Below are 72089 nucleotides of genomic sequence, written 5' to 3'. Positions count from 1 at the left end.
TTTATGTTTTCTCCTTCTAGTCTTATAATTTCAGATCTCATAATTAAATCTTTAATCCATTTTGGTATATAATCTAAGAAAATGGTCTAATTTCATTCTTCTGTGTGAATTTCCATTTTTTCAATACCATTTCATGAAGAGACAGCCCCTTCCCTTTGTGTTCTTGATACTTTTGTCAAAAATCAACTGATTATAAATGTATGAATTTATTTCTGTGTTTCAAAACTCTTTCATTCCTAAGTGTATCTGTCTTTATGTCAGTGCCATGCTGTTTTGATTAGAATTGCTTTCTAAAATATCATTTTAAAATTAGGGAATGTGACACCTGCAGCTTTGTTCTTTTTGCTCAGTATTGTTTTGTCTTTCAAAGTCTTTTGTGGTTCCATATACATTTAAAGATTGCCTTTCTATTTGTGTGAAAAATGACTTTGGGAATTTGTCAGTGGGATTATTTTCTGAATTTCCTTCCTGGATAGTTGATTATTAGTGTATAGAAATGTTACTAATTTTTGTGTGTTGATTTTGTATCTTGCAATGTAATTGAATTCATTTCTTAGATCTAACAATTTTTTGTGGTATCTTTTGGGTTTTCTATCTGTAAAGTCATGTTGTCAGCTAACAGACAATTAACTTTTTTGTTTACTATTTTAATTTTTTCTCTTGGTTAATTGCTTTGGGTAGAGATTCTAGTACTATTTTGGAAAGAACTATTGGCATCCTTATTTTGGCCTAGATTTTAGGGAAAACACTTTCAACTTATTACCACTGAGAATGATGTTAGCTATGTATTTGTCATATATGGGTTTTTTTGTATGTTTAAACATATTTCCTCTTTACTTAATCTTAGTTTTTACAGCAAAAGAGAGATAACTTTTGTCACATGCTTTTTCTACATCTATTGAGGTGTATATATGATTTCATCCTTCATTTTATTAATGTGATATAACATGTTTATTGATTTGCATATGTTGAACCACTCGGAATAATCAGACTTCATGATGCTAAATGATTCTTTTCATGTGTTCTTGAACTGTTTGTTGAAAAAATTTATATCTATGTAGGGATAGTGATGGGGTGGTGATCTATGTTTTATTTTCTTGTATTGCTCTCATCTCATTTCAATATCAGGGTATTTCTAGCCTCTTAAATGAATTTGGAAGTATTCTCCCTACTTCAACTCTTCAGAAGAGTTTAAGAAGAATTGGTATTTGTTCCTTAAATGTGCGGTAAAATTTAGCAGTGATTCTGTCCGGTTCTGGGATTTTCTTTGATTGAAAACTTTACTTTGTTGGGGGTTTATTGGGTGGTTTTTTTTGACAATTTATGGCTCTCTTTATGATTTTGATATTTATTTTATTTTTAATTTATACATAATAACTGTACACATTTATGAGAAACACCATAATATTTTGTTACATGTACACCTTGTTTAATGATCAATTAGGGTAATTATTATATCCATTACCTTAAACACTTATCCTTTCATTGTGATGGGAGGCTCTTTATTACTGATTCAACAGGTATACACATTATTGCCTCTTCAGACTTTTCACTTCATGATTCTTGGTAGATTGTGTGTATCTAGAAGTTTCTAGGTTATCTAGTTTACCGACATAATTGTTTATAGAAGTCTCATGATACTTTATATTACATTTTTATCAGTGGTAATGTCTCCTCTTTTACCTTTGATCTTATTTATTTGAGTAGTTTTCTTTTTTCCCCTAGTAATATAGCTTAGGAATTTTTGTTTTATTACTGAGCTGCATCCCCAATCATAGGTTGCTGATTTGTTTTGATTTTGCTTATCTTTTCAAAAACTCTTATTTAATTGACTTTTTCTATTGTTTTTATAGTCTCTCTTTCATTTATATTTGCTCTGATTTGTACTGTTTCCTTCTTTACACTAACTTTGGGCTTATTTTTCTTTTTCTTGTTCTCCATTTGTGGGCACAGAAACTTACTTTACTAGTAAGGAAACACATAGACTGAAAATGAAATGATGGTAAAATACTTTCTATGTAGATAGAAACTAAAAAAGAGAAGGATAGCTATACTTACATCAGACAAAATACTTCAAATCAAAAGCTGTAGGAAAAAGATTATATAATCACTATAAAATGATAAAGGATATTCACCAAAATATATAACAATTAGAAATATATATGCATCCAAGATCAGAGAAACTTAAAAACATAAAGCAGTTATTAAATAATGTGCCAGGTATGGCGGCTCATGCCTGCAATCCTAGCACTGTCAGGCTGAGGCAGGAGGATCACCATGACTCCAAGGCCAGTCTGGGCTACATAGCAAGCTCAAGGCCACCCTGAACTACATAGCACGATGCTGTCTCAAAAAATAAATCTAATGGAAGAGTAGACTACAATGATATGACAATTAGCAAACTCAACTCCATAATTTCAAAAATGGAAAAGTCATCTTGTCAGAAAATCAGTAAAGAAACTTTGGACCAAATGGATCTTACAGACATAGATAGAACACTCCATCCATTAACTGCAGAATACACATTTCTCTGAAGTGCATATGAAATACTCTCCAGAATAAATCATATGTTAGCTTGTAAAACAAAATTTTTTGAGAGACTGTTTCATTGTGTAGCCCAGGTTGGCCTTAACTCAGTAAATAGCCCATGCTGATCTCAAATTTGCAATCTTCCTGTCAGTCTCTCAAGAGCTAGGATTACAGACATGCACCATCATGCTTGCCTTTAAAAACAATAAATTTTAAAGTACTTAAATGATATCAAATATTCTTTTAGATTATAATAGCATGGAACTAGAAATCAAAGCAGATGAAATCTTTGAAAATACACAAACACTTAACAAAAACTTTTAAAAAACCAATGAGTCACAGGAGAAATAAAAAAATAAAATATCTTGGACAAATAGAAGATAAATGTCACATAGCAAGGTTATGAAATACAGCAAAAGCAGCCTTAAAAGGAAAATTTATAATTATAAATGCCTACATCATAAAAGAACAAAGATCACTAATAACCCATGGCATACCTCAAGGAACTAAAAAAAGAACAAATTCAGCAAACTGAATTTCAGAAGGAAATTAAAAAATTCCAAGTTTTAACAAGAGAACCAGCCTCTTTTCACAAGTATGTTTCTGTTCTTGCTCAAATTTATATACCAGTTATGAAATTTGTCATGCCCAGTTCTTATTAGGCCTAGATTTTACTATAATATTTGATGAACAATCCCAGTTTCTTCCCTGATGTTTTCTGAGTAGGGAAAGTATCCTCTCATCAGAGTAGAATACCTTCACTTTAGCACAATACATTTCAGCCTTGTGTTTCAGGACAACAACCTTGAGGAAAAACTTGGTTGAGGCATATTCATGCCACTTACAGACTTTGTTTTGGGTGTTCCTGATCTTGGATTCCCAGCCTTGGAAGTATTGTCACAAATACTATTGACATAGGGAAAACTCCTCCAGATCAGCTAGTGCTGTTTCTCTCACTGTCTTTCCTTGGAGTCAGTCTCATTATGAAATGTTTAGGGTAAAAATTACTTCTGTTAAATATTTTTTGAATATTACACTTCTTTCTTCTAAATGAGCACAGTATGATATGACATATAATGACTTTTTTGAATTCTATCTCATTTGCACTCTAAATGCCATTATTTCCTAAAATATTTAGGATGAGTTTGGGCTCTAGTTTCAGAGCTCAGGTATTTCTAATCCTAATTTCTCTATATTTATCTTCTACCCCTTATTGGGCATTGTAGGGAGTGGCAATAAGGTAGTGGCAGAAGGCAGTAAACACTTCTTCTGCAACAATTGTTCCATGCCTCTCTAGTTTTTTAGAATTGAGTATGCTGTGTCTATGCGGTGAATGATAGTAGTCCTAAACATTTATATTGAAAACTGTTTACTGGAAATGGAAATTACAATGGTGTAACATATGAGACCACCTCAATCTTGATACATAAAGATAGCTTTTTGAAAACTGAGATTTTATTATGAAATAATAATTAAATCACTGTTGTGTGCACTTTTCCAAGCCATGAAATGACCATGAAAAATGTCAACATTTTCCAGGAAGTCATCATGAAATCAGCACAGTATTTTCCATCAAAAATGGACTGCTGTGGAGCTTAGAGCTATGATTGCTGTAGGCATTATATCTGTGCTGCTCTAATTAAATGTTTCTTGTCAGAAGAAAAAGCTTTTAATATTTTTTAGGACTAATTTCATGACTGCATACCCTGGGTAAAAGAGGTTTGCAGGGATGAATGGGAAATATGGTTTTGTAGGGTCTGGTTTTACTTTTAGTTAGGCACTTGTGACTATAAGAAACTTTAATAAACCTGATTTTAAAGGAAAGAACCTGCCTTATGGATTTATAATCCAACATGACTTGTCTGTTTCCACTTCCTCCACACAATCTGTTATAAACCCACAATGTGGGTTTCTTTTAGCTTCCTCACACTCAAAGCCTACTAGTGCTATAGTAGATTGCTTGCAATCTTCTTAGTATGTAAAAATTAGTAAGGTTTAGAGAGGTGTACTATTACAGTCTAATCAGTAATATTAGGAAATCCATATTCCAATCTACTCATTCATCTTTAAAATAATACGAAACCACAAAATAAAAACTGTTTAGTCTTCTATGTTAGAAATTATCAAGGAGCTACAATCAATTTTTTTTTTTTGGTACAGGGGATCAAACTCAGGACCTTGTGCTTGCAATGCAGACAGCGGAACCACCGAACTAAATCCCTGGCCCTACAATCAAGTTTTTAAAAGCTATTTACATGTAGATTTTCTTAGGAAGAATTTTATCTAAAATGTATAGTATTAACTTGTATATTATTAATAAAATTACCCAATAATTTCAACATAAAAGTACATATTCAACATTTAGGTAGAGGTATATATGTATGGGAGAAAATATTCCACTATGAGGTAAAATAGAATTTATTTAAATTTTTGTAAAGATATTTTATAACTGCACTTTTATATAGTCTTACCTAGAAATCGATAAAATCTGGAAGAGTACATACCAACACATTAAAAATTCCTTTCTGATGAGTTAGGCTTACGGATGATTTTTATATCTTTCTTCTGTTTTAATTTTTATATTCTTCTGTAATAAACATGTATTACCTGTGATCCAAATGTAAAAGAAAGATACAGTTATACATAATACATATATTTAAAGCATTTCTAATTTAATTGCACTTGCTGCTAGAAATTTCACAACATTTGGCCTGGCTCACTGAGCTTCTCAAGTGATACCAGGCTGTTTATATTAGAGAGTACTACAAATTGGATAACCAAAAATCTCCGAGAGAGAGCTCATAAAATGACATGATTGGATGGAAACCTGAACAGATGGGATAGCTACACCATGAACTACATTAACCCTGCTGTTCTCAGACTTCTGGCCAATAATACATTGAAAAAATACCATTCTAAAAATAAGTTGGTGAAATGGAAGATGTTAATGTATGAATTGGGACTTGATAAACAGAAACTTGTTAAACTGTTTCACTATTATTAAGACCATTTTTTTATAACTATGAAAATACTTGAGCTTCAGAAGAATTCTGGAAAGATGAACTGTAATGGGAGTTGAGGGAACAGCATCCCAGCATGTTTCCCAGCAGCTTGACTGGCGTCAGTATATTACACTGAAACTAGTGTAAGTGGTGTCTCAATATGTGCATGATGATGGGAAGCAAAGGGAGAGTAGAACTGGAATTGGCTAAATGAGAAGAATAGGACCATTTTTCCGATCTGGATTTTCCAATCATTAGTTGAAAATCAATGGCAAAAATAAACACACAGTACTGTGGAAAACACATTTCTTTTAGTTATTGAGAGGTCAGAACATAGTTCTGAGATATCCACCCAAAAATATATTCTTTTTTTTTGCAAGAAAAAAAGAACTTAATAATATTGTAAGAATTCAAACTAAAAATGTGAATAAGAATAGAAATTTATAATTTTGAAGATACTTCTACATAGTAGTTTAGACCTCAATAGAGATCTAAAGCATTTCTTTTTAAAATTAATTTATTGGTACATTTTAGGTATGCAAAACAATGACATTCATCATTGGAAATTTGCACCTTTACATAATGTCTCTTCTTTCTTATATTTTCCCCATTGCCCGGCCCTCCCTTCAACTCCTCCATTGCTCCCTATTTACAAAGATTTTGTTTCCATTTTTTCATTTTCTCATATTAAATTCATTCCCTTCTTTCCTTTACCCTACTTCTCCAACTTCCCCTTCCTCTTTGCCCCTTTTCTTCCTATTTCACATTATCTATTATACCTTTTAGTCCTCATTTACACTTTCAGTTACTCACCCTAGAGAAACTATTCGGTATTTACACCTGTATGTCCTGTTTATTTCATTTAAGAGTATCGCCTCAATGTGCATCCATTTGCTATAAATGTCTCTAATTTCTCATTTTTTAGGGCTGAGTAGTACTCCATTTTAAAAAGAAACCACATTTTCTATTTCCAATCTCCAGTTTATGCACAGTTGGGCTGCTTCCAAGATTTAGCTATTCCAGTTGTGCTACTATGAACATGGGTGCACATATATCACTGTGGTATGATACTTTTAATTCTCTGGGAAAGATATAAAGCTGGGTCAAATGGGACATCCAGTCCTAGTACTTTGAGGTATCTCCATACTGATTTCCATAGTGGTTGCACCAGTCAACACTCCTATCAGCAGTGAAGCAGTGTTCCTCTTTCCCCACAGCCATGCAAGCATTTGTTATTGATTGATTTCATGATAGCAGCCATTCTTTCTTGGGTGAGATGGAATCTCAGTGTTGTTTTCATTTGCATCAATCAAATAACCAGTGATGTTGAACATTTTTTATTTGCTATTTCTACTTCTTTGTCTGAGAAATGTCTGTTCATTTCATATGCCCAGTTTTGGATTGGGTCTTTAAATTTGGGAGGTCTGATTTTTTTAAGTATATATTCTATTTTTTTTTTTTTTTTTTTTTTTTTAGTACTGGGGATTGAATTTGGGACCTTGCACTTGTGAGGCAGGCAATGGAACCGCTGAGCTAAATCCTCGGCCACTAAGTATATATTCTAGATAGAAGAACATTGTCTGAGGGACAGCTGGTGAAATTTTTTTCCCACATTTTGGGTTGTTTCATCACACTATGGGTGATTTCTTTTGCTGTGTAGAAGCTTTTTAATAAGAGATCCTGCTTGTTGATTGTTTGTGCTAGTTCAAGGGCAAATGAGATTTTGTTCATAAAATCTTTTCCTACACCAATGTCTTCAAGAGTTCTACCTAACCTCTGTTCCAGCTACTTCTGTGTTTCTATTTTAATATTTAGATCTTTAATCCATTTCAATTTTAGTTTAGTGCATGGTGAGAGATATAGGTTTAGTTTTAATCTTTGGCACATTGAAACCCAATTTTTCCAGCACCATTTATTAAAGAGGCTATCTTTCCTCCAGTGAGAGTGATTGGCTCCTTTGTCAAAGATAAGGTGGCTGAGTGTGTCTGGAATTTTTTCTCCATCTTCTAATCTGTTTTACTTGTGCTCAGGTGTGTTTCTTTGGCAGTACCATGCTGTTTTTATCACAGTAGCTTTGTAATATAGTTTCAAATTAGGGGTTGTGATACCCCCTGACATGTCTCTGTTGCCTAGTAATGCTTTTGCTATTCTGGGTCTATTCCTATTCCAAATGAATTTTTTGGATTGTTTTCTCAAGGTCTGTGAATTATGCTGCTGGCATTTCATTTGGGATTACAGTGAATCTATATAGCAGTTTAAGAAGTATGGCCATTTTCACTATGTTGTTTCTTCTTACCCAGGAGCAAGGAATGTCTTTCCATTTTCTGGTATCATCTTCTATCTCTCTTTTCAGAGTGCTATATTTTTCAGAGAAGCAGTCTTTGATTTCTTTTGTTAGGTTGATTCCTAGAAGTAAATACTTTGGATGCTATTTTGAAAGGAATTGATTGTCCTATTTCTCTCTCAATGAGTCTTTTGTTCCTGTACTGGAAAGCTATTGATTTTTTGTGTGTTGACCTTGTATTCAGCTACTTTACTGAATTTTCTCATTGAGTCTAGAAGACTTTTGGTGGATTTCTTAGGGTCTTCTATATAGAGTATCATGTCATCTGCAAATAAATACAATTTCACTTCTTTGTTTCCTATCTTTATTAATTTTATTTCTTTCTCTTGTCTAACTGCTGTGGCTAATGTTTCCAAAACTATATTGAACAAGAGGGGTAAGAGTGAACATCCTTGTCTTGTTCCTGATTTTAGTGTAATGTATTTCATTTTTTGACCATTTAGTATGGTATTGGCTGTTGGTTTTTCATAGAATGCTTTTTCTACATCTATTGGGATGATCATATGTTTTTTGTCTTTGGCTTAATTGCTAAAATGCATCACATTTATTGATTTGCTTATGTTGAACCATCCCTGCATTCCTGGAATGAATCCCACTTGGTCAGAGTCTACGATCTTCTTGATGATCTTCTGCATTCTATTTGCCAGTATGTTATTAAAGATTTTGCATCTATGTTTATTAGTGAGTTTGGCCTATAGTTCTCTTTCTCGGTTGGATCTTTCTCTGCTTTGGGGATCAAGGTGATGCTTGCTTCAAGGAATGAATTTGGGTGTATTGTCTCCCTTTCAATTTCATTGAAGAGTTTAAATAGTTTAAAGAGTTTAGATAGTGCCAATAGTTCCTCTCTAAATGTCTTGTAGAATTAGTCAGGGAAGACATCAGGACCCAGGCTTTTCTTAGTTGGTTAAATTTTAATGATGTTTTCAATGTTATTGATTGATATTGGGTTATTTAGAATTTTTAGGTCTTCTTTATTCAACTTTGGTAATTCATACATATCTAGGAATTTGTCCATTTCTTCTGTGTTCTCCATCTTATTGGCCTATACATTCTTGAATTAGGTATTGCTGATCTACTGGATTTCTGCTGGGTCCATTGTAATTTCACCCTTTTCATTTCTAATTGCATGGATTTAGTCCTTTTCTTTCCTTTTTTGGATAAGTTTGGCTAAGGGTTTGTCAATTTTGTTTATTCTTCTGAAGAACCAGCTCTTGGCTTCATTGATTTTTTGTCTCGTTCTGTTAGTCTCCATTGCATTGATTTCTGCTCTAATCTTTATAATGTCCTCTCTTCTATTTGATTTGAGTTTGTCCTGCTCTTCTTATTGTAGAAGCTTGAGGTTCAGCATCAGGTTGTTTAATTGGGCTTGCTCTATTTTTTTAATATAAGTATTCACTGCTATGTATTTCCCTTGTAAGACTGCTTTCATTGTGTCTCACAGATTCTGATATGTTTTACTGGCATTGTCTTTTAGTTGTAGGAACTGTTTGATTTCTTCTTTTTTTAAAATTTCTTCTTTAATTTCCTCTGAGACTCATTGCTTATTCAGAAGTGTGTTTTTCAATTTCCATGTTTTTATGAAATTCTTGCATTTTCTTTTGCTATTGATCTCCAACTTCATCAGCCTATGGTCTGATAATATACAGGGGATAACTTCAATTCCTTTGCACTTACCTAAACATGCTCTATGAGTGAGTATGTGGTCTATTTCAGAGAATGACCCATGTGCAGCTGAAAAGATTGTGTATTCCAATTTTGTGGGGGTAGAACATTCTGTGAACATCTGTTACATACATTTTTTGAAGAATTTGATGGCATTCTATTGTTTCATTGCTTATTTTTTGTCTTGTTACTCTATCTATTTGTGACAGTGGGATATTGAGGTTCCCCCACTATTATTGTATTAGTGCTTATTTGATTTTTTATGTCTGTTATTATTTGTTTTATATAGTTGGGTGAATTAGTGTTTGGTGCATATATATTTATGATTGTCATCTCTTCTTGGATTGTTCCCTTTACAAGGACGTAGTGTCCTTTGTCTCTCTTACTCAGTGTTGGTCTGAAATTCACTTGATCTGCAAGGAAGATAGCTATTCCTGCTTTTATCATGCTCCTGTCACATGGTATATTGTTTGCAACCTTTTAATTTTCAGTCTGAATTTCATTTTGAATTATGTGTGTTTCTTGTATGCAGCATATTGTTGGATCGTGCTTCTTGACCCATTCTACCAGTCTATTTCTTTTGATTGGTTAATTGAGACCATTAATATTGATGGTTATAATTGATATGTATTGATTTTTTCATGACAATTTTTCTGTTGGATTCTTCCCCTTCACATTTAATTTCTTTTCATGGCCAATGGATTCATTCTGCTGGACTTCCTGGGGTTGTGATCCTCACTTTCTTTTCCTAGGATATTGTCTAAAGTATTTTGGAGTGCTGGTTTGGTATTCATGAAGTTCCTCAGGTGCTCTTTGTCATGAAAGTATCTTATTTCTCCATAAATTTTAAAAGATAGTTTTGCAGGGTACATTAATCTGAGTTGGAGGCTGTTTTCCTTTAGGGCTTGAAATACATCACTCCAAGCTCTTCTTCCCTTGAGGGTTTGTGTTGAAAAGTCTGCTGTGATTCTGATGGGCTTTCCTTTGTATGTGATTTGTTTCTTTTCTCTCACTGCTTGTAGAATTTTGTTCTTCTGTTGGGTTTCTTGAATCTTAACTATTATATGTCTATGTGTAAATTTTTTTTTTGATCAAGGCTATTTGGAGTCTTATATGCCTCTCTTATCTTTATGTCAAGTTCTTTTCCCCTGCTTGGGAAGTTTTCTGCCATTATTTCTGTGAAGAGATTTTTTTATGTCATCTGAACTCTTTCCTGTTTCTCATTGACTGTGATAAGCCTTATGTTTTTCTTCTTTACATCATCTAGAAGCTGCTGGATTGATTTCTTTTGGTCCTTTAGTATTTTAAAGAAGTTTTTCTTTTCTTGGTCACTAATTGCAATCTTATCTTCTATATCTGAAAGTCTGTCCACACGTTGGGTCCTTCTGCTGTGTAAACTTTCAATGGAGCTTTTAATGTCTTGGAAATCTGTTTGGATCTGTTTTATGGATTCCCTTTTTTCCTATGTTGGGATTCCATTATGTTCCTCAACTCCTCTTTTTTTCAATCTGTGTCCACCCTAGATGTATTAATCATGTCTTGCACTATGGGCACAATCTCTGCTGTTATCTGAGAAATTATTTTTGATTTCATTTTTTCCAGATCCCCTTTTGTTGCCAGTTCAGGAAGTCCAGGAGGCTGAGTATCAGATTGTTCCATTTAGTTTCCCTTTGGGGTTGCTTTAGGTGATCTGGAAGTCTGTTTTTTCATTTGTTTGTTTGGTTGGGGATTTTTTTTTTTTTGTAAGTCTGGTTTTGAGACTTTTTTACATTTCTTCTTATTTCAATGGGGGGGGGTGCTTCTCGCCCCTGTGTGGTTCACCTCCTCAGCACTAGGAGCTGTGGTACTATAGCCTGGAAAGCTCCTCCTCAGCTCTGGGAGTGGTTCTGGTACTCAGCCTAAGGCATTTCTTTAGTGATGTAAAAACAACAAAAGAAAGACATGTAGTTCCATCTTTATTATTAGTGACTGATTGTAGAAACTGTGTTGCCAGAAAGTCTGGTTTCTTATCACAAATCTGTCATAAACTAGCTTTATGGCCTTAAAAATCACTTATGATCTATAAGATTCAATAGCCTCTTATGAAAAAAATGAAGCTACATAGATAAAAATCTAAGGCCCTTCATAAACTTATAATTCTGATGCACACATATTTTAGAGTTAGGTATTTTAAACTAAAGTTATCTAGAAGGAGTACATCCCGCTGAAGGTGAGGCTATAATGATACAATATTCTCAAGCCTGTTTCTTAAAGGCATTTTGCAAATTTATTTTTCAGTCAGATAACATGGAGTGAGTTGGAAGAGGTTAGGTTGGAGAGTCTTTTATCGCAAGCGTAATTAAGGAAATTGCCCTTCTTTCAGTCACATTTTGTGTTTTTCATGGTTGAAAGCCCAGAGTAGGCCTCAAGTCCCAAACTCTGATTAATGACTCAGCTCTATCCAGCTCATGTCTGCCTTTTTCCTGCCAAAAATCTGACTATTTCTAAATGACTAATTTGACCTTGCTGTTGGTAAAATATTAGTGATGATTATCTCTAATTAATTTGAAAAGTAACTTAATTCTTTAATCCAGAATCAAAGACATAAGCATAGTCACATTAGGATAAAACTATATGAGAAACTCACTTAGGGGTTTCTTTGAGGAACTGAGTTATGAATTGGTAGTTAACAGAATATTTTGGGGAACTTTTCCAAGATAGCCTACCAAACTTATACCATGATTCTAAAGAATTTCAAAATTGCTACTTTATGGCTATAAGAATTTGTTTGGTTTTTGGAAAACTAAAATAAATGCCTAAAGTAACTGCACAGGATGATAAAAGCAACAAAGTACATAATATTCTCATATTCATTTTATTTAATTATTAGCAATTAATAACAAAATACAATTCATGTGTGCACACATGAAGCAGTTTTTGCTACATTTTAAAAAATCATTTTTAGTACATTCTTACACATGGTAACTAATGTTACCCATTTGCAAATTAAAAGTATGAGGGATGAAAAACTACCCTCCAGAAAATGTTGGACATGTTAGTATGAAATAAAAATGAAATTTACAGTTCACATTAGAATAAAGTCTTTCCTGAAAAATATTTCTGGCTGAAAGTGACTAATTTCCTTTCCAGAGAGGAATAGGCCTGGTGCAGATAACAGAACAAAATCTTGTGAAATTTTCCCCAAATTATGCATTTGTAAAAGAGTGAAAATAAAAGCGAGATCAGTAGAGACTGCCATGAAAAGACAGAAGAATAGAGAAGTGATAAAACATTAAAATATGAGTTAAAACTTCATTGTAGATATCTTCGTTACTTTTCTTGTTGCTGAGAAAAAATACTCAATATCCAAAGTAAAGGAAAAAGGTTTATTTAGCTCACAGTTAGTAGAGGTTTCAGTCTATAACTGGCTGGCTCCAAGGCAAAGTGGCACACAGCAGAGGGTCACTGCAGATGAGAAACAGTTCATGGCACACACAGTATCAAAAGTATCAAGGAACCTTAACAGTGTCTTTCTGTCCCCTTTATCTTATTCAGACTTCTTAGCAAAGGTAGCACTCACATCCTTAATCCTCATGCCTTTATGCCTAGCATAGTACCATAAATCAATCGCACACTCTAGATTCAGCCATCTCTCAAAAGGCCTCATCTAAGACTTCATGAGGCTTTGGGCGGACATGTAGACACAAATCATAACCCTAGAATAGGCTATTAGATTCTCCCAATTGAAATTATCACAATGGACAGCCTAAAGAATATGCTAATGAGGACCATCCTAAATTCAGAAGAGGACAGAACCTACATCTGTAGTTATCCTATTTATTTCATGATTATTGCATGCCATACCCCCCACTCTGTTCAACTGACAGTTTAAAGGTAAAAGTTGGGTAATATGAATCTCTAGATAAATGTTTAGTTCTGAGTATTTGTTCAGCTATTATTTGCTTCAATTTAACTCTAAGCTTCAGAATGAGACCACTAAGTTTGACTATAGGAGTAATAGATATACAGTTCTGGTGTCAAATATTTGAAGGAGAGGTACATTTTTAAAATCATCTCTAGCCAAGTAACTCTTTTCTGCTACTCCTGAATATTAATTACTATTTCTTGATTACTTTGTTTATGCTAAATACTTTGCATATGGTTATCAAATCACAGTCATTCACAAATTGATTAAACATTAGAGGAGTCAAATGATTTTCCTGAGTCACACGACATAAAAATAAACTCAAAAATATACAAAAGATTGATGGAAAATAATAAGAAACTCTCCATCTCCTAATTATGTTCCAGTAGGAATTCCAATACATGGGAAAATCTGAAAGAAACTAAATTCCTACTACTGAGCTTTAATAGTGGTGTCCTCAACTATGCCTAAAACAACATTGTCGACAAAGTGACCCAAATTCATCTTATGCCCATCATTTTCTTCTTAAGGTTTTATTTCTTTCCTCTATTGCTTTGTTGCTGTTACCCAAAGGACTTGCTCTTTCCAGTAACTGTTGAGCTACAAGGCAACCAGCAGTTTGGATATTGTGTGGTTAATAGCTCAATAAGTTTTACCTTACAATATTTCTGAAGTCTAAAATTCATTCAAAACTAAAAGTATAGGTCCTGGCTTGTGCAGAAGAAGTAATTTGAGGTGGAGCAGTCTCTCCAGAACTCCTTCAATCATACCATGGAGATCATCAGTCAGGAAAACCCAACACTGACTCATTGACTCAGTTCATAGACTGTGCACAAGGCATCTTTTCTTCCATCTCTGAAAGCTCTATCAGACTTTGTGAGAATGTTTTCCCCCAGAGCACAGATTCTCTACAATTTTCAAAAATGAATTACTGTGTGCCTATGTCCTCTTTAAAGGTATTTTCAATTGATGTACTGACCCAGGAGAATAGGTAGAAGCTTTCAACTTCTATATCAATGAAACTTGGAAAACGCAAAGTTTTTCAAGCAAGACAATTTCTACATAGGTTCCTTAGCAATTAAAGGATGGTTAAAAAAAAAAAAAAAGCCAGTTTTAAAATTGAAGCTACTTGTTCTCCATCTGTATCCAACAAAACTTCATGCCTTAAAAATTCTTGCAAGGGGCCGGGGATTTAGCTCAGTGGTTCTGCTGCCTGCCTCGCAAGCACAAGGACCCGAGTTTGATCCCCGATACCAAAAAAAAAGAAAAGCAACTACTGAGTCTCCTTGAGCTGCCTCCCACTCCCCACACCTTAATCCTTTGGCCTGGGATTTAGCTGAGTGGTTTCGCTGCCTGCTGAGCAAGAGCAAGGAGCCGAGTTCGATCCCCAGAACCAAAAAAAAAAAAAAAAAAAAAAAAAAAATTCTTGCAAATAGTCCATCTTATATTATGATACAGCCAGTAAAAACAAAACTTCAAAATTATTTAAACTTACACCAAAGATATTTATCCTTATTATCAGTGCTTTTAAAAGTCTGAATGGCTGGATTTATCTGAAACCCTTTTTTAAAAATAAATGTAGATGGGATTGAAGCAGATTATATGATTTTGAAAGGTAGTCTTTATGTTCTGTTTCAATTATAAAAGTAGTTTTTTTAGTATACATTTTCATGTCTCTTTACCTTGCCAGATTTCTATAGAACAAAATTATAGCCTTAAATGTTAAACAAGGGTATCAATGGCAAGTTATTACAGAAAAAAATTTCTTTATCATTGTGCATCCTTTTGTTCTCCCAGAATCCTGCACCTGTGAGAGGGATTTTGGACTGAAGCATTGGAGCCATTTGGGGATTCCCTTGGATCTAACATTCTGTTGGCTGTGAATTGTACCCCATTTTGTGCTACACTGCACTTTATTTCCCACATTTGGCACTTTTAGAGATAATTCCTCCAAATAGACACAGGGAGCCGTGCTTGGTATTCTTTAAAGGGAACAAATAGTTGAGCTAATTGTTTTAAATGCCTCCAATGAGATAAGTGGCAGGATGCTGGAATTGATCATCTAATTACCTATTTGCTATCACAGAGAAGAGGAAAATCTTGCTGCAATTAACGTTTAGGGAATGCAAACGTTGTCATCTTAAATCAAGGTAAAATATAATAATCACATTAGGGACTTATTACAGAAAAATCCAAATGATTTGTTAAATGTTGGGGGAATTGGCTACTTATATTTTTTTTTACCTAATTGAATGTTGGCAACTGTAATATGGTATTACTAAAGAATTATTCAGAATTTAATTCTGATTTATAAAAATTTTCACTTATAGAACTTTGGATGCCATTCCACTTGGTGTCAAAAGAAGAATGGCTACGAAGTTCTCAGTTCAGAGCCAGCCACTTACCCATGAAGTGTGCAGTTCATGTTCCAGAAAAGGGCAATGGCAAAGCAATCTTGCTGACTAAGCAAGCTATGGCATTAGTTATAGGAAAGTATGAAAATATCGAACATAATGTTCACAAAGAAGATTTGTTGCAGTATATTAACATTGCAGAACCTTCTTTTATTCTTCTTTCATTTCTGGTACACATATATTTATTCTATGAATAGTAATATTATGATCAACTCAGTGGAAAGACAATAATTATCACAGAATAAATAAAAGTTTCAGGCTGGGGATTTATCCCAGTGGTTTCACTGCCTGTTGCCGAAGTGCAAGGACCCGAGTTCGATCCCCGGTACCAAAAAAAAAAAAGGTTTCAAAGAAAATGTATACATGGATGATTTGCTCATTCATTCACATTTTGCTGGTTGTCTTCATAAATCTGGTATATCAGTTGGATGCTGTGCCAGGTAAATGTTGACTATAATGGCTGCACATTGATGGAACTCACTGCCCTTTTGTTGTAGAAAGATCTCAGTCTCATCTCTATTTCTTATTCATCACTAGCAAAGTGGGAGTACTTTTTCTTGGGCTCACCTTTGCTAACCTGTAGAATGACTTGGGTGTAGTTTAGAGAGAAATTGGCCAAGAAAGAAGTTTGTAGCATTGGACTATGACAGATAGGCTTCCTTGCTCTGGCATTATTTCTATTACACCACTGTAACCTAGAAATACCAGGGGAAGTATGTAATACATCACCTAGAGGACACATTTATTAATTCACTGGGAAAGGCCAAATCCAGGAACAATGGAATGTGTTTTTACTCTAAGATATTACATTAACATTTGGAGCAATAGTGGAGAATTTTTTGGTCCAGTCCTATCCTCTTGCACATAAACCCCTGTGATGAACATGAGAACCTTTTGGAAGGTGAGTGTAGTAAAATGGGGTTTGATTTTAGAGATTTTGGATTATAGCTGTCAGTTTAAATACTCTCCCTCTCTCTCTTTCTCTCTCTCTCTCAACACTTTAGAGGAGGATTAACTTTCACAATATTTGGCACACCAAGATTTGGATAGATATATACTAAGGAATGGAAAGAAATGAGATGAGGACTTGGGTAATGGGGCAAGAATTTAGTGGTTACATTTCAATTTCAAGTGCAACTGAAGACTGCTTAATTAAGTGTGATTTAGAGTCAGCGGGATCTACTATTAAGAAAGATAACTTTCATTTTTATAATCAGAACCAGCCCACTCAGCAATTTCATTGATAGGAACATCTGGCTTATGTGTTACAAAATCTTGCAGAATGGCAAGGCACCCAAACTATGGTTATGGCTATGAAAGATAAAATCTCATATTGGTGTGTGTGTGTGTGTGTATGTGTGTTAGTTTTTTACTGCTCTGACAAAATACCTGACAAAATCAGCTTAATAGAGCAAAACTTTATTTTGACTTGTGGTATCAGAGGTTTCAGTCCATGGTCAGATAGCTTCGAGGCAGAACCATCGTGCCGTAAGGACAAGTTAGAAGAAATGTGTTCAGCTCATGGCAGCCAAGAAACATCGAGGGAATGAGAGCTAGAGCAGAAGGGGCTAGGACGAAATATAGTCTCCAAGGTTGTGCCTCTGTGATCCACTCCCTTCAAGTAGGCACTACCTCCTGTTTCGACTATCTTCTGATAATGCTATCAAACTCTGATCTCACAAATGGATTAATATACTTGATGAAGTTAGTCCTTATGATCCAATCACTTCCCAAAAACCCCACCAGCTGACAAACTCTCCTTCAGCACATGAACTTTGGTGAGACATTTTAAATTTGCAATATAACAGTAGGGATTAATTTTTTCTATGAGAGTCAAGACAAGTTTACCCAGAACTTTAAATTGCAGATAGGCTTACTTGAAACCATCTCTTTTGAAGCAAGTCAGAATTCATAAAGGCCAAGAATTGGGATTCATTTCCAGTGCTAGGGAGGACTATACATTTCTGAAGCCATGCAAGTTTAACAGTAGGAAATTTTCATATTTTTCTATATTGTGGATGTGAGAAAGGTATCATATGCTTATGTTTCCTGATGACCTCTCAGAATCTTTGGAAATGTGGGACACTACATGTTTGAGTAGAGATCTTTAGATTTTTGAAGATTTTAGGAATTTTAATATTCTAGTTAGAAGATAGCCTTAAAAGAAAATTTTCACCAAGTAGATAGATTACTAAAAAGAAACTTTCTATCTGGCATCAGGAAGATTTAAATAATATGGAAGGGATGATGCTATGGATTTATTTTGGTACTTATATTTCTATCTTTGTAAAAGTAAAATGAATATCACTAAAATAAAATAGATTTAATTATTTTCAGAAAGGCAATAATTTGGTGGACAAAATTAATATCCATTTAATGAACTATAAAAGTAACCAAAGTACCTAGAAGTCATAAACAACCAAATTATTGGTTTAGAATATTTTTGCCAGTTTTCTTTCAAATTCAAGGAAAATCTTCAACTTCCAACTGAAAACATTGTTGTATATATTACATAAAGATGGGTACATGATTAAACAAGCAAAGAAGGTCTTTTTGGCTATAAATGAACTAGCAAACAAAATTCTGAAAAAGAACATTATTACTGAAAGCATTGTAAAGATCCTATCACTTAGGGCTTATAAAAGTCATGTCCATTTAAATTAATATTTTTTAAACCTACAAATGAAAAGATTTAACTTATAAAAGTCTTCAAAGTCAGCACTGAAGAAAGGGTTGTTACCAGCCCTATCTGCAAGCACTTATATCCAGCACAATGAATATTTGTCCCTACAGTTGACAGATAACAATAAACAACCTGACTAATAAAAAACTTCAAAATGAGCATAAGAAACCTTGCATCTACCATTCCATGCAATTTGATTTTAACCATTATATTTTGATCATTTCAACTGGAAGAATGTTTGGGAATATTTAAACCAGATCATATTCTAACAACCTTATACAATAAGAGAGTCATTAGTCTAATCAACAAAACACTAATGAGGACCTAATATCTGCAAAACATTTGAAGAAGTGAAGAAAACTTGGGAGCTATGCCCACAAGGGGGCAACTAGCCTCCTCAGAGTTGCCATTAGCTAGACTCCAGAGAGTGACAAGGACTTTGGGAGATAAACAGAAGCCTATTGAATTTTCTTTTGATGATTACAATAATTGTCTTTACCATACAAGAAAAAAATGTATGGAAATAATGTACAATTCTGTCAAGTTCAAAGATATGAAGAAATTATGTAATGACACAAAGATTTCTATGGAATTCTATTAGTATGAGTTTAGAACAAGAAGAGAGGATTCTTAAAGTATATTAAGAAAGCAAAATACCAGTGAAATTAAAGTACAGAAATAAGTGAATTATAATTTTAGTATAGATTACAAACATCTATGATCAAATAAGAACATAGCTAAACATATAAGACTGCATGGGGTCTTTTTGGTTAAAGCAACTGCATAAGGGTTGAGATGTTCTCTCTGGGACTTTGGAAAAGTTGCCTTTGTGTCTGTGGGCTTTGAGTGTGGATAAGCTTACCACAGATTACTGCATACAAAGAATTTCTGGGTAAATGCTTTTTATCTTTAAAATTATTATAATTAAGTATACAAATAGTGAAGGTAATAAAATCCATTAGTATTAATATTTCCTTTTAACTTTAGGTATAGAAGGTATATATTCAAGTGCTGAAAATATAATAAGAAGAAAATTTTGATATATTAAACTATTTAGAAGACTATTTGATAGCATCCTAGAATATATACGTGAATACCTGATTTAGACTAGTGATTTTAAGTTGAAACTGCAAGGCACTTTTCCTAATGTAAATAATGTTGAAATGTTATAAGGAATGAAATCATTGTACTTGCAAGTGCAATTGATGAGCTTTATAAGAATCACTTAAGTATTGAAGTATATTTTGCTTATTAAGGAGACAATAGAAGTACCCCAAAAGGTTGATTATACTGATAAATTCAACTTAAAATGTTTACAGAAAATTAACTGTTTAAAACTCTAATAGAAGTCATTTTCAAAGTGTATATGTTTATAAACCATAAGATTTTTAAACTGTACTTTTTTAAACATTAAAGAAAAACTGTTTTTAAAATTGTTTAACAAGTAAAAAAACATTTTTTCCCCCTGTACATTAAAGTTACCTTTAAGGATACCAAAGGTGATATTGGTAGATAAAGGAAAAAAATATAAAGAAAATGATGCATTAAATGTCCCAATGAAGAGTGGATGAGCAAATATGTTATGCAGAAAGTAAAACAGGTTTTAAAGAAGTGACTGCTTACTATAGTTTGAATTGTTCTGTAAAGTTCAATTAAAATATATTACAAGATACCCAGGTTCATCCTTATGAACAAAGTTGAACAGACATTTAAAAGTTGCATTACGTTGTGGTGTTAAAAGGAATAGAGGTCAATTATTGGCAATGCTTTGTTTAAAATTGAGAAGATGCTCTTTTACGTGACAGTTTCTGAAAATATTATCCTTTCTTTAATGTGAAGATGTCAGTGTGTTTTATTGATTTATGTTTTTGTATTTAGTGTTCCCTAAGTGTAGAAATGTGCCTGTTTGACTTAACAGCATTTCTTGCTCAGTATTGAAAAATGACCTCATTCCTTTGTAAGTATTAGTCACATTTTAATGGGGACATATTCAATGTTTGTACAAGAACTCCCGAATCTTTTGAAAGCATTATCATCACACATGGGTGAATTTCAATTACCGATGGTGCCGCCAATTCAGTGTTCTTCGTACATTATGATCACAGAGAAAGGTGAGTTTTTGCTGGTCAGTGACTGAAGGCCTCCTGACTTGCTTTCTGTTTGTATCTTTTTCGTTCTTAAGTGTTGCTACTCCGAGTAAGCAGATGTGGTATTCCAAAGTATGCTAAGCTTTGAAAATGTAAGATCATTCTCTCAGTCTGATCATTTCTTTAAATTAATATATCTTTATTACTTCTCTTTTGGTACACGGGGAAAATGAAGCACAAGTAGAATCAGGGTTTGAAATTAAAACTCCAGGAAGGAAAACAGATGTTTTTCTTTAAGGAAAAGAAAAAACAAATGGTTGAAAACAAAACAAAAGGAACACTTGAATTAAATGTGGAAAATGGCTTCTGGGAAAGCAGAAGTTCTTTAGACCTTGGACTGACCGTTGTCACATGATACGAGGTGCTTTGCTTTTTCCATTCAGGAAGCACGAGATTGAAAGAAGATGCTTTTAAGTGCTATTCTGAGTAAGACAGGAGGTAGGAATCAAGGAAAGGTTTTAGAATCCATTAGGTTGCTCTTAAGACCCCCTTTATCCACCTGGAAAGTTATTTCCTCCACTGTCAATGGCAGATAATAATATCTATCTTGCTCTGTTGTTGTGTGAAGTGCTGATCACAGTGCTGATGTAGAACAGACACTCAATAAAAGGAAAGGGTTTTGAATGCTAATGAGGGGAGGTAAAATCTGCTCAGACAAAGAAAAAACGACAAACTCTTCCCTGAGAGTCATTTCCTTCATCTGTTATGTCAGGTATCAGAATTCTGTTCTGTGGGTTGTAGTGAGAATGAAATCAATAAAGCACATGGAAATGCCTCCCACTGAGTCTGGTTCATCATAAGTGCTAAGTGCAGCTTTTTTCCCTTCTCTTCACCTACAGACTTGAGGATAAATGTTTTCTTAGTGTTTTGGTGCTTATAAATTTCAAAATTTATGTAACATTTTTAACAGGACCTTAACTATAAAAAATATATTCTAAAGAACTAGGGTTGAATAGAATACATTTTATGGTCAATTAAATTAGGAACCAAATAATTATAAATGCAGGAATATGCCTACTTCATAAGGAAAACAATCATATTTTTAAAATAGAAGAATAAAGATAATGGGAAAAAATATAATCTAACATCACCCAATTAACAGAATCTTTAGTACTGAACAATGTAATCTGGAGGATCGAGAGGGATGTTGACCATCAATTTCTATTAAAAAAGACATTAGAATAGATCAGCAAAGCTAAGTTTTTTTGGCTTATTATAGCAAGAGAGAGTACCTCTCTTGACACTATTTTACTAGTAACTTTGATTAGATGTGTTTTAAAGTTATTTTCAATAGAAGATATATCACCATGACACTCAGGTAAAAAAATGGATGAAAAAAGAAAAGAAAAAACAAATAGAACTTTTTTGTTAATTACAATTGAGACACATCTGCCAAGCAGGGCATTAGCAAGCCAAAACTGTAAGATATAGCATAGATATAGTAAGAGACATGAGATCACTGATTTTTTGGGTTTTCTGTGGATTAATTAATTTAAATAATTAATTTTCTGAACTTCAGGAGGTAGGTACTGACCTTAACTGCCTAGTTCCTGGCCATGGGGTGATTCAGGCAGGTGGACAGTGGCCATGAATGTGAGAGCCTACAAAGGGAGTAATTGGGATAGGGATTTAACAAGCTGCTCAAGAAGAGGAACTGTCCAGACTCTAACTAAATATATGGAACTAGGTCAACACAGCAATTAAAGAGAAAACAACAACATTAAAAATACTAAAAGACTATATTACAGGAAGATATAAGGGAGAAAATGTATCATGTATTGAAGCCTGGACTCATACAGTGTAATGTGAATCTTTCATGGCAGGGGCTGATGAAACCGGGCAAAGATGACAGCAAAATTGTTTAGTATCAGGGGAACATAGAGGCAAGAACTTGGAAAATGAACTTTGATAAACTGTTGTTTGGTAAGCCAGCTATTTGCCCAGGTGAACAAGCTATAGTCTTAAGAAGGAGGCTACTTGACTAGATACACAAATTGTTTTGTGGGACTGCATAACTCTGTAATTATAAAACCTCCTAGCCCCAACTATGATTGAATGTGAGTTAATGGATAAAGATGCTTGTTAGTTTTGGGACACTAGATAAAATCTGTAACAGACCTAAAGTCCCAAAGTAAACTACTCAACTCCTTGTTTACCCGGAACTGATGTTCCAGACACCACAATCTACAGAACAAGCTGCAAATGTCTGCTGACCATCAATACGTGACAGTCAACCACTAACCTTTGTCCCTTTTCTTTAATTCTATATGTTAACTTCCCCCTCAACCCCCTATAAGAACAGCCTTGGACTCTGAGCCAGTTGCCTCTCTAAGCTACTTTGCTTTGGGAGTGCCGTCTGGCCAGACTAATAAAGGTCTGTTTTACTTTCCAACTTGTCCAGTGTGTTCCTTCCCGGGTGTTCTTTGCTGCAGTCAGCTCCTTGGAGCATTTGGCAAGGCCCTCTGTCTTACAGTTTACTGGACACATCTTTCTATAGGAAAATACTAACAGTAACATTTTTTCAGGCTAGAATGTCTTGGAACAAAAACAGTAGGCATGTTGACACAGGTGGCCTTAGTTTTAAGTCCTAATATTTAAACACTGTGGATTCAGATGGGTTTATTTTTCAGAGGATAGAATCTGGCTTGTTTTTTTCCATTTTATGAATAATACAGTCTACACTTGGGAGGCAATTAACATACATGAAGTGATCACAGATTCACAAAGCAATCATGTATGTACATATGGATACATGAGAAAATTCAACATTTGTACACATACTAAGCAGGCTATTACATGTGATATTGTATAATTCTGAACATAAAGCTGGGGACTCAAAGAAGGAGTAGATTAGTCAACATATAATTAACAGAGCATGAAATGAGAAATAGAGAAAGACTTCAAGTCTAATTTAACCTGAACTTGTCAAAAGGTGGTGTTTCTACTTGAAGGAGTCACTATTGGGCTTTAGGACAAGAACTATATAGTTTTTGTTTATGTTTTCAATCAAAATATGGTATAGAGCACAATATTAATGGTTGGACAAGGTTTCTTGAATCACAGAATAAATAAATTTGATAGAGAAAAGTTCTTGACAGAGAAAAGTTTGATAGAGAAATAAGTATTGAGTTGAGTAACAAATTGGGTGGAACTGGAATCATTTCAAAAAAGGTGAAAAATGGCAAATGAAAAAGATGATTTCTTCTCGGGACAATAAAACATTAATTTTTCCCAGATCTGAGAGTAATTTGTAATAGGGCTGGTGAGGTAAGACTAGTCACAAGAAACAAAAGACCTGATAAACCGTAATTATATAGTTGACAGACTTGACAGTGATTCTTACCCGTCTTATAATGATCTCCTAATAACTAAGGAAGTCAGTCATCTTTGGTAGTCCCGGGACCAACTCTAGAAGGATGATGGTGACTTCCACATCTGTGAAGGCTCTCATATTATAATCATATGTCATATTTGCATTCTACCTTATAATTTGTCTTTGTTAGTTTTGGAGTAAAAATATTGATTTCTTTCAAATCCTTCAATAAAACAATCACTCTAGGAATATGCTCTATGTTTTATCGAGTACATTATTTTGCCCAACTTGGTCCTCCTTACTCAAACTTTATGCCATCTTCTGCCTGACAGCCACTTGAAAATACTTAGTAAGGAAATGATATAATGGAAGCAAATAATTCTTAGAGAATACTGATCTACAAATGGCTGTTTATAGGCAAATGTGATTGAGGAGAACATTTTTAAGGTGGGAAAGTGAGAAGAGATCTGGTAATCTGATTGTATAGTAGCAAGGACAGTGCAGGGAGTTGGGATGTGGGTTTAATTTTGCTAGTCATTTTGTACATAAAGTTTTATCGGACACTCATTTACATATTGTTTTAGGGTTCTTTTGTGCTCAGTGCAGAGCTGATAATTGGAATGGAGACCAAATACTGTAACTTGCAATGAAAAAAATACTTCCTGATGCTTTACAGAAAAAGTTTTCTGAGCTCGGCTTAAACATAAGGTGGTGTCAGTGGGGTTGATGTGGAAAGTGACCCATCTGAAAGTAATCATGAGGCAATTGTTGACAGAAAACTCCCCAAAAGCAAAACTTAATTTACAATTTATAGGACATAGGTTTTGAAGGAAGTAGGACACTTACAGTTTATATATTTAAAAGGCAACTTGAGATTTTTCAAGCCTGGGTGACTCAGAAAATTGTGGTGTCATTGGTAGACATGGGCTGATGCAGAGAAAAGCCAGTTTAGGGGAGCTCAATCTTTTACATATTGATTTGGAGGTGACAGATTAACTCCCAAAAAGTAGCTAATGAGATACTGGAAATATTGACTTGTAACTTAGACACATGGTGATGGTGGAAGATTTATTTTTAGAAGTCATCAGCAGAACTGACAGATGAACAGTCAATATACTTTGTTGTCAAAGAAAATAAAAAGCACTTCACCTGATTCATCATTGAATGGGGCATTAGGAAAACTATGTGCCTGTTCCTACCATGGCAATGTCCAGCTTACTATGTAGTTTGTCTGGTTGTCCTTTGATTCTCTGTCAATTAAATATCAAAACAAAATGGTCAACACTTCTGACCTGTTTTGCAAAAACTGAATAATGTATTTGAAACACTTTCATAACTCTGAAAAAAAATCACTACAGACAAATTCTAAGGATTATCCTTATTATAATCCAGGGGAACCTGATTATCCTTCAGATATTATAAGTAGTATGGGTCAAATTATTCCTTTTGTGAATGCATTGAGCTGTAAAATATATGATTCGAAAACTATAACTTGATCCCAGCATTAAGAATGAGATTCTATATTTCCTTGGGGAAAAAGGAGTAGAGAGACTATCAGAAGGGTTTATAGGTTGTTAGAATTTGTCAGACTTTAATTTAGTTTTACAGTTAAGATGTCAGTTTTAATATATGATAAATGAACTGAGATTATCTTTCTAATATTTTAGGGAGTATAACAATGGACTACTTATATTATCTTTAGCTCAGAATGGGTAAAATTATAATGCACTGAATTAGCATTTACCACCACCTAGCAACTCTCATGTTCCTTTTTGGACCATGATATAAACAATAACCACACTTACACTCCCCCAGTTTGGCCAGTAACTTGCTTCCTCTCAAATAACACTGATTTGATATTCAGTTACCAAAAAGTAGAGAGTGTGGAAGTTAGAGCCAAGATGCAAGACCTCTGTTCAAGGTTTTCATTCACTTTGTCATTAATTATACTACCTAAAACTTACTAATATAAAATATACGAACAAAAAAATCAACTCTGTTTTGAGTAATGGGGCGTAAGCAAACAGAAATCTTTTTATTATACATGGGTGATTGTCATAATTAACTTGTATCACCTTCAAGGTCAATATACATGCCTTTATAATGCTCTTCTAATAAGCGTTTGGTCACTAGCATTTTCTGTCATGTTGTACAAATAAAGAAAGATTAAAGTTATGGAGATGGGAAAAATTGATGCAGCTTAGAAAGATTATTAAGAAAAGTAGCTTTATTATTTATCTGTCAAGGTTGATTCCAAGGAGAAACAATGCCATTAGCAGTATCTTGGGTAATCGATATTTGCTCTAATCCTTCCAGCAATTCAAAAGGGAAACGGATTAACAGAAAATAAAACACCAATATCCCCATATATAAGAACATGCTGCAACCATGCCCATGTTGTTATGCTGAAGATCAGAAGTTGAGGTGCTTTGACCATATGCAGAGGAAGACATTAGAGGAGACATCTGTCTTCTCCAGAGCTCATAAAGTTTGAAACCTTTCCACCAGCCATCAGGTAAAAAAAAAAAAAAGTTTCTCAGACTATAAGTAACTGTATTGAGCTATGAATAAATACAATCTAAAATAATGCTTAAACAAATTAAAATTTGTCTTCCTATGTAGCAAGAAGTATGAGTTAGATATCCTGGCATGGTGTCAGTCTTCACAATACCATTAAGGTCAAAGATCTCTGCTTCTATTCAGCAACTGCAGCATGTACAAGAGCTGATCAAAACAGACATTTTTTGAAAATTACAGTAAATAACACAATGCCATTAATCCCTCGCAAAATAATTCCCCTTGAACAAACTTATGCTGTATTTCTTGCTACTTCTTGAAGCAGTTCTGGAAGTTCTCTTTTGAGGGGGTCCTTAAGAGGTGTTGTAAAAATAAATACGGTGAATGCTTCTGTCAAGTGAAATCCAAGGGAAAGGCAGGCTCATGATTATAAAAACATTATAGTATGTCTTCAACCACATTATTCTTTGGATCTGGCACAGTGAAGCTTCTGCCTCTTCTCCAAAGTCAAAATGACCATTAAAAGTAAGCATTTTGAATCAATGCAGGACATTGAAGCAGCTGCAACAGTGTCATTAAAGGTATTCATGAAAGAGGACTTCCAGAACTGCTTCAGGAAGTGAAATGAATGGTGAGATAAGAGTGTCTGAAGTGAAGGGGAGTGTTTTAAAGGGGATTAATGGCAATGTACCTTTTACTCTAATAAATTTTTTAAATTAAATAGTTTCTGGATTTTGTGGTCACTCTTCATATCTCCTGACTCATAATCATACAAACTACCCTGTTGTCCATTTGAGTTTTTCTCCTTTCCTTTGGGGGGCTCCAAAAGCATGCTCCAGACAGGACAAAGGGAAATTAGTGTTGGTGATGTGGTTTATGGCAACGCAGTCTGATTCCTTTTAAAATAATTTTCTACTTTTCACATCTCATTGGATAAAATGCTGATTGTATCATAAGACAGCCATTGTCTACCAAGGGAGACTGAAAAACTGTTTTGGACTAAGTGCATTGCCACCCTAATAACATTAGGATTCTATGGAAAGGAAGATGGAGGGAATTGATAATGAGCAGTGCTACCTTTCAAAGGTGCTGATTTCATGTCTCAAATACTCTTTCACAATGGCGCTGTTTTGTTCTGATGCTGCTCAGGTCTGGTTTTTGATACTCACAGGCAAGGTCCACAGGTAAAGAACATGGAACATTGTGAGTTCCGAGATAGAATTTTTTCTTTTGTGGAATCCATGTAAAAAGGCAGTATAAAGAGTATTGACGTGGAGGGAAAAGTAAAAGATGAAAAGAGAAATGATCTTGAAAGCTCTCTTGTTCAGAAAATGTAAAAATTATTCTTTCCTTTAATTCCATCTGCCTTTCTTCATTAGAAAAATCTGGTGTTAAAACTGGAATAACATAGAAGTAGATAAAATATCTGTTCCAGTCTTAAATATGAGATATTCCAGACAGTTTTAAAACATATACTATAATATATTTATTGAAAAGAAAAATATACTATAATATATTTCTACTTTCAAGCACTGTCAAAAAACGAGTTAAATGAAGTTACTCCTTCTGTTAGAGAACAATTAGGTTTCATTTTTAACAATAAATTTTAATTCTTAAAACAGTTTTAAATTGATGTAAAAATTAATTTATAAAGTTAGTACTGATACCCATAGACCTGCATCTGGTTCACCATGTTATTAACATATTTTATTGGTGTGCTATTTGTTACAGTTAATGAACTATTCATTGATTGTGAGAGTTTCTTAGATTTTGCTTGTATGTCGTGACTGACAGTTTTGAGGAATACCAGTAAGGCATTTTTTTGTTTGTTTTTGTGTTTTTTGAAGCAGGGTCTCCTTTTGTAGTTCAGGCTAGCCTTCAACTCTCGGTGATCCTCCTGCCTCAGCCTCCAGAGTGCTGGAACTATAGGCGTGTACCACCACACCCTGCCTAGTAAGGCATTTTTAAAAATATATCTATTGAGAATTACTTGATGTTTTTCCCCTTTAAGTATTTTATTATTTTCCTTGTTACAAGCTCATGTTTTATATTTTCTGTGTCCTAGAATCAGTTATTTCTCCAAGGAGCCCTTGTTTCATTCTGCTGGATAATGATATTAGAGACCAAAATATGTGTGTGTTTATTGCCACTGGGATACAATCATTTTTAGCTGTCAGAGCAGGGATTCACACTAACTAAGTATAACACCTATCAATAAATATTTTTACATGTAACTACCTATATCTACACAAACATGAACATAATTTCAAATTGAAGATTGAATTCTAATCCATGATCACATGAATCATGGTAGCTACCTCTGCTTACTTATCTGTAATGACCTACTTGTAATGGTCTACTACCACAGTAAGAAGTCTAGTTTCCACTACCTTCTGTTTAGTTCATTTTTCAATTATAGTATATATGCATAGTAATGTCAGAACTCCTAACCTGTATCCCCATAAGCAATAACCGTACTAGCTAAGCAAGTTATTATGTAAATTATATTTTCCTTTAGTTTTACAAACTCCACTTATTTGCAGTTACTTAGTTCATCACCTTTTCTCCCAATCCTTTAAGTGAGATTATGTTATACATTTGTAACTCAGTTATTTTGTCATATTGTTTATTCTATCTGTGAATTTTCCTGACCATCTACATGGCTTTTTGTTCAATTTATATACGTTAAGGTCCACATTTTGTGGTGCAAATATTTGTGGATTTTGACAAAGGCAAAAGTATCCATTTTCTGTATTAGTCAATTACCCATTGTTGGGACAAAATACCTGACACACACAGTTTAAAGAAAGACAGGTTTATTTTGGCTCATAGTTTAGGGATTTCAGTCCATAGCTGCTTGGTTCCAAGGCACAAACAACAGAGTGGAAAAGCATGAGAGAGGAAAGCTACTTTGTTCTAGGTGACTGGGAAACAGAGAAGGGGAACAATGCCAGGGAGGAAAGGGCAAGGGACTATACATAGATTCCAAGGTCATATTTCCATGAGCCGGCCAGAAATACCCAGAAATATGGTTTACTAATCCCCTCAGTGGCTTCCAAGCCAATCAAGCTGACACAAGCATGTGTAACCACCAAACTCAGCCATTATGTTTTCAAATATTTTATTTGCTCTATTCTCCCTTCCTCCTCCTTCTGATATTCCACTTATACCTACATTGTACCTTTTGAAATTGTCCTTAGAAATCTCTGCTATGTTTCATTCAGTTTTGCTTCTCTACCTTTCAGTTTGGTAAGTTTCCATTAACACATCCTCAAATTCAATGATTCTTTCCTTGGATACATCCAGTGGCCCATAATGAGCCCCATCAAAGGCATTTGTCATCAGTGTTTTGAGTGCTAGTCTGGCTTTTACTTTTTTCTTAGAGTTTCTATCTCTTTGGTTACATTAGTTGTCTGTTCTGGCTTATGGGGTTTTTTTTGTTTGTTTGTTTTTTAGTAGAGCCTTTAACATGTTCATATAGTTTTATTTTAAATTCCCTGCCTGATATTTGTGTTTGGCTTCAATGCTTGCTTTGTCTCTTTAAATTGTGGTTTTCTTTTTTACCTTCCCTTTTGATATTGCTTTAAAAGCTGCACATGATGCATTAAATAATAAAAACTGTGGTAAAAAGGCTATTAGTGTAAGGTTTATGTTGATTTGTCTAGGATGTTCAGTGTGCTTAATGTTTGTAAACATAGGTGCCACAAGCTTCAGATTCTTCTAGCATTCTTGTTTCTATGTGTTGTATTTGGCACATGCCACAGCTATTACACTGGAGACTGTTGATGTGGTTGTAAGGTTAGGTTGTAAGGTATGAAGCAGGGGAAGCATTTCATAATGTGATTGATCTCAATATTTTAGTGGGTCCCTGGATTGTGAGCTTTGCAAGTATTTTCTTATCTTTGTCCTTCTCTTTAATAAGGCACAACAGATAGAAAGATTTAGAGCTGGTGTTATTGCTTGTATCTAGATGTCCCCCCAAGCCTCATGTGGTCATAGATGGGGAGTTTTAAGGGTGGCTGGATTTGGGTGCATGAATGTGGATTAAGGGTGTGGATAATGGAAGTCACAACCTGGGTATAGATGGCACCAATCAATAGGCTTGTTGTTTGGATGGAAAAGAACAGAAAGAAAGCTTCACTACTGGCTGCCTTCTGCCTGCCATACTGTGAATTTCTCCTCTCTGATGGCCCTCTGCCATGCCATCCTGCCTTGGAGCCAGCTGACTATGGACTGAAGCCTCTGCAAATTGTGAGCTGAAATAAAGCTTTCTTCCTTTAACTTGGGATTGGATATTTCATCTCAGCAATGAGAAAAGTAACTAAGATAGTTGGTAAATAGCTTATCTTAAGTGGGTTAAGGATATGGTAAGGTCTTTTCCCCTGGAGTATAGATTTGCTTTTCAGAGTCCACTAGGTATGGTTTCTCAATGTTTACTTTTCCTCTCTCCCTGTCTGAGACTGGAAATAATCTTAGCACTTCATGGTTAAAGCTAGTGACTTTCCTGGGGGTAAAATCCAAATAATTTTGGTCCTCAGTATTTTTCACTGTCATACTGGCCAATACTCAACTTCTAGGAAGTTGTTAAAATTATCATTTAAGTGTCACTAACAGTTAATGGCTCCTGTTGTGTATGCTTTCAGATGAGCTAACATTTACTGTGGCTCTGTATTCATATGTTTCTACAAATTTAAGGGGAGAACTTTACCCTACAACCTTAGTTTCTTGATGGATATGATTGCTAATTGTTTTTTTTCCCCTTGTTGAAGAGATGGGAATGATGACTTCTAAGCTATACACCTGTCAGAGCTGAAACTCAAAGCCACCAAATTATCTTTTGGTGGCAGCAAAACGCATACTAGTAGTGATATCTTAGTCATTCTAATATTGCTTTGGTCCATACCATAGGGGTTAGGGCACATCCTTAGCTACACATTCACACCCTTGTGGCTCATTAATTAGCACAACTCATCAGGAGATGTCAAGCCAAGAATTTGATTTAGTCTTGCATCACAGCAGCCATAGGAGATGTTCTCAAGCAGCCCATTCTGCCCTTAGAGAGCTTTTCTGGGCAGAACAGCAATGTTGAGGTTCCATTCTTTGCCAAGCTCATTGAAACAGGATCTTTTTGATGTCCCAGAGTAACAAAAGCCTGATGAAAAAGTAATTCCAGCTGCTCAGAGTGATTTCACCAACACAGGCCACTTTGGATCATCATCTGGAAAAGTTTGACTGGAATGACATGAAGATTAAGATAGTAAACTCTAGCAGGAATTGGGAGTAATTTATCTTTATTTATTGCTTTAACTAAAGCATATAATCTTTTATCAAAGTAGGCAGGGTTGTTTAGTGGTGATGTTGTTATCTTCCCAACAATGATTGCTTTCTTTTTGTTGACTCACTGTTAGCTAGTATACTACTTTTCTACAGCCCTATCTGTATAACAGTATGACCACAAACTTAGTGACCTGAAAAAAACATACATTTAAAAGATCAGTTTTGTGCCTCAGAAATTTAGGGACAATTTGTATTGGTTCTCTTAGAGTCTCACAGGTCTGCAATCAGGATGCTGGCTAGTGCTTGGGTTTCATCTTGAGGTTAAATGGGGAAGCATCCAGATTTATGTGGTTCTAGCATCATTCACTTCTTTGCAGTTGTATGACCTGGGATTTTAGATTCTTGCTGGTGGTCACTTAAAGGCTGTTCTTGCGTATATGGGCATGCCAGTGTGGTCCCTTGTTTCTTCAAAGACAGTAAGAGGTTTAATCTTCTCAAAGGACAGAGGTCACAAGCCTCTGAAATGAAATCATGGATGGGACATCTTATGACATTTGGCATATTCTTTTGGGTAAAAGTCAGAAGGTCAACAGCCCACATTCACGTAATGAGGGTCCTGTAAACATGCAAATAGCAAAAGATAGATAATTAAAGGGCCATCTTAGAGTTTGTTCACCAAAAATAGTTATCCTTTTATGAAATTTTTATAGTCACTTCTATATCTGGCTGAGACACATGGTGAGGGAAAGACTGCTAAGGTGAATCTTACAGAGAAGTGAGATATCTTTCATTCAGTTTGGGAATTGCAATATTTTTTAAAATATAGATTGCATGTAAGTAAATATAGTAATTGTACAGTTCTTACACAGGATGGTAATTACATAATTCTTGGTTATTGTTTTAGAAAATGCACAACAAGAAAACTATATAAATTTCAGAGTTTTTAAAAGATACACTTGTTTTATTATTTATAAAAGAATGTATATGTACTTAGAAAATAATAACACACTCATGTAAGAGGCATAGTTACTCATTTTGCAAGCCATGACCAGAACAATTATGGATTTGTAGAGAGTTTTAAAATCATAATTCTTTTGATATTTTCTCAATGGGATATAAAGAAATTCCCTTTCATAAAAATTAATGCTAAAGTAAATACTCTGAGTTTAAACTATAGTATACATAACATAACACAATGTGGAAATAGATGTAATTTTCTTGGAAGACTAAAAATACTGAAAAAGAATATTGATGCAATAAAACTGATGAAGATGCTTAATTTTTTCCTAATTATAGTTTTTCAGGTATCACATGCATTATGGGACTTACGTGTATTGAATGGCATAGAAGGTATTCACCAAAATAATATTGTGTGGATATTCCTAGCCAGAATTATCTTAGTGATTAGCTGGTACTTATACCTGATCATTTCTTGCTGGTACTTAAGCACCTAAGAATGCAAAGCAATAAACAAAACAGTAGCAAACAAACAAAAAAAATAAATAAAGAAATCCACTTCAAATGGATTAACATAATTACTTCAGCCAGAGAGTGACAACAAAGTGACAAAACACACTTGAAACATAGATGTTTTTGTAGCCCACCTTCTGCTTGTACACACCTGTGCACTTTGTAAATGGCTCCATATGCTTAATCAAAAGAAATCTAATTGCCTTAATTTACTTCATCTAAAAGTAGAAGAGTAAATTATATGTTTAATTATAAACTTTCCACTTTGGGCAGCTATAATTAATGACTCAAGGAATTGTGCAATAAGCCAAGAGCAACCTTTTATTACTCCTGAGATACCTGAACAACACCAGCGTTTCAGAGCCAGTCAAGTTCTATTAGTACAGAAATCAAAATGCCTACCTGAAGCATTAATCAAACAGCACCTTCGTGCACAGAGACTTTTAATTATATATGCTGTGTACTCTCCTCATGGATTGTCTGCACCTCAGGATGGTAATAAATGTTCTATTCTAAGTAATGATGACAAGAAAGGTTTTTTTAAATTTAAACAAAAAAGTTTGCAAATGCCACCTCAGATTTCTACAACCTTACCAAGATGTGACCTGAGGTCTGGAACATAGGGAATTCTCCCCTCTAATACAGTTTTCAAGAAGTCAGTGCCTTCAGAGATTGGAGTCTAATTTCTATTTTCTACTTCAGTTCACAAAGACAGTGAGGGGCACCTCTCTATCTATTAACACAGCTGTTTTTTTTTTCTCCAGTAACATTCAGGGTTGCATTATTAGGAGGACTCACATCTATCTACCATATTGAGAGAGTGAACATATAGTTTCATATCAAAACCTGCACTCTTTATTCCAGGGCACCATGCATAAATTTGAGAGTTGACTAGCAAAATCAGGTGTCATCCTCTGAATGGAACAAAACTGATTTAACTATTTAGCACAAGAGCTTCTAGTTGTTATGTATAGGATTGGTTGGTTATTTTTTATACATAGCAGTATCGTGTCATTGATAGAGCATGGGCTTTACCATGAAATGGCCTGGGTTAAATCTCAACTCTGCCATTTATTATTTAAGGAACTTCAAACAATCTATTTAATCATGCTGAGTCTTAGTTTCTTCATCTCTGAAATGGGGACTCTGAAAATGCTTTTGGAATTATTAACTTAAAAATAGTAATGAAAAATAAAGCTTTAGAAATAGACCATTTATCAAGTTGAAAACATCCATCATGTATTAAAGGAATATTAAGAATAAATTCAGATATCTTGCTCACCCACTCAGAATCTCACAAATTTAGACTGCTAATGAAAACACTGGGCGTGGGTCATAGAAAAATGTAAATTTAAAGGCAAGCCTCCAATGAACGATGAGCTTCCTGATTATTCCCAGTCATATCTCCCTATCCCCTCGTATTCTCTGGTCTTCTGTCTACACTGGGAAGTTGACACCTCAATTATATCACTTAGTGTTCTTTGTCTATGTCATTCAGTTAGTTTGGCCAATGACAGGTACTAGTGTTGTACCAAATATAATTTACAGTGCTGTAGCTCTAGGTGATATAACAGAGTCAGGCTGAGAAGAATCGAGCACACATCCTGTAAGTTGGAGGCAGGGTTATTTTGCTAGCAGACTGATTGGGGACTTCTCTGCAAAGCAAACAGTCCCATCTGATTGAACAGGGTTTATATAGATTTGGGAAAAGAGGGCTGAGGATACAGTGGCAAGACACTTAACATTAGTTCATTTGTTGAGGTAGATACATTCAGCTCATACAATTGGATAGAAAGGTACACTAGGATTCATCTTATTTAAATGTGGTGTGAAGAGGGGGTCACAGAAATCCTATTGAAAACAATGGAAGAAAACATGTCAAGGCAAGTCTGAGTGAGACCAGACATGTTTTAGGGGTCGGAATTAGGAGAAGCTTTTTGCTTCCTACCTGGTTAGCTATAGCACAATCTCCTTCTGGTCAGAAATCATTTCCCTGTTCACTAGCAGATGAAAGTTTTTTGGAGGAGAAAGATTTCAGGTGTTTTTTTTTTCTTTTCTATCCCTGCTTTATCATGGATTTCACTACAGTTCTGTTGTCTGTTTTAGATAGTAGCTCTTAAAACTTGAATGAAGAATGAATGTACATGAGTGCGTGTTAAAAAATGGATTTTTGGTTTCCACCTTCAGAATCTATGATTCAATAGATATGGAATGGAGCTGAAGAATGTGGATTTCTAACAAGTTCTCAGGTGATGGTGATGTTATCTAGAAACATCTGTGTGATATCCAGTACTCTAGGGCAAGTTCATAGTGCAGCACCTCTCTCATGACCACAGTTCCCTGTGTTTCTGATAATTCTCTTCCCTTCCTTCTTGGCCTAGAATTAGTAAGATAACAAACTCTGTTGCTTGATGATGAGGCCACTGCCTCATTATACCCTGTTAGATTCCTGATAATCTAAACTCTTAGAAATAGGGCTTTCATTATCTTTCACTAACCACTTTTAAGTGTGCCATTTTATTTTTCCTCATAGATTTTAACTGATAGAGATAAAGAAATGACTCAACATTAAATAATTTTTTTAAAAAAATTATTGTTATTCATACACATTTACAGTACTAATTATTACACTCATTGTGGGGAGTTGGTACATGTATGTAACACATCTTAATTCCTTTTATAATTCCTTTACCCTGCCCTTCCTCTCCCCTCCCTCCATTTCTCAGTCTTCTTCTCTTTTGCCAAAGATCTTCCTCATTTCCTATTATCTATCCATTATTTTGCCCTTTAACTTATTCATATTTTAGTTCTCTCATTATTGCAATATTTAAGCTTGATATATTTCACTTAACATTATATGTGGGGGTGTTGGCCAGAGAGATATATAGGAGATGGATATGCAAAAGTAAGAGAATTTTGGAGCCATATAACCCAACTTCTTTGAACATTTGGTTAGAAATTTTAAAGTAGCCTGCTGGGCCACATATCCCAGTAGGATCAAAAGGCATTGTCTTGAACAGCACTGCCGGCTCCCACCAGCCGGCTGGGAGGTGGAGCTACGTCCAGGGGCCTCTCCCAGCCTAGCCACAGCTAATGACTTGAATGCAACCTAAGACAGAGACATGCAGCGGAGCTACTCCTGAAATTCTTGGCGCATACAAATTGTTTGACAGTCAAGATCTCCTCTGTCACGTGGAAGATGCTGAATCACCCCGCTGCAGACAGGCAGGTCTGCCCACGCCCTACCGAGGTCCTGAGTCACACGGAACATGCCGAATCAACGTGCTGCAGACAGGCAGGTCTGTGCACACCCTACCGAGGTCCCGAGTCACGTGGAAGACGCTGAATCACCCTGCTGCAGGCAAGCAGCCACCTGGTTCCACACTACAAAGACGCAGAAGACACCAGACCACCAGAACAAGGTACTGAGTCCCTCTGCTCCCAGCCCAGAGGTAGGGGATTCTGAGCTGTCGTCCCCCTGCTCCTGGCCCAGAAGAAGGGGCTTCCAGGCCACCATCCCTCCCACCACTCCCGGCCCAGAGGTAGGGGCTTCTGAGCCGTCGTCCCATTGCTCCTGGTCCAGAGGAAGGGGCTTCCCGGCCACCATCCCTTCAGCTGCTCCCAGACCACAGGAAAGGGCTTTTGGGTCACCAACCCTACTGCTGCTCCCAGCCCCTGTCCCACCTCTCCCAGCTCAGAAGAGGTAATCCCTGCAGGAACTAACAGCCCCCGCCCCAGTTGAAAGGAGAAAAGCCATAAATAAGTCTCAAAACCAGACTTCCAGATCTCCTACAGCAACCCCAAAGGGAAATGAGATGGAACACTCTGATACTCAACCACCTGGACCCACTCAACTGGCAAGAAAAGGGGATTTGGAAAAAATGAAATCAGAAATAATTTCTCAGATAACAGCAGAGATTGTGCTCATAGTGCAAGACATGATTGATAAATCTAGAGAGGAGGGAAGGAACATGATGGAATCCCAACATAGGAAACAAATGGAATCCATAAAACAGATGCAAATAGATTTCCAAGACATTAAAAACTCCATTGAAAGTCTACACAGCAGAATGAGCCAATGTGAGGACAGAATTTCAGATATAGAAGATAAGATTGCAATTAGTGACCAGGAAAAGAAAAATGGCTCAAAATTATAAAGGAACACAAGAAATCAATCCAGCAGCTGCTGGATGATGCAAAGAAGAATAACATAAGACTGATTGGGCTCAATGAAGAAACAAGAGAGAGTGCAGATGACATAGAAAATCTCTTCACAGAAATAATGGCAGAAAACTTCCCAAGCAGGGGAAAAGAGCTTGACAGACAGATAAGTGAGGCATATGGGACTCCAAATAGCCTTGATCAAAAAAAATCTATACATAGGCATATAATAGTTAAGATTTCAGAAACCCAACAGAAGAACAAAGTTCTCCAAGCAGTCAGAGAAAAGAAACAAATCACATACAAAGGAAAGCCCATCAGAATCACAGCAGACTTCTCAACACAAACCATCAAGGCAAGAAGAGCTTGGAGTGACATATTCCAAGCCCTAAAAGAAAACAGCCTCCAACCCAGACTGATGTACCCTGCAAAACTATCTTTCAAAATTGACAGATAAATAAGATCCTTTCATGACAAAGAGCACTTTAGGAACTTCGTAAATACCAAACCAGCACTCCAAAGAATTTTACACAATATCCTAGGAACAGACATTGAGGACGACAACCCCAGGAAGCAAAGCAGAATGAACCCATCTGGCATGACCAGAAATTAAATGTAAAGGGGGAGAACCCAATAAAAAGAAAAAGTCATGGCAATGACAAGTCAATATGTTTCAGTTATAATCATCAATGTTAATGGTCTCAATTCACCAATCAAAAGAAATAGACTGGCAGAATGGGTCAAGAAGCAAAATCCAACAATATGCAGCATACAAGAAACACAATTCAAAAGGAAACTCATAGACTGAAAGTTAAAGGGTGGAAAACAATAATCCATGCGATAGGAACCCGAAAAAAAGCAGGAGTAGCTATCCTCTTTGCAGGTCAAGTAGATTTCAAACCAACACTGAGTAAGAGAGATGAAGAAGGACACTACATCCTTGTAAAGGGAAGAATCCAAGAGGAAGAGATGACAATCATAAATATCTATGCACCAAACACTAGTGCACCCAACTATATAAAACAAATACTAACGGACATGAAATGTCATATATGCACTAGTACAATTGAAGTGGGGGACCTCAACACCCCACTGTCACAAATAGATAGATCAACTAGACTAAAAATAAGTAATGAAATACTAGAACTCAATCAAACTCTTGAACAAATGAACTTAACAGATGTTTACAGAGTCTTCCACTACACAAAATCAGAATACACATTCTTCTCAGCTGCACATGGGTCATTCTCCAAAATAGACCACACACTCACACATAGAACATGTTTAAGTAAGTGCAAAGGAATTGAAGTTATCCCGTGTATATTATCAGACCATAGTGCAATGAAATTGGAGATCCATAGCAAAAGAAACTGGAAAAATTTCATAAATATGTGGAAATTGAACAACACACTTCTGAATAACCAATGGGTCACAGAGGAAATTAAAGAAGAAATCAGACAGTTCCTTCAATTAAATGACAATGACAGTACAACATATCAGAGTCTATGGGACACAATGAAAGCAGTCTTACGAGGGAAATTCATAGCAGTGAATATGCATATTAGGAAAACAGAATGAGCCCAATTAAACAACCTGATGCTGAACCTCAAGCTTCTAGAAAAAGAAGAACAGGACAACCCCAAAGCTCATACAAGGGAGGAAATTATAAAGATCAGAGGAGAAATCAATGCAACGGAGACTAAGAGAATGATACAAAAAATCAATGAAGCCAAGAGTTGGTTCTTTGAAAGAATCAACAAAATTGACAAACCTTTAGCCACCCTTGTCAGAAAAAGGAAAGAAAAGGCCCAAATCCATGCAATTAGGAATGAAAAGGGTGAAATTAAAACAGACCCAGCAGAAATCCAGAGGATCATCAATACCTACTTCCAGAACCTATACACCAATAAAATGGAAAACACAGAAGAAATGGACAGATTCCTAGATACATACGAATTACCAAAGTTGAACGAAGAGGACCTAAAATTTCTAAACAGCCCAATATCAACCAATGAAATTGAAAATGTAATTAAAAACTTATCAACTAAGAAAGCCCAGGCCCTGATTGTTTCACTGCTGAATTCTACAAGACATTTAGAGAGGAACTGCTGCCACTACTGTTTAAACTCTTCAATGAAATTGAAAGGGAAGCAATACTCCCAAATTCATTCCTGGAAGCAAGCATCACCTTGATCCCCAAAGCAGAGAAAGGCCCAACCGAAAAGGAGAACTATAGGCCAATCTCACTAATGAACATAGATGCAAAAATCCTTAAGAAGATACTGGCAAACAGAATGCAGAAGATCATCAAGAAGATCATACACCCTGATCAAGTGGGATTCATCCCAGGGATGCAGGGATGGTTCAATATATGAAAATCAATCAATGTAGTACACTATATTAATAGAGCCAAGGACAACAAGAAAAACCATATGATTATCTCCATAGACACAGAAAAAGCATTTGACAAAATCCAATATGCATTTATGACAAAAACTCTACAAAAAATTGGAATAGATGATCTCTACCTCAAACTGATAGAAGCCATCTATGAATAACCAACAGCCAGTATCATACTAAATGGTCAAAAACTGAAATCCTTCACACTAAAATCAGGAGCAAGACAAGGATGTTCACTATCACCATTCTTGTTCAATACAGTTCTGGAAACATTAGCCACAGCAATTAGACAAGAAAAACAAATAAAAGGAATAAAGATAGGTAATGTAGAAGTCAAATTGTCATTATTTGCAGATGACATGATACTATATATAGAAGACCCCAAGAAGTTCACCAAAAGTCTTCTAGACTTAATAACCAAATTCAGTCAAGTAGCTGGTTACAAGGTCAACACAGAAAAATCAATAGCTTTCCTCTACACCAATGACAGACTCACTGAGAGAGAAATAGGGCAAATAATTCCTTTCACAATAGCATCCAAACAACTGAAATACCTAGGAATCATCCTAATGAAAGAAATCAAAGACATTTTCTCTGAAAACTATGACACTCTGAAAAGAGAGATTGAAGATGATATCAGATAATGGACAGACATCCCCTGCTCCTGGGAAGGAAGGATTAATATAATGAAAATGGCCATACTTCCAAAACTGCTATATAAATTTAATGCAATTCCAATTGAGATCCCAGTGGCATACTTCATAGACCTCGAGAAAATAACCCAAATGTTCATTTGGAACAAGAAGAGACCCAGAATAGCAAAAGCAATTCTAGGTAACAGAGACATGGCAGGGGGTATCACAATCCCCAACCTGCAACTATACTACAAAGCTACTGTGATAAAAATATCATGGTACTGGCAAAGAAACAGACTTGAGTACCAGTGGAACAGATTAGAAGATGCAGAAACAATGCCAGACACACTCAGCCATCTCATCTTCGATAAAGGAGCCAAACACCCTCACTGAAGGAAAGATAGCCTCTTTAATAAATAGTGCTGGAAAAATTGGACTTCAACTTGCCAAAGTTTAAAACTAGACCTGTATCTCTCACCATGCACTAAACTAAAATCAAAATGGATTAAAGATATAAATATTAAAATAGAAACTCTGAACCAGTTGGAACAGAGTTTAGGTGGAACCCTTGAAGATATGTAGGAAATGATTTTATGAACAAAACCTCAGTTGCCTGTGAACTAGCACAAACAATCAACAAGTGGGTTCTCTTCTTATTAAAAGGGTTCTGCACAGCAAGAGAAACCACCAGCAGTGTGAAGAGACAACCCACAATGTGGGAAAAAATCTTCACCTGCTCTTCCTCAGACAAAGGTCTACTATCTCAAATCTATAAAAAACTTAAAAAGATCAGACCTCCCAAATTTAAAGACCCAATCCAAAAATGGGCATCTGAAATGAACAGACATTTCTCAGACAAAGAAGTAGAAATAGTAAATAATTACATGAAAAAATGTTCAACATCACTGGTCATTCAAGAGATGCAAATGAAAACAATGCTGAGATTCCACTTCAGTCCAGAAAGAATGGCTGCTTTCATGAAATCAACCAATAACAAATGCTGGCGGGGCTGTTGGGAAAGAGGAACCCTGCTCCACTGCTGATGGGAGTGTAGACTGGTGCAAGCACTGTGGAAATCAGTATGGAGATACCTCAAAGAACTAGGACTGGAAGTCCCATTTGATCCCACTATTCCACTGCTGGGGATCTTCCCCAAAGAATTAAAAGAATCATACTACAGTGATATATGTGTGCCCATGTTCATAGCAGCACAGTTTGTAATAGCTAAAATTTGGAAACAGCCCAAATGCCCATCAACTGGAGACTGGATAAAGAAAATGTGGGGTTTTTTTGTAAAATGAAGTACTACTCAGCCATAAAAAATGAGAAATTGGAGACATTTATAGCTAAGTGGATGCACATTGAGGCGATACTCTTAAGTGAAATAAATAGGACACACATGAATAAATACCGAATAGTTTCTCTGGTGTGAGAAACTGAAAGTGTAAATAAGGACTAAATGTATAATAGGTCATGTGAAATAGGAAGAAAAGGGGCAAAGGGGAAAGAAGTGGGAGGGCTAGGGGAAAGGACAGAAGGGAATGGGATTAATATGAGAAAATGGAAAAATAGGAACGAAATCTTTGTAAATAGGGAGGTCTAGAGGGGTTGAAGGGAGGGCTGGGCAAGAGTGAAAAATAAGAACCAAGAGAGACTATGTAAAGGTGCAGATTTCCAATGATGAATGTCATTATATGGTATACCTAAAATGTACCAATGATTAGAATGAATAATCGATAATGCAAAATCGGAAGAAATGGTCCAAAGGGGTAGGGGTTGTGGGAGGGGCAGGGGAAAGGAAAGATGGGAAAGGAAAAATGATGAGAAATGGAAAAAATGGAAATAAAGTCTTTTTAAATAGGGAAGGGTGGAGGGCGTGAAGGGAGGGCTAGGAATGGTGAAAAAATAAGAGCCAAGATTCATTATGTAAAGGTACAATTCCCAATGAGAAATGTAATTGTGTTGTATACCTACAATGTACCAATAAAAGAATTTAATAAAAAAAAATGCATTGTTTTAAGGAATGAATGCTCTTGCTTTTGTCCTCCCCACACTCTGATTTATCATTTAAATCAGTGCCAGGGGCAGTCATTTATCAGACCACCCTGCTTGTCTCATGTCCTTCCCTTGTTCCTTACATGAGTTCCTTCCCAGACACCCTTCTTTTCTCTTTTATTCTTGCTTCCTGGTTCTATCAATAAAAGGCCAGAGAGGATTCAGTTCAGGGCTGTCCTTAGGAGACTTTCTCATGCTGAGGGCCTCTGTTAAGGGCAGCCCCTCTGGGCCTACTTGGAGCCATAATTGGGCACTGACTCCTGGTAATCTCTCATCCTGTGGGGCCCAGGGATTTATCTCAGTGGTTCCAGTGCCTGCCTCACAAGCACAAGGATCTGAGTTCGATCCCTGGTACCAAAAAAAAAAAAATTGTGCTCAATAATGCGTCATTTTCCAATATGTTTCTTAAACAACTTGAAAAATCTTTAAATTACTCAGCATAGATAATTACATTATTGTTAAAAGCTAAACATACTGTTTTCCTCCATATTCTCTAAACCTACTAATTAATTATTCTAAGCAATGTTTTAAAACTTCAAGGTCAGTTTTTGTCTCTTAAAAGATAAGTTTTAAAGTCTTCCTGCTTTTGTCTATTTTTTTTTTTTTTGCATAAGACCTTTTTGCCTATGAGAATTATTTTTCTATTTCAGGAAGCATGTGTTTACATTTTTTTTTAAAAAAGGTTATTCTTAACTATTCTCTTGTGAACTTTTTCACACAAAAATTGAGTTAAATAAAAAGAGGGGATTCTTTAATGAGAATAGCAGAGTTCAGCTGTGTTGCTGTCAGGGTGTCAGAAGTTGGAGGCTCAGCAGGCATAGGGTCAATTGTCTCCACTATGAGATTCTCTCATCTTTGCACTTAAAATTCATATGGCCTGTAGGTTACTTCGTGGAACTTTGAAGAATGAAGTCCCTACCATCAAAACAAAAATCTAAAAAAGCAGTAACACAGTTTTTAAAACAAGTGTCATAAAGGTCTTTGCTCTCCTAAGTCCTAGATATAAACAATCCAGTCTGTCTTGAGTTTCACACGTCAGCCAATGGTTGGGTGCTATTATTGTGTTAGGAACTGTGTGAAAGTTTCTGAGGCAAGAGAGCTATGGTGGTAAAGTATAAATTTGCAACTTTATAATTAGAACAGAATTTAAACATCAGTAAAGAAGACCAAACATGTACACTAGAATTTTAAAATATATTATGAATTTACTTCACAGTCATGTTTTTTAATGTTTTTTTTCTCTATAGAATTGGCATTTCTACCAATCTTTAATTTGAAGTGTCTTGGAGAACTAGAAATAAATGTGCCATCAAAATCTGGGCCTAAAATCTAGAGTGAAACATGAGATTGTAACAATTGAATTAGAATTTTTTACTATGCTAGAGATCAAACAAAAAAGCAAATATATGTGTATAGCATCATTTTAACTATTTTTCTGACTTATTTCAAAATTTATTGCATTGTGGTCAGAATACCTCATTTACTGGAACTTCTTTTGTGGTATGTCAATTCTTCTGTTATTGCTTGGGAAAAACATTTTGTATATATTAGTTCAATGTGTGATATAATGTATTTCTACATCACATTTATTTATTATAATTTCATATTTTCTTATCCTTAATGTTCCTGCAAATTCTATTTCTAATTCTTAAGAGGGCTGTATTAGTTATTCACTACTATTATAGGCTTGTCAATTTCTCGATTTTTGTTTTACATAGATAGATTTTTTTATTGAGTCCAGTCAGTGTTATGATAATAATTTCTTCCTGATAACTTGTTCTTTGATTGCTGACATGGCATAGTCATCTATCATATCCCACATCTTATCCATCAGCATGTTTCTGATCAAAGTTTATAATTTGTATTGATTCTACCAATTCTCACTACATCTATTATTACCCCCTGGCTGAAAGTAGCAATGTACTGAATTTCTGTTGGTTACTGCAGCATCTTTCTACCTCTCTTATTTTCACCAGGATCTTCCTAGGGCATATTTTCAACAAAATACCAGTAGTTCTATAAGGGATTACCAAGTTGTCAACCTGGCATTCTCCACTTGACTACACTCCTGTGAAAAATGACCCTAGAGAGCAGCCCTATATTTGCCTTTATTGGGGTTCTAATAGTTCAGTAATTCTGGCTTGTTTTCATGTCAGTTTCCTAGCATACTGGTATCAGAAATTTGGACTTGTATCCTACAGAGGACAGAGAACTGGAATTTTGATTTATTGGTGAGGAATTTTCTCATCCAAATAGTCTTAGGGAGATAGTAAACATTTTTACTTTTTCTCAGGAATAATAAATATATATTTCTGCTTAAAATAAGTTAATAGAAATTTTGGTATAGCATTCCATGAAGAGGTGTTGGTTCTTCAGCTTCATAGAGGCTTTAAACAAACCTCTAGTCTGTGAGGACAGTAGAGAACCAGTCCCTAATCCACAATCTAAATTGAGGACCAAATCCTTGTAGGCTGTCACACTGACAATCTTTCTAGAGATTTACCTCTATTAGTTTCAACCTTGGCTGTGTGCTGTAGTATTTGCTTGTGTGTGCACACCTTGGTGTGCCCCTGTGTATGGATGAATTTGGTTTTATGTATTTTTAATGTAGAGTTACTGGTTTAGTTTATATAGCAGGAGAGTGTTCCATTGGTGAGAACTGATTAGATCAGGATAAAATTAAGAACTAATTCTGAAAGTTATTCTTTAAATTATTTGAATAATCTTAGTCTCTAAGAGAAATTTATTAACTTTGTTCTTTTCCCTTTCTTTCTTTCTTTCTTTCTTTCTTTCTTTCTTTCTTTCTTTCTTTCTTTCTTTCTTTCTTTCTTTCTTTCTTTCTTTCTTTCTTTCTTTCTTTCTTTTTTGCCAGGAAGTATTAGGCCATAGGAATCCTGCCATAAACAAAACACACCTTTTATTTGGACTCAAGAAGCTTAAAGCTGAGTGGCGAAAACAGGTATAAAGTCACAAATGAGTAAAATTACCAATCAAGACAAATGAGGAAAGGTTAAGACATAATCTTGCAGAAGAAAATAAAGTTGAGACCCAGAAACTAATTTGGGTAAAATGGTCAAAAATAACTTCTGTAACTTCCAAGAGAAACCAGAAGACAATTTCATTAAAATGGTGGATATTACAACTTTGAATCATTTATTTTGTTCTTTAAAACTGAAAGTGTGATGTTAGCTATCAATTTAAAAATTTAAGTAGCTCTTAGGTTAACTGTTGCTTGGGCGGATTTAAAAGTCACACACACAAAATATGAACTACAAACAAACTGCAATGCTGACTTGGTTCACATATAAATCCCACTGGGGAGAAGGCATTTTAAACTTTTCCATGTTATCAAAATTATTTTAAGTAACATAAATTTCTGGAAAAAAATGGAAAGGAATGAAAACTTTTAAGGACCAATTTTTCTAAAAATGGCATTAGATGTGACTCCTTGTAGGCATTAGTTGAAGTATGACTATTTCTCTTCTAGATATTTTCCCAAAAAGAGTTAAAGACATCATATTTCAGTGATCCATGCATACCCACTTTTATCGCAGCTCATTCATTTTTTTTTCTTTTGTTCTGGGATGGAACTCAGGACCTTGAGCTTGCAAGGCAGGTGGTGGCAAAACTGGGCTAAATCCCCGGCCCTATCACAGCTCATTTTTAATAGTTAAATTTTGGAAATGGTCTATATATCAACAGATGAATACGTGAAGAAAATGTGGTATTTACACACAATGGAGCAGTACTCACATAAAGAAGGGCAAAGTTGAGTTGTTTATAGGAAAATGGATGCATCTTGAAACTAGAATGTTAAGTGAAATAAATCAGACAAACAAGTTTAAATGGCTTTGCTTATAGAGAAATCCAAAATACAAATAAAGAACAAAATAACAGTTAGATAATAGGAAATAGAGAGCTAAATCTTTCACAAAATGGAAAGGGACCAAGAGATTGAGGAAAGGAGTGACAGGGGAGGGTTAGTGGATGAGAAAACAATTGAGATGGTTACGTACATGTACCAATTCCCCACAAGGTTTGTAATTATTATGTACTGCAAACATATACCAATAAAAATGAAAAGAAAAAAACGTAAAAAATTCATTCCTACTTTTCTTGGAAACCTTTTGCTTGATCTCAGGTTCATGTTTTGTAGAAGTGTAAGTTTGTGAAATGCTATATACAGTTTTCTGGACTTAAGGCAAGTATTTCTCTATGGATAGCAAATCTCTGAGAAGTCCTGAGAGTTTTAAAATTTCATGTAAACCAACATCTCCTAAACTTATTTGCTATAGAATGTTGTGCTCTGTATTGTGTGCATAAACATACTTTAACCAACTACATGACCAGGATTCCCAAGAATATACTTTTGGGAGATCTCCCCCACTCTTATGTCTAATATTAACAATTTTCATTTCTGTCTTGGTAATATTTGTTCAGTTAAAAATTGATAGAGGAAATATTGGGAGTAAAATCGTCTTATTTTTCCAGAATATTTGAAATATCATGATTTCAGTTCTTAAAATGTCTTTAGGTAACAGCAGGGACAAACATGTATTCTAATCTATATAAGACAGTCCCAATTTATACTTTTCTCTTTAGTGTGAAGAAAATCATACTTTGAATCATAAATTATTTATTAGTAATATTGTTATTTCCAATTATAATACTTGCAAAAAATGATAAAGTTAATACTCTGTAAACCAGGCAACTTACATCTGTAGAAAGGCAGCTAATTGTCTAATTTCAAATTGAAATGATTCCTTTCAGAAAACAAATTCAGAACTTCAACTACAATGTCAGTTCAAGTTCAATCATATGTCTTCCTCTCCCACATGCTCATTTAAGAATTCATTGGTATAAAATAAAATGGAAAATTAAGAAGAAACAGAAAGACGTACACTATCTCTGGAAGCTAGGAAAGTGCATCCTGTACCAGGTGGAGTCCTGCAAGAGAATTCTGTACATACCACAGTTGAGGCCAGACTGCAGGACATTAGAGGTCAACTCAGCCCATCACCTCAAGAGAAGTATTAGCCACAGGTTGGAGGACTATACAATATTGGGGTTTGTATTTTTTATCATTATGTTACAAACTACCACAGCCTACTGGCTTCAAATCACTCATATGTATTACCTCATAATCATTGTGGGTGACCAGGCTAGCTGCTCAGAGTATTAGCAGGCTAATGTCAGTTATTGCCTAGGTCAATAATTTCATCTGTGGCTTGGAGTCTTCCAACCTCATCCAGATTGTTAGCAGAATTCAGATATTTGTGATTGTAGGACTGAGGTCCCTATTTTCTTTCTGGTCAGCCAGGGGTTAATCTCAGAACAAGAAGACATTCACAGTTTCTAGCCACAGAGCCCTCTCATGATATAGTAGCTTTATTTCTTCAAATCCAACAAGGTAGTCTCTCTCTAGTTGGTGAAGAATATTTCATAATGTAACCTATTCACAGGAGAGTTATTTCATCTTGGTCAGAGGCCCATACCAACACTCAAAGAGGGGGTGGATTTCGCAGGGGGCACACACACAGAGGGGTGTCTCAGGATTCTCTCTAGCACAGAGCCTCAACACTACATGATTTGTGGGATGACAAGAAGATAGGACTTGAATATCTTAACAAAGGTGCTCCCCTTATAATTCCCAGAGTAGAAATGTATTTGATAATTCATCCTGAGAAAAAGAAAAATCTTAAAAATAATAACATTGAACTGGCATGCCTCCTTTTCTCCTAATAGGAAGCATGAAGCAGCTATTTTTTTTTTTTTGATAACATGAATTTGAAGCTAAACTACATACAGCTGTCCCTCTGCATCTGCAATAGATCAAAAATATCTGGAAAAAATGCATCATATTGAACACATACAAACATTTTCTTGTCATCATTCTCTAAACAATGCAGTGTAACAACTAATTTACATAGATTTGCATTGTGTTAGGTATGATAAACAATTTAGAGATAATTTAAAATGTATGGTAGAAAGTGGGTAGGTTCTGTGCATATGCAACACCAGTTTATGCATCCTTAGATTTTGAGACTTAGACTTGAGCATCCTTAGATTTTGGTATCTAAGGGCATCCTTAAACCAATCCCCTGTAGATTCTTGGAGATATTCTTATCTTTCTTATTTTTAATGTTTCTGAATGATGCTTTTGAGCATGAAATAACAATTTTGAAATGAACCTTATGAGATAATGAAGAAAACAAATGTAAATTATACACTTTAGGTCTGGTCTCTTCCTACTCAGAGTACAAAGAATTCCCTTTTTTTTTTCCTCCAAAAGTTGCATTACAGAAGAGAAGATGGGAAAAAGAGAAAAGAGGAAAGCAGAGAGAAAATCCAAGAAAGTTTAAATAGAAAAAGAATAAAATGAAATTAAAGATGAATTTAATACTGGACTGTGAGAGGAAAAGTTGTTTCCCTTCATGGTTTCCTGAGGTAGAAAATAGAAAATAAAGTGGCCTTATATGGATGTCATTCCCTTCACCTTGCCACCAATGGAGAATTTGGGCTTATGAGGCAAGCTGACTCTTATTACTTCAGGACAAAGCCTCCTAGACTATGCTTACCAGTTACATTTTAGAATAGACAAATCTACTTTAAAAAGTGAAGAGATCCCAACACATTGTATGTCATTTCCCTCTTCCATCCCTTCAGTACTAAATCTCCACTGAGCACTCTGAAGGGAAGAGGGACATTGCCATGCTTGCAAAGAACTCACAGGAGTTACAAGCAATAAATATAATGTAAAATAATACATGCAAAAATAAAATATAATGTAATATATACTAAAATCTAACAAATAATATAGATGTAATGCAAACTAAAATATGGAAAATCTTTGGGGGGAAGTCACTGATATTTAACAAGGATAAAGATAACTACACAAAAAGGGTGTTATTTTGTCTTACATCTTAAGAACTGAACTTTTTTTAGGTAAAGGCTGGGATAGGATGGAAGTGAGTGGGAAAGAAGTGAATGGTAGTGAATTCAGTATGCCCTACAGTGTGATAAATCTCAAAGCTCATGTGTAAGAGTCACCTTAATGAAGAGAAGTTTCATCAAATAAATTAACAGAGGCAAGGTTAATTTGTGCTATTAAAAGTTCTTCAGAGCAGCCCATTTTTCACATACCAATCATACAAAGAGATGTTAGTAATAGTGAGAAATCAATTGGAAGGAAAGCAAAGTACATCTGGGAGAATGTTGTTTCACTCAGTAATTCCCTGGGTCAGCCCACAAAAGAAATAAGAATAGCTTTATAATAGTAATTCTTTCCTCTTTGCTTATTTTGGCATGCACATAGTTAAGTACTGATAAATTTCATTATGGAGGCAGTTTGTTTGTAGTTTGCAGAGAGTAGACGCACAGGGAATAGGGATTCTCACACCTGATTCCCCTTTTATGCTCATGGAAATGAGTCCTTGGAGGCAGCTTTATCTTAACAATGTTCTAGTCTAGCAAGGACCTTTTAAAATCTGGATAATATCACTTATGTACTCAGAAAATATATGATAGCTCTACATTTGTTATTTTGGATCCAAAGGAAAATGAAAGTATACTGAATGCATTACTTCATTTACTATAATACCTCTTGCTCAGGTAGTTTATTAGTCTGGTTTATGAAGTTAGTTTTCGAAGACAATGTTTGGTTGGATTTTAACCACAAAGGCATGCCTTCATTATCTTGCAAGGGAAAAGGATTATTAACATTATCCAGCATCATCTTACCTGTTTATTCATCTCTTTTTTATTCATCTCTTTTTGATGCAGAACTATGTACACATTTTTTGGAAGAGTACTTGATTAGCATGCATGAGGTTATTGTTTAATAAGTAGTTTTCCATATATATAATTATAAATCCAAAACACAGTTTAATTACATTGCTGGAAGGCATGGACTGCTTTTGAAATATATGTGTGTGTGTGTGTGTGTGTGTATATATATATATATATATATATATATATATGCATAGAAAATTTTGTATCTAATATCAGGGGGCTTATGGGTCTAAAGCCTAAGGGGTTCCATGGTTTTCAGAAGAGGGATCCCTGACTCCATGCATTATGTTTCATTTCTTTGTATACATAGTAGATCCTTTCTGTAGTTTCTGAACCTCATTACCTCTGATTCTAAAAAGCTTTCCACTAATGGCCATTTCCAAAAGAGTAAGTCTAGATGAGTATGCTTAACCCCCTTTCCTCTGCTCCAGCTGATTAGATTGAGGTGAACATGTGTGAACATTGAGGTGAACACCACACAGGAAAGTCAACTTACTTGACGGCCATTAGCAGTCATTTTCTTTAACAAACTATACAATAAGTAAAGTCTAAAGACAAATACAAAATACAATAATTTTGCATAAATCTCTGTCAAAGGATAACATCCAGAATTTCTGTTTCATAGATCCATAGAAAAAAATAAATACAACATTGAACAAATTATACGTGTAGGCAAAAGACAAAGATGAAGACCTGAATCCAGTAAGAAGTTGTTCAAATTCAGTAGAAATCAGTAGTGCAACTTCAAATAACAATGGAATACTATTTTCCACTAAACAGACTGAAAAAACTGCAGAAGTCTGAGAGCACCAAGTGATGCTAAGGATGTGGCTAAATGCTGGCATCTGTTACTCTGGGTGTAATTATAGGGAGAATGACTATTTTAGCACTTTCTGTTCTTGCCTGCTTTTAAAACACAATTCATAATTACAAATTTTAAGACTTTCTCAACTCCTTGAGACAAGTAAATATCCTAATAATTACCTATATTTGTGAAGTTGTCAAGAATTCTCTTTTAATGCAACTTTGCACTTTCATATTTTAGGGGTATGTTACTATTTTTAGCAACTTTCTAATATTTTATAATTTTTTCTAAAACTTTATTTTTGAAAACATTTAAAAATATCCATTCTCTTGATGCTTTAGTAGCTTTTGGAATAGAGTTGATATCATCAATTCTCATTTGAAAAGTATTATTAGTATCTGGCATTCCATTTCCTTCATTTACTCTTAGTATGGTCTTGTGTGTTTTCTTTTTAGTTATGATTAACTTTGCTGGAAATTATTCAATGACCTTTAAAAAACATCTCTTTGTTTGTGAATTAATTCTATTAATTCCTCTCCCTTTTTTTTTTTGGTACCAGGGATCAAACTCAGGCCCTTGCACTTGCTGGCCAAGTGGCAGAACCACTGAGCTAAATCCCTGACCCTTTTCCTCTCTTTTTGATAGCTTTTACCACTGTGCTGAACGATACTTCTGAATTGATGCTTGTTTTTAATGTAACTTTGGAAATGTATCCACATACAGGAGATGAAGCTCTCTTTTACTTATCATCACAACCCTATTCTAAGTCAAAGATTCTACTTACTATTAGGGTGTCTCAAGGCTTTTGAAAAGTGGAAGGCATTCCTGTGCATGGCAGTGCTAATGGGTATCTATTATCAAGCCATGTAAGACAGACACATGAGTGATATGTAGAAAGCTCTGAATGGATGACCCTCCCCAGCCATGATGAACATTGCTCACTGGCTATTCATCCAAAAGCAATATCCTCTATAAGCTAGAAATACTGACCAGAATACTTGGTTCTCTCTCAGAGCACTCTCTCTGATCACTTGTAGGGCAGGTTCTCCTTCTCTCCTCTCCTAAGGTCATTCTGTAATCAATACCCTTATTACACAGGGGCAAGTGACTGCATAGCCTTCTAGTGCCTAGATGTATATCATTATGGCAATAAGCAACATATATTCTTCAAGATTTTACATGTTTTGATTGTAAAAACTTCTTTGCATTATCTTTAAAAAACCAACAAAACTACCTCTTAGAAATTAAAAAAAAAATTTAGTATTCCAATCCTTCCAAACACAAATGGCAACATTCAGTTTTGACATTTATTTATTTATTTATTGTTTTACTTATTTGGAGTCTTAATTCTTTAAGGTACAACAAGTTGGCTTCTCTGTTCAACTAGCAGAAGGATCATACACAGGAAACCAAAGCAAAATTAAGAAAAGATATTTCAAAGTATTAACTTGCTATATTAATATTTATGGTACTTTTTCCTTCTTGAAAACTTATGTGTATTTCATATTTAACTCACATTACTTCAGGCATGAATTAGCAAGCAAGGATCTGAGCAAGGATTACTGAGCTCAGATTCTGGGGTCAGATATATACAGCTTCATTTCCATGACTTTGGGTGCCAGCTGGGCCTTGTACTTAAACCCTCTGAGGCCCCATTTACTCATTTGCAAATTTGAGCTAATACCACCTATTTCATAGGATTTTATGAAGGCTAGATGACAAACTTAAATAAAGCATTATTCTGGCTTGAAGCAAGCATCTTTCATCTTCATCGATAGCATCTGCAAGAAAAAATTCAATTCTTGATAGTTCTATTAAGACTATCTTTCCTTGGTTTTTTATCACACTGTATCACTTTCATTTAATCTAAAAATCAAATTTGCCTACATCTCTGTTACTCTTTCATATAGTGTATAGTTTTGAGAACCTGAAGTATGTGTTTTTTATCTCTATGAGTTTCCTACATGACTGGTATCATCCCTTAACTGACTACATTGTTCTGGAATTTACTTCTTTTCTTTTTTCTTTTTACTTTTTACTAGCTTATCAAAAAAGGCATGATACTTACAGTTTTGAAGGAACAAGAAACTACAAACTGAGAGACCATCAGCCAAAGCTTTGTTCTAGCATAATCACTTTAACTAAAAATTTTGAAAGTTTTTATTGAAACCAGTCAAAAGTTTTCAGCTTGATAAATTCCCACAAAGATCAGTCTCATGCAGCCATATCAAAGATCAAGAGGTTGAGTATTACCACAAACCAAGAGATTTCCTATTTTTTTCTCCCAATTCCAATTGTAGTGTCTTCCTCATAGGTAACTGCACTGAAAGAATCTGACCACTGCTATATAAGGCTGTATACAGTAACTCATAGTGTTCAGTCCTGCCACTGATAGCAACCATTACTCACTACATTTTACCAAGCCTCATCATTGAGATCTACTGTAATTTCTCAAGACTTGTCCTTGGCAGGTAACCACAACTTGCTTTCATTGAACTCTCCCCTACATGTCCGTATAAAAGACCTCATATCTTGTATGAGAGTACCAGTCTTGTTTCAGTGCTAGAGCGGTCCCTCTTTGGTTTGTTCTGAAATGAACTTGTCCTGTTGGGCTCTCTTTGTTTCTTTTCCTCCTTTTTTCCCTAATATGCATTACTTTAACACTACTGCTATAACAATCTGAAACAAACTTTGTGGACATAAAACAATTTAGTTGTGGCTGCTGTCTATCCTGCTGCTCCTGGCCCAGAGGCAGGGGCTTCTGGGCCACTGACCATCCCACTGCTCCCGGCCCAGAGGAAGGGGCTTCTGAGCTGCCATCCTACTGCTCCCAGCTCAGAGGAGGTGAGCCACGTGGGTGCCAACAGCAACCCCCCCCCCCCGCCCAGGTCAAAAATGAGAAGACAAGAAAACAAGTCTCAGAACCAGACTTCCAGATCACCTACAGCAACCAAAAAGGGAAGTGAGATGGAATGCTCTGATACTCAACCACCTGGACTCCCTGAACTGGCAACAAAAGAGGATCTGGAAAAAATAAAATCAGAAATAATTTCTCAGATAACAGCAGAGATTGTGCTCATAGTGCAAGACATGATTGATAAATCTAGAGAGGAGGGAAGGAACATGATGGAATCCCAACATAGGAAACAAATGGAATCCATAAAACAGATGAAAGCAGATTTCCAGGAGATGAAAAACTCCAATGAAACTCTACAGAAGGCTGGGAATTTAGCTTAGTGGTTTTACCACCTGCTGCACAAGCACAAGGACTGAGTTCAATCCCTGGTCCAAAAAAAACCAAACAAACAAAAAAACAAAAAAAGAAAGTCTACAGAGCAAAATGAGACAATGTGAGGACAGAATTTCAGAAATAGAAGATAAAATTGCAATTAGTAAGCAGGAAAAGAAAAATTGCTTCAAAATTGTAAGGGACCATGAGAAATCAATCCAGCACCTGCTAAACAATGCAAAGAAGAATAACATAAGAATAATTGGAGTCAATGAAGAAACAGGAGAGAGTGCAGATGATATAAAAAAAACTCTTCACAGAAGTAATGGCAGAAAACTTCCAAAGCTGGGGGAAAGAATTTGACATACAGATAAGTGAGGCATATAACACTCTAAATATCCTTGATAAAAAAAAATCTACACATAGGCATATAATTGTTAAGATTCCAGAAACACAACAGAAAAACAAAGTTCTACAAGCAGTTAGAGAAAAGAAACAAATCACATACAAAGGAAAGCCTATCAGAATCATAGCAGACTTCTCAACACAAACTATCAAGGCAAGAAGAGCTTAGAGTGACATATTCCAAGCCCTAAAAGAAAACAGCCTCCAACCCAGATTGATGTACCCTGCAAAATTATCTTTCAAAATGGATGGAGAAATAAGATCCTTTCATGACAAAGAGCACCTTACCAAAACAGCATTCCAAAAAATTTTACACAATATCCTATGAACAGACATTGAGGATCACAACCCCAGGAAGCAAAGCAGAATGAACCCATCTGTCATGACCAGAAATTAAATGTAAAGGGGGAGAACCCAACAAAAAGAAAAAGTCATGGCAATGATAAGTCAATGCATATCAGTTATAACCATCAACATTAATGGTCTCAATTCAACAATCAAAAGAAATAGACTGGCATAACGGGTCAAGAAGCAAAATCTAACAATATGCTGCATACAAGAATCATAATTAATTCAAAATGAAACTCATAGACTGAAAGTTAAAGGGTGGACAACAATACTCCATGCGACAGGAACCCCCCACCCCCCAAAAAGCAAGAGTAGCTATCGTCTTTGCAGATCAAGTAGATTTCAAACCAATACTGATTAAGAGAGACAAAGAAGGACACTACATCCTTGTAAAGGGAACAATCCAACAGTAAGAGATGATAATCATAAATATCTATGCATCAAACACTAGTGCTCCCAACTATATAAAACAAATACTAACGGATGCGAAAAGTCATATATGCACTAATACAATAGTAGTGGGGGACCTCAATACCCCACTGTCACAAATAGGTAGATCAACTAGACTAAAAATAAGTAATGAAATACTAGAACTCAATCAAACTCTTGAACAAATGAACTTAACAGATGTTTACAGAGTCTTCCACCTCACAAAATCAGAATACACATTCTTCTCAGCTGCACATGGGTCATTCTCCAAAATAGATCACATACTCATTCATAGAACATGTTTAAGTGTAAAGGAACTGAAGTTATCCCCTATGTATTATCAGACCATAGTGTGATGAAATTAGAGATCCATAGCAAAAGAAACTGTAAAACCTTCATAAAAACGTGGAAATTGAACAACACACTTCTGAACAAGCAATGGGTCACAGAGGAAATTAAAGAAGATATCAGACAGTTCCTTCAATTAAATGAAAATGACAATGCAACATATTGGAGTCTATGAAACACAATGAAAGCAGTCTTACGAGGGAAATTTATAGCAGTGAATACACATATTAGGAAAACAAAATGAGCCCAATTAAACAACCTGATGCTGAACCTCAAGCTTCTAGAAAAAGAAGAGCAGGACAACCCCAAAGCTCATACAAGGGAGGAAATTATAAAGATCAGAGTAGAAATCAATTCAATGGAGACTAAGAGAACGATACAAAAAATCAATGAAGCCAAGAGTTGGTTCTTTGAAAGAATCAACAAAATTGATAAACCTTTAGTCAACCTTGTCAGAAAAAGGAAAGAAAAGGCCCAAATCCATGCAATTAGGAATGAAAAGGGTGAAATTACAACAGACCCAGCAGAAATCCAGAGGATCATCAATACCTACTTCCAGAACCTATACACCAATAAGACGGAAAACACAGAAGAAATGGACAGATTCCTAGGTACATGTGAATTACCAATGTTGAACGACAAAGACCTAAAAATTCTAAACAACCCAATATCAATCAATGAAATTGAAAATGTAATTAAAAACTTATCTACTAAGAAAGCCCAGGCCCTGATGGCTTCACTGCTGAATTCTACAAGACATTTAGAGAGGAACTGCTGCCACTACTGTTGAAACTCTTCAATGAAATTGAAATGGAAGCAATACTCTCAAATTCATTCCTGGAAGCAAGCATCACCTTGATCCCCAAAGCAGAGAAAGACCCAACCGAAAAGGAGACCTATAGGCCAATCTCACTAATGAACATAGATGCAAAAATCCTTAATAAGATACTGGCAAACAGAATGCAGAAGATCATCAAGAAGTTCATACCCCTTGATCAAGTGGGATTCATCCCAGGGATGCAGGGATGGTTCAATATACGAAAATCAATCAATGTAATACACTATATCAATAAAGCCAAGGACAAAAATCATATGATTATCTCCATAGATGCAGAAAAAGCATTTGACAAAATACAACATGCATTTATGATAAAAACCTTACAAAAAATGGAATAGATAGTCTCTACCTCAATTTAATAAAAGCCATCTATGAAAAACCAACAGCCAATATCATACTAAGTGGTCAAACACTGAAATCCTTCACACTAAAATCAGGAATAAGACAATGATGTCCACTATCACCACTCCTGTTCAATATAGTTTTGGAAACATTAGCCATGGCAATTAGACAAGAGAAAGAAATAAAAGGAATAAAGATAAGAAATGAAGAAGTCAAATTGTCATTTTTGCAGATGACATGATACTCTATATAGAAGACCCCAAGAACACCACCTAAGGTCTTCTAGACTTAATAATCAAATTCAGTAGAGTAGCTGGATACAAGGTTAACACACAAAAATCAATAGCTTTCCTCTACATGACCAATAGACTTACTGAGACAGAAATAGGTCAAATAAATCCTTTCACAATAGCATCCAAAAAACTGAAATACCTAGAAATCAACCTAAGAAATCAAAGACCTTTTCCCTGAAATCTATAGCACCCTGAAAAGAGAGATTGAAGATGATATCAGAAAATGGAAAGATATCCTTTGCTCCTGGGTGGAAGGATCAACATAGTGAAAATGGCCATACTTCCAAAACTGCTATATAGATTCAATGCAATCCCAGTTGAGATCCCAGCAGCATACTTCATGGACTTTGAGAAAACAATCCAAAACTTCATTTGGAACAAGAAGTGACCCAGAATAGCAAAAGCAATTCTAAGTAACAGACATGCCAGGGGGAATCACAATCCCCAACTTTAAACTATACTACAAAGCTACTACGCTAAAAATATCATGGTCCTAGCAAAGAAACAGACCTGAGGACCAGTGGAACAGATTAGAAGATCCCAAAACAACTTCAGACACACTCAGCCATCTCATCTTCGATAAAGGAACCAAACACCCTCACTGGAGGAAAGATAGCCTCTTTAATAAATGGTGCTGGAAAAATTGGGTTTCAACTTGACAAAGATTAAAACTAGATAGACCTATATCCTTCACCATGCACTGAACTAAAATCGAAATGGATTAGAGATCTAAATATTAAAATATAAATACTGAATCAACTGGAACAGAGGTTAGGTAGAACATTGAAGACATTGGTGTAGGAAAAGATTTTATGAACAGAACCTCAGTTGCCTGTGAACTAGCCCAAACAATAAACCAGTGGGATCTCTTCTTATTAAAAAGCTTCTGCATAGCAAGAGAAACCATCAGGAATGTGAAAAGACAACCCACAATGTGGGAAAAAATCTTCATCTGCTATTCCTCAGACAAAAGCCTACTATCTTGAATCTATAAAGAACTTAAAAAGATCAGACCTTCCAAATTTAAAGACTCAATCCGAAAATGGGCATCTGAAATGAACAGATATTCCTCAGACAAAGAAGTGGAAATAGCAAATAAATACATGAAAAAATGTTCAACATCACTGGTCATTCGAGAGATGCAAATGAAAACAACACCCAGAGTCCACCTCACTCCAGAAAGAATGGCTGCTATCATGAAATCAACCAATAACAAATGCTGCCGGGGCTGTTGGGAAAGAGGAACCCTGCTCCACTGTTGGTGGGAGTGTAAACTGGTGCAACCAGTATGGAAATCAGTATGGACATAACCTAAAAGTACTAGGACTGGAAGTCCCATTTGAGCCAGGTATTCCCTTGCTGAGTATCTCTCTCAAAGAATTAAAGGAATCATACTACAGTGATATATGTGCACCCATGTTCATAGCAGCACAATTTGTAATAGCTAAAACTTGGAAACAGCCCAAATGCCCATCAACTGGAGACTGGATAAAGAAAATGTGGATTTCTTCTAAAATGGAGTACTACTCAGCCATAAAAAATGAGAAATTAGAAACATTTATTGCTAAATGGATGCACACTGAGGCGATACACTTAAGTGAAAGAAATAGGACACACATGTAAATACCGAATAGTTTCTCTAGTATGAGAAACTGAAAGTGTAAATAAGGACTAAAAAGTATAAAAGATAATGTGAAATAGGAAGAAAAGGGACAAAGGGGAAGGGGAAATGGAAATGGTAGGGGAAAGTGAAGAAGGGAATGGAATTAATATGAGAAATTGAAAAAATGGAAACAAAGTAGGGAGGGATGGAGGTGTTGAAGGAAGGACAGAGGAAGGGAGAAAATTATGAACCAAGTTAGATAGATTATGTAAAGGTGCAAATTTCCAATGATGAATGTCATTATATTGTATACCTGAAGTGTACCAATGATTAAAATGAGTAACTGATAATGCAACATAAGAAGAAAAGATCCAAAGAGGTAGGGGAAATGGGAAGGGTAAGGGAAAGGAAAGAAGGGAAAGGAAAAATTATTAGAAATGGAAAAAAAAGGAAACAAAATCTTTATAAGTAGGGAAGGGAGGGCCGGGAATGGGGAAAAAATAAGAACCAAGATGCATCATGTAAAGGTACAAGTGCCCAATGATAAATGTAAATGTATTATATACCTAAATGTACCAATAAAAGAATTTAAGGAAGAAAAACCAATTTAATTGTTTTCTCTTATACTTCTTTTAAAAATTTTCTCTTATACTTTTAGAGTTCAGTAGTTTAAAATAAAAAAATTTGCCAGGATTCATTTTGTTGATATGTTGGAGCTTCAAATTGTTTAGCTTTGTGATCTTTTTCAGGGATTGGGGCAACAACTTTCTAGGTGTTTCTGTATAAGCCTTGGGGTACATGACTGGTCCCTTTATTCTCTGGTCTGGCACTTTTCTTCTCCTCTCATTCTTAGGCACGATGAACTAAGCAGCTTTGCTTCCTCATGCCCTTCAGCCATGATTTCTCTGACATGAGGTCAGCCAATCATGCACTGAAACAGTGAGTAAGCAAACTGAACTTCTCTTCCTTTAAATTATGTGTGTTACATATTATATATCAGCAATAAAGAAGCTAATACAGAAAATTGGTGGGGTCATTGGTGTGAATATACTGGACCACGTGGTTTAGAAATCTTTGGAACTGGTTTGTCTGGGGCATCTGGAAGATTTGGAGATGTTGGATAGAGAAGCCCTGGGATGCTACAAGCAGAGCGTGATGGCTGGTTCTGCTCAAAATTCAGAAGACCAGAGCGCCAATAGGCATGTGAACAGTAAAGTCCAGGCTCAGGAAGTTTCCACTGGGAACACAGATTCCATTAGCAGTTGGACTAGAGGCCATGAATGTTAGCAGAGCATTTGTCTACATTTTGCCCAGGTCCTGAGACTGAAGGAAACTGGTAGATATCAAGGGTAGTGAACTGATTAATACGGCTGTGGAAATTTTGAGAGTCTAACATTCTGGATATAGTACGGGTATGGCTGGCTGCTTTTAGCCAGATTTATAGTGAGCATCGGAAACAAAAGGCAGAGGAGAAAAATTTAAGTTAGTATACAGAAAGAACCATGTGTAAAGCTGGAGGGAAGGAAGGAGTGGCTGCTAAAGTGACTAAAATAGTGACATTAATAAGAAGCAAAGTACTGTCTGTACAGGAATGAGAAGAAAGATTTCTTGACGGCATACCAGAAATCAGCAAGACCCCACCACTGCAGGCTCAATGGTGCAAAAGCATCAACGTTGCTTTTGAGAAGACAGTCTTTGGGACAATTTACTGAAGAAGGGATTCCTAGTGAATTGTGAATTGGTTCCCTGCATTTTTTCCTATGCTCAACTTTTCCTGTTTCTCTCTTATAATCCCTTGTGATTGTATTATGCCTACTCAGAGAATCCAGGATAACCACCTCATCTCAAGGCCCTAAACTTATAAACATATCTATAGCTCCTTTTGCCATATAAGATAATTATACTCACAGTTCCAAGGATAGAATGTAGAATCATACAGGTTATCATTCTGCTTGCCACAATAACCCTCATCCTGACTTATAATAACTTATATCAGTTTGCTTATTTTGCATGTTATACCAATAAAATCTTTATTTAATTTTACGTTTGGGTCGACAGTGTATTTGTGGTTTATCCATTTTGCTTTTCAGAGAAGTATGTTAATAACTATCAGATATTCTAGGTATGAATATATAATAATTTATCCTTCTATTATAAGTGAGCTTTAAAAAATTTTGTTATTTTTAGTTATAGTAAAGAGTATTATTATAAATAATCTTGAATATTTCTTTTAATGTGTGTGTTTGTTTCTGTTAATTTAGGTGGAGGAATGAAATTTCTGGGGCAGAGAGCCCACATATGTTCCACTTTAGTAGATATGTCCAACTCTGGCCAGCTTTCTAAAGTGATGTACTAATTTATATTTCTGGTATCAGGGTAGTAGAGTTGCAATTGCTCTACATTGTTGGTAACAGATGATATGTGTCAGTGTTTTACATTTTGGTCATTCTGGTGGATATATAGTGTTACTTAATTGGGGGTTTGATTTGCATGTCTACTACTGCTGAGCTCTTTTTGATATCTTGTTTTTTGGATATCTTCATCTTGTAAAGTGCTGTTCAGGATTTTGCTCACTTTTCTACTATGCTTTATGTCATTAATTTCTCTGAGATCTTTGTATAGTCTGTGCAAAAACTCTTCTTTGATTATATGCATGACAAATATTTTCTCCTACACTGTGGCTTGGTCTTTTAATCTCTCAATGGTACCCACTAATAAATAAAAGTTCTTAATTTCAACAAATTTTACATACCTTAGGATAAAAAGAATGTTCCTAAATACCTTCTAGAAGCATTGCATTTTTATTATTCTTTCGGTCTTAAATGTAAATGGAAATTAATTTTGTGTATATTATTATATAATGGTCATGATTAAATTTCTATTATTTTGGACATTTTTCCTTTTTGACAACTCTATATTAATTATCATAGCTTAGTAAGTCTTCATACATAATAAATCTGTCCTTCAATTTTATTTTTCTTTTTCAAAGTCAGAACAGATAATTTTGTCTCCTTAATTCTTCCACAAGACCTTTCTTTTACAGCACTTCATCTAGCTACCGTTCTAAATGCTTTCCTTCTTCCATGGGAAAATTGTTAGGTAGAGTCTGCTAGTATAATCTTCATGTGATTATTTCCAGTTCATTCAATATTCTCACTTCCACTCACCATTTCTCCCCAATAATCTAGACACCTTTTGAGGAATCCAATGGGCAGAGTTTTGTCTTCATCTTGTTTGATTTCTCAGAAATGTTTAAAACTGTTGTCTATTTTTTGCTCCTTGAAATTCTTTTTCTCTTAATTTCCAGAAGAATACTTCCTCCTCAACATACGTGTTTCTTCTACCTGACATGTTATTTTTTTCAGTCTTTTCTTTTGTCTAGTTTCTACTTTACTGAAACTACAAATATTTCTTTTCAGGGGTTGACATTCATAGATTTAATTAGTTAATTTTAACCATTACTTTGGGTTGTTACTTTGAGATTTGTTTGTTATGGTAAGAAAATCCTCAACAATAATGGTGTTAAATGATACCAAATCATGTTTGATGGTATTAGACATGTAAATTAAAACCAGAATAAGACGTCACGTCACTGTATATTCATTCTACTGGCTACCATGAAAGAGCACTAACAAATAACAAATGTTGGGAAGAATGTGGAGCAATCAGAACTCTACAGTCTTGTTGGTGGAAGTGTCCATTTGAATATTATTTTCAAATTTTTGAAAGCAACAATATTGCTGTCCCCTTTGTTCTTTTTTTCTCAAACTCTACATATATATTAGAACTTTTATGTATCTCATATAGCTCATTTTAAAAAATATTAACTATCAGTTTTTGTATTCATTCTTCAGCCTACACAATTTCTTCTTTTTATGTTAAAGTAAATATTTTTATTCTGATTTATTTCTCAATTTATTTCTCAAATTTTGCCAGTTTTTAGTGGCAAAATTTGGTTCCACTGAAACTCCATAATGCTCTGGAGAGCTACTACTTTACAATTTCTTCTGACCTGGATTTCTAGTTTCTTTTCTTTTTCTCTTATTTGTGGTTTAATATATTTAATGAGTTCTTAAACTGAGGGTTTTGTTTTTGTAATTTTTCATCTAAATTTTATAGATTCCATTTATAGAAGTTTTCCATTTTATGTCTATATTTTCAGATTATACACTATACAAATCATGCTTTAAACATAATAGTCAGAAATATTTTTATGTTATCAACTATAAATTTTTATTAGTACATATTTGCAGTACATAATGTTTATATTCCTTCTGTAGAGTTGGTACATATACATAACACATCTTATGTAACACATGCTGTTTCCACCCCTTCCATATCCTCTAGCCCTCTTCCCTCCATCCCTTGATCCGTTTCTCATTTGAGAAAGATTTATCTCCCTATTTCCTATTGTCTATCTTTTAAAATTTGTATTTATAATATGGATTTTTAAACTTTGCATTTAATTATTTCAACATCTAGGTATCCTGTTGGTCTATTTGTCTTTATTATTCTTTCCCTTAATCTTGATACACTTCGGTGTGTGTGTGTGTGTGTGTGTGTATCTGTGCATGTGGTATTGAATTCAAGGCTGGATTTTTCATTATGAAATAAATTTTGAGACTCTGGAAGATAAATCCTAAACAGCTGGCTTACTTTTGCTTCTGGCAAGCTGTTTAGATAGTCAGTATAGATTACTTGCATCCATTCTGGGACTGAACTGCTTTCAAATTGAACTTTGCACTCACATGTTCAGCTGAAATCTTGGAGTTTAAAAATGGTTTTTCCACATTAGCAGACCTTGTCTACAATTTTCGTTTCAAACAGCACTGAGCCTTCACAAAATTTATCTGATTTTTAACTTATTAGCTGCCACTTTCTGTTGACTTAATTTTTGTGAGTTGAACAGTCTACAAATCAACAAATGGTTTGAGTAGTAGCATGTTATATGTTCCATTTCTGCTTTTTAGTTCTTTCTGGGATGTTGACATTCTAAGTGTAGGCTGGCTCAGTAGCTTTGAGTTCCATTTTTGGTCATTCCAGCTTTGAAAAACTGCTCAGAATTTGAATTTCTTTCTTTGTTTCATAGCTTCCCATTTGCTCAGCTTTGTGAATAGTTGGCCCTATTATTCTTAAAAATAGGCAAAAAATTTGAGGGGAAAAGCAGCAGAAAAGGTCAGGTTCACATCAATACATTTTTTTCTCTCTGTAGAATATTTTATCATCATCAAATACTAGGTAGCTTGGTGGCTCTCCAATGATTTCACATGGCTTATTTTTTGCAGCCAGATCTTTCTTTGTTTTCAGTGGTGAGGTCTTCTCTTAAGTTAATTTGTTGTAGCTAGAGTGGGAAATCCTCAACTTATTTTTGTAGAATTTTCCTGAAATTTATTGAGGAGTATGTTAGATACAATTTTTATGTATTACCTATTTTCAGTCTTATTTCACAATCCTTCTTGTGTCATTAGTTTTAATTCAATTTTTAATACACACATTACATTATGTACATAGATAATCATTATTTAGCTATTTCTTTCTTTTTTTTTTTTTTTTGGTGCCGAGGATTGAACTCAGGTCCTTGTGCTTGCGCAGCAGGCGGTGAAACCACTGAGCTAAACCCCCGGCCCCTGCTATTACTTTGATATTGGTCTTTTTGCTTGGGTTCAAAATGTTAATTATTAAAAATTATTATAAAAATAGAATTGTCTATTTGTCATAAATATTTATGAAATTTTAAATTTGAGTCACAGTCATAATCATTGTCAGTAAAAGTAGAAATATTGACAGCCTAGGTCAGTGACAGAGAACCTTTTAGAGCATTCAATGAAAACAAAGAGCCAGCCATGTCATGTCTGCCATAGGTTCACTACCAATGGCCTAGATGATTATTATTATTATTATTATTATTATTTTTGCTTTGGTACCAGGGATCAAACTAGGGTCCTTGCGCTTGCAAGTGGCCTAGATTATTATGATAAGTACTCCAAGAGATCCAAAAATGGTGACAAGTGTTCTAGACAACATTGTTTGGAGATGAGAAACAGATTTAGAAAATGAACATAGACTAGCTTGTCATCAAAAGTTTATCAATGGTACATATAATAATAAAATAGTCAAAAGAGAGACTTCATCAAACACTGAAAGAATGGAAAAAACTTTTTGAAGTCAGTAAAATCTTAGATGGGTTGGGTTTTACTGAATAAAGTGAGGTAAGAAGGTATACTTAATCATTTTCTAGTTTCTTTTCTTATTTTTATCTAAGCTTGTTTTGAAAGTATTAGCCCAATATACTTACGTTTGCATTTTCCTCTGTCTGAAAAAAAATAAAACTTCATCATTGATAGGTTTTTCATGCTCTGTAAATCTGTTTCAGTTGAATAAATACATTTAACCTAAGGTACTGGATCACAGAGAGCTTGCTGACAAATTGCATAGCTGGCAAAACTTTATATGCAAATATAAGGATGGGGTTGTTTTGGTTTGCTAATTTGAAATACAAAAAGTTTATGATCCTTATTTTTCTACCTACCTTGAGACAAAGCCAGGACGTGCCTATATACCAGGGACTGACAGTGATTTTGAGAAGAAAGAGTGTGAACTAACACAAAATCTCTAAAGGTATCAATGAGAAAGAATATATCAAACACTTCGTTGTATATATATTATTTTACTTAATTACCTAATTACACTATAAGAGTAAGTATTATTAATCTAATTTTAAGGTTAGAAAACTTCAAATTCAAACTCCTAGAAAATGATAAATCTTCACCTGATGTCCTTCTGAAGTTAAAAACATAGTCTTTCTATTAAAACATTGATGACTCATTTCTGTTAATGAAGACCATAAAACCATATTTAAAATGAAACTAGCAATTCAGGGAAAGTCTATAAATTTGTAAAAAGGTTGTCCCATTTGAAAATGTGTATTCCACTAAATGTTAGCACACATAGTCATTTAATCATGCATATTTATCCACACTGTCACAGCTCAGGACCTTTGACATAAGTTGATTTTCTGAATCCTTTTTATAAAAAAAAAAAATTCAAGTTCTATAAAACATCCTATCAGGACAACCCTGGGGTCAAGACAGCAATTCATTTACTCTGTCAGTATGAGATCAACCATAGTTTGTTGATGTACAATAAACACACAATAAATACATATTTCCTTTTTTGCTTATAATCAATGCAGGTGAAGTTGCAGATGCACACAATTTGCTGACAGCACTGTGAGTTGGTTCAGTACTTATAGAAAACATACATAAATATTCTTTCAAGAAACATAAAAATGTTTATTCTTATTGACCCAGTCATTACACTTCTGGGAATGTATCCTAACTGACTAATTTAACAAATGGTAAAGCTATAGACAATATTAGGTCCTTTTAAATTGCAAAGAAGAGACATACTTTAGGTTATCTAAGGTGATGAGTAGTATTGTAAAGATGTAAAGTTAAGTTCTGAAGATCTTCTCCAACTAGGGGAGCTGGGGGCCACCTTCATCATCTCAGTAGCCCAGTAACAGTGGCTTATGTTTTAGAAGGTCACATGTATTTCTTATGCTTTTACTGCTTCAGCTTTTGTCTTGAGGATTATCTCTGTCTTGGAATGTAATATTTCCTTTGATAAAGTGCATTTAAACTGACTAAATCTCTTTACATTTATTAAGTGGAAATAATAATAAATCTATAGCAGTGGTTAGCCTCTTTTGTTAGTTTTCTGTTTACCAGTGGTGGTTCTAATACCTTCACACTTAACAACTCATTTAATTTTCAAAGTACTTCTATGGGATAGATAATTCTATTACACATTCTATTATCATTTTACAAGTGGGACAAGTGAAGAACTGAGACTTCAATAAATATAATCCCGTCTTTCTATCCAAAAAGTGAAAACACTAAGCTTCAAAGATGGAAGGTTATTCAACACTTTGCACTGCATATCAAATGAAGATGTGGTTAAAAACAATATATATGTGTATATATGCTTATATTTATATATATGTTAAATATATGTTTAAATATATGTTTATATATAAGAGGAGGTAGGGAAAGAGAATGACAAAGAAATAATTGAGGGGAAAAATGACAAAAATAGAGCTTTTGCAAATGAGAAGAGGATCAAGAGTTGGAAAGGGATGGGAGGGATTGGGAGAGGTAGGAGATGAAAAAAAAGAATTAATATGGGTTGTGTACATATATCAACACACTACATTAAATGTAATCATTATGTACTGCAAACATTTACTAATAAAAGATAGAGGGCAAGAGAAGAGAAGAACATAGAATTTTTTCCTCTGTTAGGAGTAATACTTTCTCCACTATGACAGATGTGAAGGAGAAGATAGATGTAGAAGCAGGTATAGGAAGATGAGGACGGCAGTCTTGTAATTTAATCAATAATGCATGGATGAGTTTATTCATTAAAGATGGAGATAGACTCTTTGAGAAGCTGGGGTCAAAGAATGATAGCAATGAGGGTAATTAGCAAGTAAACACTAAAAATAGGAGTTACTTTCAGGCAGCATAATATATCAAACTGTATTTCAGCTATTGTGCATTTTCTACTTCTGACAAGATTAGGGATCAGAGGTCTTTGGAAAATTTGTTGGGTAATGACATAATGTAACCAGGAAGATTTTCTAGTCTAGCAGAAGGGATAGTGATCATAAACAAGTGATTTAATTTACTCAGGTGTTAGGGTGGATTTGCCCACATACAGCACTTACTGAAGAAAAGTTTCTGATGTGACAAACATGTTGGATAAGTATATTCAATGTTTCAAAATAGTCTACTTTAGTTCTTTAAAATGAGTGGCTCCCTAATAAATCAAGAATAGTCTCCAAACTGAGCTGATTTTGAACAAGAGGGGCCCATTGTTATGGCTTGTGGCTACATGTCCCCCCAAAGCCTCATGCTGTCATATGTGGGGCATTTCAGAGGTGGCTGATTTTAGGGCGTGTGATGCTAGGATTAAGGGTGTGTGCTTACTAAATTAATCCACTGATTGGTTTGGCATAGTTCTGGGTGTGGATAATGGGAAAGCCCATTCTGAGTGTGTGTAGACCCACCCAAAGTGTGGGTATCCTGGAAGGGATAAAAGGGAGAGGCATGTTGCTGTTGTGGCTTTCCTTCTTTCTTCACAGCTTTGCTGCCTTCCTGTCTTCTGGCCAGCATGAACTGTTTCTCTTCTGCAATTCACCTCTGCTACACCACCATGCCTTGGATCCATTCAACTCTGACCTGAAACTTCTGCAAACCTCAAAATAGACTGAAACCTCTACAAAATAACCCTTGTTCTTTAACTTGGGGTGTCTAATATTTGGTCTCAGAAAAAAGATAAGTAACTAAGACATCATCCCTTAATAAAGTTGAACTCTTTAGACAAACTGTCAACCTTATCCTAAATTTCAAGGGAGCCAGAATAACTAGAACAATCTTGAAAATGGATATTTCTCAAACTATTACAAAGCTACAGTAAACAAGACAGTGTGGGTCTGGCATAATGATAGAAAAACAGATCAATGGAAATCAACTGAAAACTTAGAAATAAAATTCTCAAGTAATTATAGGTCAATATTTGACAAAAGTGACAAAATAATTCAGTGCTAAAAATAACATAGTTGGCTACTGATATTCATGGGTTCTACCTCAATAGATTTAATCTACCACAGACCAAAACATATTTGAAATAAGTGCATCTATGCTAAACATACATAGATTTAAAAATAACTATTCTCTAAACAATACACTATAATAACTACTTACATGTCATTTATAGTATATGAGGCATTATGAAAAACCTAAAGTATACAGGAAGAAGTGCATTGGTTATATGCATATGCTATATGGATAGGGTGTGCATAGATTCTATACAAATTTTATATAAAGGAATGAATTGTCCATAGATTTAGTATCCATGAAGATTTCTGGGACTAGACTCACACAGATACTCACTATTTTTGTAACATATGGTGCTTGGACAGTTAGATATCCACATGCAAAAGAATGAAGTTAGACCTCTGACATTTTATATATATATATATATATATATATATATATATATATATATATATATTTGTCTCAAAATGGTTCAAATGGTTTAAATGTAGTGGTTAAAACTGTAAACTTTAAGAAAAATCAAAGATATATATCTTCGGGGTATTAGGTAAGTCTGTGTTTTAAAATATGACACCAAAAGCACAAATAAAAAAAGAAACAATAGACAAAATGGACATCTTCAAAATTAAAAGTTTCTTACTTCAAGTGGTACCATAAAGAAAGTAAACATATGTTCCAAATCTGCGAGGAAATATTTACAAATTATGTATGTGTTAAGGGATTTGTATGTAGAATATATGAACCCTATAATCAGGAGTAAAAAATAATCTAATTAAAAATGGAAAAAAGATCTGAATATAGTTTTTAAAGGAAGATATACAAAGATATACAAATGGTCAGTAAATATATGGAAAATACTGAACATCACTACTTATCTGGAAAATTCAAGTCAACCAAAATGAGATATTTCTTCATACCTACTGGTATAGCTAGAATTAAAAAAAGGATATAATTGATAATACATGGTGAAATTGCAAACCACAAATATGAACATATAGTCAGCTTGGAAAGCAGTCTGAAACTTCCTTGATTGGTTAGATATAGAATGACCTGGCCATGCTACTTCAAATACCTACCTAAGAATAATGAAAATACATATCCACATAAAAATTTATATGTGAATGTTTATAGCAGGATTATTCACAGTAGCTAAAGAGTGCAAACAGTTCAAATATCAACTGATGGAACTGTAAGTCAAGTATGGCATATCCATACTGTCTTAGTTACTTTCTCATCACTGGGACACAATACCAAATGCCCATAATGTGAAGAAAGAAAGGTTCATTTTTCCTAACAGTTTGTCTTAGTCCATAGTCCTGGCTCCAAGGCAGGGCAGTATGGCAGAGGGGCATGGCAGAGGAGGCTTGAGCATAGCATGGCAATAGGAAGCAGAGAGGAGTGAAGGGACAATGGATATATACTCTTCCTGGCCATGCCCACCAGGCTTCACCTGCCAACATCACACCCAGCTATAAGCCCATTATTGTACTAATCCAATATCACACACTCATGGTATACTCACCTCCCAAAAGCCACACCTTTGAGCACATGAGGCTTTAGGGGAGATCTAGATATAAGTCTTAACACATACCATATACTATTACTTGGCAATAAAAAGAATGGAAATACTGAAACATATTACAATGTGGATTGACCTTGAAAATACTAAGTGGAAAAAAACGGTCACAAAAGACAAGATATTGCATCATTCTATCTTTATTAAACATGTGTAGATTTTGGAATAGGCAAATCTAAGAGGATGATAGTATATTGGTGGTTACCTAGAGCTGAAGGCAGGGGTAGATGAGTCATTTAAGATGCCATGTATAAGGGGTATGAAGGTTCTTTAGGTGTAATGAAAATATTCTAAAATTGGTTATAGTGATGGTTATACAATTCTGGATATATAAAGGGGCACAAAATGGTAATGGGTCAACTAAATTATATGCAACTATATATCTATAAGGCTGTTTTTAAAAAGACTAAAAGAAATACTTCTGGTTCCTCTGTGAGCAATATCATACAAACCAGTATGGAGATACCTCAAAGAACTAGGACTGGAAGTCCCATTTGACCCAGCTATTCCCTTGCTGGGTATCTTCCCAAAAGAATTAAAAGAATCTTACCACAGTGATATATGTGCACTTATGTTTATAGCGGCACAGTTTGTAACAACTAAAGCTTGGAAAAAGCCCAAGTGCTCATCAACTGGAAAGTGGATAAAGAAGATGTGTTTTTTTAATAAAATGGAGTACTACTCAGCCATAAAGAATGAGAAACTAGAGACATTTATAGCTAAATGGATGCATATTGAGGCCATACTCTTAAGTGAAATAAATAGGACACACATATTAAATACCAAATAGTTTCTCCGGTGTGAAAAACTAAAAGTGTAAATAAGGATTAAAATGATTAAGATGAATAATTGATAATTTGAAATAGGAAGAAAAGGTCCAAAGGGGTATGGGAAGTTGGAGGGGAAGGGGAAAGGTAAGAAGGAAAAGGAAAAATTATGGGAAAAGGAAAAAATGAAAATAAAAAGTGCTTGTAAATAGGGAAGGGTGGAGGGGGTGAAGGGAGGACATGAAATGGGGAAAAAATAAGAACCAAGATACATCATGTACAGGTACAAGTATCCAATGATAAATGTAAATGTATACCTAAAATATACCAATAAAAGAATTTAAGTAAAAAAAATTACAATTATTTGAAGCCCATACATGGCAAAATAAAATAAAACAAACAAAGCAAAACACAAAAGTGATTTTTCAGAGAAACTCCTGAGTTGGTGTCAAGAAAAGAAGATTGTATAATGATTTAATGAATCTAGAGCCAGAGAACCATGCACTCTTAATTGTATGTTATTGCTATTTAGTAAATATTTGTGCATGACTGAATGAAGTAGCTTAAAAAATATCACAGGAGATATATTCTGGGTTTTTTTCTTGTGACAAGACTAATACAGATGTTCTTAGCTTGCAAACCAAAACTTTATTTTACCCAGTTCTTTGTAATTTTCTAGCTTTGAATGTTTTACACTTTCTGCTTCATTTTTTTTCTTCACATGTTCCCTTCATTCTTTATAAGGTATTTTTTCACTGTTCTATAAGAACTCTACTCTTAAAATTTTATTAACTCTTTTCTCTTTGATCTCTTCAGTTTCTACTGACTTTGAAAGTTTTATTCTTTATAGAACTTGCCTCTGCCACAATTTCCATACGAGATGAATTTTAGCTTAATTCTATATATTCTACTTGTATTTATGTGTTTTTAAAATTAGATAATTTTCCTCCTCTTGAGATTTTCATATGAGTTTAATTTTTCCCTTCTGTTTCTCTCTCTAGTGCTTTATTTTGGCCAACTATTTCTGTGCTCTGACTTAAAGTGAGTAGGACTCTCAATTCTGAACATGAAAGCTTTACTTCTTGCAGAAACTCCACTTCCTTATCTCCATCTTCTCATAGAATGGCTTGACATTTGTAACCTATCTATACCTAAAATCTAATATTATCAGTAACGATTCAT

This window comes from Heterocephalus glaber, unplaced genomic scaffold (genome assembly GCF_053883595.1).
Source record: "Heterocephalus glaber isolate CG9 unplaced genomic scaffold, H.glaber_assembly_v1.0 deba00000470, whole genome shotgun sequence".
Taxonomy (NCBI): domain Eukaryota; kingdom Metazoa; phylum Chordata; class Mammalia; order Rodentia; family Bathyergidae; genus Heterocephalus; species Heterocephalus glaber.
The sequence above is the reverse complement of the archived record's forward strand: the minus strand, read 5'-3'. Positions refer to the sequence as shown.